Raw genomic sequence first — 57,672 nt, forward strand, 5'->3', positions numbered from 1 at the left:
ACAGCTATGGTTTAATTCCACCGTTAGAATAAACAAAAGATCACTTTTATGTTTGAAGCCCGGTGAATTATTCGTTACAGTCAAGGATACTTACTTTAAATAATATTGTCAAGTAAAATAAATATATTACTGTGTTTTACATTGTCTTTAAGATTTCAAGGCATTAATTAGTATGAAGAAGGAGCATTAAAGAAACATCAAAAATTTTCGAGATTTTCCTTTGCCAATTTTTTTTGACTGCAAAGCGTTATGCATGCCTTTTTATTGAAAAATCATTGGTATTTATGCTGGGTAAATGTTGAGATTACGTTTCCGCGTCTGCGTTTTTACTGAGTCGATTAAAACGAAGATGTAGTTAAATAGAATTGGAAAATAATTGATTATCTTAAAGGAGAACCAAAAAGACATGTGCTCCGTAGCCTTCTAGCCACAAATTAGTACATCCTAGAGGGTAAAATTGACGCAAACCAATCTATGACAATCAATTTCAATAAGAATGTGTTATTTTTTAAGCTTACACCTCTCGTGTCTTTATTTGACCTTTAAGCTTGTTTTATAAAGACTGAGGGCAAACCGGAATCAGGTATCATGTTCTTAATGTGATTTCTTATCGTGCACCGATCTGCAATTTATTGGCGCAAGCTCTGTCGGCATAGTAATGCCACCCACTCATCAGAATCCGAAAGATTGTAAAACACTGTTTGCAGAGGGGGAATGATACACAGTATTCTATTAATAAGTATCACAAGGCTTTCGTTGATTAGCCTGCACATACCAATATCAGCATACAAGATGGCCCGAACACGTCTCTGCTGTGGTCCGCACATCCTCGAGCTGTATGGACTCACCACGCGGTTCCATTTTTATTAACTCGAACGCAGCCTCTACAGAAGGCAGTAGGTTGCTGTAGACCTCACCTAACGCTTAGTCTATGTAATTCTAAATTAGCGCAGCCCTCCAATAGCTTGGTTCCTTATCTAAAAGTCAAACTAGGGCCTCCCCCTTATCTATTCTTACAGTAGCAAAATATTCCCATGAGCTGTATTTTCTAGAAATCTAACCAACTCCTACATTCATAGCGCAGCTGCGCACTTAAAGTGTCTTTATGGCATTATGAAAATATATGCTACAGTGTGGTATTCAGGCAGTTAATTATAGAGGAGCTAGGGTTAATTATTGGAAAGCAGGTGAATGCATTAGCCAAGGAAGTAGTTAATCATTTTTGCAGCCATTTTGACCTCCATGTTAACACTAGCTGCATTAACTAGACAGGCAAGTATGCCACGTCAACACCGGCGAGTTTCAACACGCAAAAGTTATTTTATCAAAAGAAACGGCCCACTTTATTTCTTCTATTCGCAGAATCTCATTCTTCTCCTAAAATAGAGCACTTTAATCCTCCTATCATAATGCTAATCTGAATTGGTTTGCATTAATGACAGGCAGGTCTCCCAGACATTTTAAAAAATAATTATTAAGCAATTGTCTTTGTTATCACAGTTTGCTTGCATTTATTCTCAGCTTTAGACAATACCAAATTTTATTTTTAAAGCTACTCTGAGATCAGCACTCAAACTCGGTAAGAGATCTTGAAATCGCTTTAGCACAATGCTAAAATACTGGAATTCTGCGATTAGTCCCGTGAGGAAATGCGAAACAGATTAAATGAGAAGCCTTACATCCAATTCGTTCACAGTGCTACTGTAATCCAATCATCTTACTGGGTTTAAATTACTGAAAAGTGTGTGGAATTGCAAGCACTAGCTCCTCATTCCACTTTTAGCTAAATCTAGATGCCTCAAACCACCGAAAACATTGTTTTGGCTGTGCAGGAATGTTAACTTTTAGAGCATAAACATCTCCCAAGCATATCTAGAGTCAAATGATAGATTCTTGACTCAGTACTTACATAATCCCGCATGCGAATTAAAAGGTTTGAATTTTGTTTGCCACTACATCGGGGAAAATCTCCTCCGTTTCTACATCAAGTAAAAGTGGTTAACAAGGCAAATCTTTACCACCTCACTAAAATCCCTCTTACCTGCTTTATTTGTAATAATATTGTACTCCACTTCTCACCCAATTAAATTGTTTATATAACAAAGATATTCTTGACTGCCTTAATTGACCCGCTGTCTCGAATTTATGTAGCAAGTGTTTACTTTCCATTGCACGTCTGCTTAAGGTTCTTAACGTAAAATCTGTGCCCTTTTTTTATTAGGACAAACTTTGACAGGCTGTGGAAATCGCAACTAGCATTGCATGATTTTCATTGCATTCCAATTCAAAATCCAGATTTAAACGGAGATCTGAGAAGATCTTTTTGAATTGGTCACACATTTAATGCCAAAACGGCGGTGTCGCCCGCTTTAGGCAAAAGCACATTAACCCACATTCAAGCCAAACAATCATCTTGGTTTTGTATATAATTCAAGGAACCATAAAATTTCAAAAGGCTGATGCTAAAACGCGCCCGAGCTTTTAGCACTTGCTATCCACCTACCACTCAGTGGTCTATCATAAGTTAGTAAAATAATGTCGCAATGTCATATAGCTATTGTAAAGGTGTATGAAAAAAAATAATTTGATCAAATGAAGAGGTTTTTTACAAAAGGAAAAAAAGGGAAATGAATCTCAGTCAGTTTTCAATTACAAAGGGATTCAGATTTGAATCATATTGATTTGAATTATTGCTATTCTGCAACTAGGCTTTGTTCCCATTTGATCCTTGATAATTCTGTACATACTGGATTACTGTGAACAGGCAGATAATTAATATTGTAAAACTTAAAATCAAATTTGTGGCAATAGAAATTTGAAATAGTTGTTTGTACTCCGAATCCAAAGCATGTTGGAGATCTGAATATACCTTTTTAGAACTATGAAGAGCTTCTAAGGGGGATTTGTAATCGTTGCAACCGCATGCCGGTTGTTTCTCGAAATGTTGCTTGTTGGCGTGATTGTATGAACTCTCAGAGCAGAGCCTTGTCCAGCCCGTTCTATCCACCGATAATACTAATTCGCCTATTTTCGGACAGGTGTAGAGAAAGTTGACATCGCAATGTCGTGATTCGTTCTGAAAAACTCGCGTCTTTTTTAGTCGACAGCCCTCAAATGAAAACGACTCCAATGATAATGCCGTCAAAACGTTGGGATCCACATGAAGAGCCTGCCCAAGGTAGATCGAAAGGCGTCGCACTTTTGAAGAGAGTGCCGTGAAGTCATTTTGATGCAAAATTAAAAGGGGGATTTCGATAGTAAGATAGAGCGTTTCGGGTTCGGGTGTCATTGCAAGCAGTGCATCGCTCACAGCCTTGGCGAAGTCGTTATCTAGATAGTCTGCTGAAGCATCGGGAACGGCAATTATCATATGCAAAAGTCTACCAGAGGCATGTTCCACACAGGTCGTCCGGACAGGAATGCCCTTCCTATGGCTGCCCATGCTTCCGGAAGTACAGACGAGGATCTGCCGATTCGGCCCCTCACCTTGCGTCTCTATGATGCACATGAGATTGCAATTTACATTTACATATTCCGATGACTGCGAGGAGGAAGAATCAGTACTTCGACGTCCACGTCCAACGTCTGTGGTCGATTGGCTACTCCAGGAGAGCAGCGTTTCTGTGAACGTATCTACGAATTCGTCCATGGTGGTAATATCAGCACTATTACTGACGTCCCCCATGGCAAAAAGTAGGGTAGTCAAAACCATAACCAAAAAAAACATTGCATTGGTTACGCAAAGCCAATTTTGATCGTGAAAATTAAACGTTGGACTTATGTCGGCTGACTCATGTGCATGCTGATAAAAGCATGCAAAGGCTACACTCTTCAGTGTTACGCGTGGCGGCTGTTACCCCGGTGTTTTACGCCCCTCTTATTGGCCAGCGCACTGTCCAATAGGAGGGGGAAAATGAAAAGCTGGGGATTGCAGCTCCAGACCCTGTTATCCTCCACATTTACAGACAAATTCACTAATATAGTAATTAAAGACTGCAAAGTTCATTTGGCACACTAGGACCGCTGGTACCAAAAATGTCTTATGGTTTTATTCGTCCTGGGAATTTCTTAGGTGGTTATTTAACCAGAATGTCGCTGACAATAATAACACTACAGCTTTAAGAATTAGTAATATTTCCATATTGAATTGCTTTCTTCCCCAAACATAGTCCTTCAAAGTATGTTTTCACTGGCTTAATTCTCAAACTTACAACAACGTCAGCCTATTCTGATTGCGTGTAATACTATGGAAATAAAATAACTTTAGATCAATCGACTTATCCGTTTCCCGAAATAGTTAAAAAATTATAGTACGGAGTGACAACTTTATTGCTTAGTTTGAAATAGCCCCTTACAAATGAATAGATTAAGCCAGTAGATCGATGATGTAGTGAAAGATAGGCGTCACTCTATTTCGATATAACCTGCATTTACTGGACCAAAGAAAGTACAATCAGCTTTTTACGTTGAATGCAATTTCATGCTTGGAAAGGACATATTATGAATTACTGACCTTATTAAAATACCAAATAGGCAAATCTTAGTGTCCTGCACGGTGGTATATGAATTTCTGTCGATAGACGGGGTTGTCTGACACGAACATACCATCGGTCAGCGGGGTATATAAATGGAACAAACACCGCGCGCCCATCTACAATAAATGCTGAAACTCTTCTCATTGAACATTTAGGCCCAATTTTGTATAGATTTGAACAGCAGCTCGCGAGTGCATTGGGAAATACAGAACATTTTATCACCGCTGTTGTATGCGCCGGATCTAAATAAATTCCAGTTTTGGCCAACAAAACTTTTTGTATGCTTAGAAATATACGAAAATCCACTTATGCACGTGCCATCGCTTTGCATCCTGCTTTGTCAAGGCGTGCTATTTGCGGGATAATGTCAGCTGTAAAAGTTATCTCACTTATATTCGCAATAAATCTACCAATTTTGAGTGCTGTTTCTCAGCGAAACCTGAAGCCTAGACTATTGCCGACTTTTTAAATATAACATTAAGTGGCAAATTTCCCCTTTAATTTAATAAACCGGATTACCAGCACATTAAAACTCCCCTTGCAGGAATCACGTAAAGTACGAAGTGATAAACCAATTCTTTTTTCCTTATCGATAGAAAAAAGCTATTACCAAGTGCTATCAGATTATATTTAGCTTAAGGACACTTTAAACTAACCTCACTGAAATTAATCGTCAATTTTATTTTTTTAATGACCTACCATTTTTATAATGACAAAACTCACATCAAGGGTTCATGGCTTATAGTCTTTTTGTCACTGAGTAAGCAAACAAAGAATAAATAAATTATTTTTTGATATACTCTTAACTTCTGATTGTATCGCTAAAGCCCTCATGTGAAATCAACTTCGAAGTGCTCCAGTTTGTCCATTTTTCATTTTAACAAAGCCCAGGATATCATGGTGGTTCCCACGTTGGCTACGTGACTCAGGAGTAGAATTTGTTGAAAGCATCTTCTTTGAAATTAAATCCAATTCAAATCTTCCAGAAGTTGTTTTTTAAAGTTAATCGGATTTAACAAAATTCTACTACTCCTTATACCAGGAGTGATTTGTAAATCAAGTAGCATCGGTTGAGGCGTGGCTTTTCCAGTAAAGTGCAAATACTCCAAAAAAAACTGTTTTAATGAAGCATAATTATCAAATGATCAACGCAAAATTTCCAAAATTATGCAAGCATTGAAATGGCATTCTTTACTACAAAAAATATTCGTTATAATCATCCACTGAAAGAAACTAATGCAATTTTGGATGGGGAAGACGAAAGAGACCATCTAATCTTACTTCTGGACTGTCATTTCCTTTCAGGGGGAGATTTACTTGAACAAATTTTCTTTGTATTATTGACGGACACTGACGGTCTTCTTCAGTTATACTAGCTGCACAGTTCTCGCTTTGCTTCTCAATGTTTATTTTGAATCCAGGGAGCATTCCCGTAACATTGCGGCCGGCATAAAACTCAATCGCTGTCTCCAAATTCTTCGGCTTGTTAAGCGCAGGTTTAGGTGGAGAAAGATTAGCAAGACTTCTCTTAATAAAACCCTTGCATTTTGTGAGGGTGCGAAGACGATACACCGTCTGTTTGTAGCGACGTCTGTCAGGACTAAAATGAATGAGAATAAGATTACAGAGAAGCGTTGCAGTACCAAAAAGGGCCATGCAGGAGCCAATTTTCATACTAAATTCAAGTAAACTGAATCTTCCTCCTTTTCCAGTGACAGATATGAGAAATTGGATGCCATTGAACTTGTGTAGTAAGCGCCTATGCTGTGAGGATGTGAAGTAGTTACCGAACTCTAGGTAGTATTTCTCGTCCATATGAACTATATCCCGTTCGTCAGTGGCAGTGCTGGTTAGTGCTCCTAAGTACCGAAATGAATAAGCAGGTACGCACTTTTCCAGTGCTTTATCCAAGTCACAATCCCAATTAATGTTTATATCAATGATGCCGCCATGAAGCAATATATACCAAATATCCGCCCCAGACAGAGTGATGACATCCTGAATGCGGAAACGGGGGAAATGACGATCTACCTCGTCTGAGACGTTAAAGCGGCACATCTTTAAATATGTGTTATTCATCCAACCGAGGATGTTATTTCGTTTGATTTTGTAAAATGGAAATTCGATGATGTTTCGAATGAGAACGGTGAAATTGAGGACTTCATACAATGGAGCAACTTTGTTCTCTTTTAAACTATCTTCATCTACCTGCGTCTTTCTTTGTTTGATTAAAATCTTATCGAAGAAACGTTTTGAAGCGTGGTCAGACCTGTTGGTAAGACTCAGGTTGTTGTAATCTGATAGTACAGAGGGATACCAGGAGTAGTCCTGTGGATCCGTGTTTTCCAGAATGGGACACCAAGCAATTACTTCGCATGTCATTGTTTTGCGTAAACAGCGTCCAGTAAAAGGTCCGTGCCCATAACTTTCAACATCAAACCACGATGTGTTTGTTAAGTGTGCAAACTCCTCAGGCACCTTATTTCCAGCGATTTGGCCTTCGGGGCATTGTGCGTCATTCCGACATCGAGCATCTAGCAAATCTGGAGCTTCAGCACATGCATATAGTACTTGATCAACGGTACTGTACACACGGGTTACCAAGAAAAATCCAGAATTTTGGATAGGCGGCTGAACAAGGTCCGCATCTGTATAAACCATGGGACCTGCAGCCAGGTGGCTACTGCAGTGCTCCGCATTGCTGAATGCCGTTCCTCGAACCGTGGCTGATACGCCGTAAATTGGGCGCTCTGAAGCTTGATAACCCTTCTCCTTCACGATCACCCATCCAATAAAATATGCTATTATAGATACCTGGAGAAAACGGTAAATAACACCCACTGTCGAATGTTGAATGAGAATTGCCTTGGGCATCTCATAGGTAGTGAACCACGTCAAAAAGTAATTGTAGTACACCCGTGTTGTCGAAAAATTTCTGCTTTTTGTCCGATTGACCAGCCTTGGTTTTGGCTTGCCCATAAGTTTTAGTGAGTTTTGATGTTGGCGAAGAAGAGAACTAATTCGTTTTACTCGAACGGAAACTTTGTCAACGTGGGCTATGCTTTCATTGGTTCGCCAGCAATTACCAAATGGGTCGTTAATGGTACTCTAGCTTGTGATGGCCGAACTGACGGTAGGATAAATTTTAGGGAAGGCATTATTATTCTGTCTACCAATCGCTATATTATTCAAATCACATTAATTTCCAGGAAATCTAACACACAATGTAAAATGGCATGCAAAATTTAAAGCAAATAGGCACATTTTTATCCGTCTAATGTAGGTAATAAAATATTACAGCATACCTTGATTTGGGTAGCCCACTTTTTTACCCGAAGTCATATACAGTCGTCTTTAATGGAAGTGGAGAGGCAGTATCCTCCTACCCAAAATTTAACGATACCTTATCTGTTATAAAAAACGGTCAAACCAACAAGAACTGTATCACAAACTATTCAGACCCTGGAATTGACAATAGTTCACGATTTATTAAAATGCAGGAGCGCACCGATGTTACAGAGCTATGACTGTCGCATGTGTTCATGGTACATACCTGACCACCTGCTTGTAAAGAAAAGTTTGGTAAAGTATGGTTGATGGGCACTTAATAAAAACCATTAGCGCTCTTCATTTAATACATGCTAACATAAGCCTCCAATGTGGTGCTGATTCAGACCCTTGGAGATCCGCTTCAAAGGTCGTAGTGGCCTCTTAAATGTTGTTATGATATGCGTAACTTAAACAAATATCTATTACATCTATTTTACACATACTTTAGCCGTTCACATCCCTCTTGAAATTCCATCATATGAAATTTCACTGAAACGTCAACTTTAAGCAATCGTAAAGTTTGAATATGCACGAAGTAATCCAAAGGGTGAATCCAATGCCACTTCGGTATTTCAAATAAACTATGGCTTGGCTATTTTCCAGCGAATTGACAGATGCTACTGCTTCTTATCCTAGTATGCCATTTATTTTATACTAAAGTTTTGATAAAAAATAGAATCTGTTTCAATTTAGAACTGACAAAATATAGTTTAATTGTGTCAGAAAATTTAACAATGTTTTGTATAGAAAATCAGGACCACAGAGTCTTGTGGTGTTAGCCAAAAACAGGATTTGTGTATTCATGAGGAATTGAATTTTGAAAGTTGATCCCATTTCAATCGCGCAAATTCAAAAAGAGAGTAGCTACGTTTTTTACTTCAGCACTTTGGACAAAACGTGGTAATTCCTAATTAAAAGTGCATGAAATTAAAAAAATCCAAAGTCTTTTTCATAGACTTCTCAATAGGTTTCTGTCTTGTCGTTGTCATGAAGGGCCCGTTTAATCGCCAGACTGAGACCTACGTAAATGCGGACTAATTTCTCGATTTAAAATTCTTCACATAACTTGTAGTACCTCACTACTGGCACTGCAATCATGTGTTAATATTTTTGAAGGAAAGGTAGTAGCACCAAGTCTGAGGCAAATAGTCGCAGATGGTTGGGAGGAGGTGACCATGTTCAACTATTTTGTTATGATACTGACGAGTAGACCAATTAAAATAGCATACGCTTAAAGTAGTGAAATAACACGCCGAAGTTAGGTGAAAATGACCTTTCTTGTGTCGTGTGTTGGTGCAGCCGCTATCAGGAACCCAGATAAAGTAATCAAGAAATAAGGCTTTGGGAAAAAAGGGCCTTTAACGCTGACACTGTGCATGGAATCAGGAATTCGCATTTGCGCCCATTAGCTTGAATACCGACTCATGAGGGGGCCCCTTGCTCGAGTATTTGTAGTGTTTCTTTTCTAGTATCTATGGTCTTACTGCGGTTATTGGCATACTTAAAGTGTAGTCACGTAATCGATGCCCAACCAAAAGGGACTCAGCAAGTGTGCCAAACTTGGAATGTTCCAGAAAGTTTGCTATAAGGAATTTGCAGAAAATTATAGAAGTCGGAAACATAAACGCTATTTCTTGGGTTGTATGCATTCTCAGCACCTTGGCATTAATCGATCCTACATGCTGAGTGTTTCCACAACCGGAACGCGTTTTCAAGTTATAGTAACTTTCAAAAAGGGCAGAAAGACCTTCCTATCATTTCCTTGGTCTTTGGCGATGGAAGATATAACAAATTAGGCTTTAATATGTGGACAATGGGGTTTTTATCTATAAATTTAGAATTGTCGTTGTTGAGTTTTTTGCTTGCAATCAGTTTTTGGCAACATTTTATTCAACTTCGTAGATAATTACAGGGACGGTCCAATTTACAAACAAATAGCATATAAGTCTTGGTTTTTGATGCATGGCATGACGAGGATTCACAAATAGGTGACATCATATTACATTAAAATTGCCTTTATTTCCACCCGCTCTTTTAAGGATTTTTAGTTTCCTTAGTTTTTTACAGTGGCTTCACTTCCACCATTTGCGAGTGCGTTACTGGATTGTGACACTCCCATGGAATTGTACAAGTCTCGCTGAACTGTTAAAATTGTAATTTTTTCGATAGAGACATCAACTCTAAAACTCGGGTTTGGCCAGGTAAGACTGGTAAAGATAAAGAGGTAACAACCCAAAGTGTAGCTAAAATCACGCTTCCTGAACCTACCTGACCTCGTTTTGCACTGCACACTACTGCTTATCACTATGTTCATCAACAAGAGGGCTGGCCTCGGTAGGTGGGTGGCTGCGTTGGCTACTGGCAATTGTCACTTTGCCGCGCCGTGTCATGACAAGACTGAGCCGTATGTACTAAAACCGTAGCCTCCTCAAATAACGGCGCACCCAAGCCACAAGGGTTGTACGTAATACTGTTTCGACCCAGCCCGGCAGTAAATGTTAAACCGTGCACATTAATACTTGGCTAATTAGGTTTGAGAAAAAGCATGATTTCATCTGCTGCTGAGCTTTTATAAGTCTCTGATTGACATAGCAATGACTTATTCAGTTATTTAGTAAGAATTAGGCTCTAAAACTTGATTAATTCCCAGCCACATCTATAGTTTAATCTTTTAACTTGCGAAGAAATATGATTTTTTTTGCGAACTTCAAATAAAAAACAAAGCAATCCTTAAAATTCCTTTTTTCACAGTTGTTAGGCTAATGGGTGCCCAGGCGTGACAGGCTACTTTGCCATTCACCATTTTAGCACGCTGGCACAACACACAACTCGCACCAATCGACACGTCGCACAGCGCTTCACCAATGCAAATGCCGCGAGCCAAGCTCAGCCAGCTCACACAAACGAGCCTCCTCCACAAGTAAGTGACGCGCACAAGTGATGGCTCGTGGCGCTTTCCACCATGCTCTGATCATTCCGGCGACTTTTCTTAACGAACATCCCAAAGCAGATAACACTAGAGTGAAAATTCGACGAGAGGCTCTCAACAACTCTGAGGATTTGGCGCGGCATATGGCTAACTACGTGATGAACCAGATTCCTACACTCTCTGTTACGCACATCTCTTCCAGCGACATCATTGCTTCTGACATTTGGTCTGATCCTTTCCGTGTCTATGCTTGTCTATTTGCGAAAGCCAGCAGGGTTCTATTTCTGGTAACTCATCACGATGTCACTGCCTTTAATGAATTCACAAAGGGCCATTTGCTGCCACTGTTAAATCAATCAACGGCTAAAAATTATAATTGGAAATCGCGGTTTCTCGTCCTGGCGATGGGTGACTTTGAACTGCCGGCATCTCTGCCCTGTGAAGTAATTCGGTTCAGAGAAGTGGCCTGGTTTGGAGACAGTATGGCCCTATTCGTGCTAGGCAAGAAAATTCAAGGTTCGTTCTTACATTTTGCCCTTACCGGGAATTTTGGCCCATACTACATAGGGGAATCTGTAGGTGCATATGGTGCACTATTTGGAATATCGTATATAAGGAATATTGTTTTAGTTTTTTACATAAGGGAAAATCATGCATTCGATAATCATGCTGCATCTTGTTAATTTCAGTGTATATACTCATTAAGCAAAAATTCCGGATTTGATTTATGCTAGCAACCTTTACGCCTAGCAGTCAAAGGCAACAAAATAGCCGAGAATGATCAAGAGTGAACAACCTAATCCAGCGATTGATGTTGTTTTGTCGCACAGTCAAGATTGAGTCTAATCAAAATAATTATAAAACTGTTGCTCAATAAAACACTTCTTAAAACGTGCCAGAAATATGTCTATCTCATGCTGATTTTCACCATCCCATTAACAATCTGTGGTAAAAATAATTAGAACTACTCCATTTGAAGATTTGAATGTGTTAAGATCATCACCTTCGTATAGGCTTTGCCAAATTCCCGGTTAATCTTTAGCCTTATTTATGAGTTTCGCTTTTGGCTTCACATTTAGAGTTATGCATGTGACATGAATTCCAATTACCACGAAATGTCTGCATTTAGTGAAAAATTCTATTTGTTTAAATGTTCTGTGTTGCGTATTCTAGAACATAACGATGGGTGGGATTAATGCTACACCATTTCTATAAATGGATTTATCAAATAATGTTACTGAAACGGTTACTAATAATAGGTGTGAACACACTTCCGCAACTCATTATGGATACATATTTTAGGGTATTTTGCGTAAAGTGAGAAGCCATAGGTTTACAACTATCGCAGCGTTCACGACTTTAAGTATGTCCTTACATTAGTTTACGTGGAAAATAAATGCATTACAGCGATGATTTGACCTACTGATTCATTTACTTAAAGTTTACTGTTTCCTATCAGTTGTTTTCCAACTATTGTTTTTTTTTAAATAATTTTCAAAAAGCTCAAATACGCAGTTCATTGATTTCCACATAGCCTCACAATAGTAAATGAATTTATTTGAAAAAACGCTTTCTTCAGAATTCTGGACACCAAATGAAGAAACTTCCCGTATAGTCGCAACTGCTGAAAAACTTAAATATGTTACGAGTTTGGAAGAGACGGAGACTTTTCAAACATCCCTAATCGTAAAAAACTTGATTGATGAAGACCCTATTGAAAACCCTGAGAGCATTCAGGGGAACTTTGACACCAAATTTAACCATGAAGGTGCAGTGATTTTGAACAAAGGCCCAACCTACATTACTCGTCAAAATTTTAATGTGCGGTTCGATATTGAAAGCAATCGCTCACTTGAATTGCATGAGTTGTTGCTCTCTAACCTATCTTTATCTGGCCTCGGTAGTATTACTCAAACCCTTCAAACAAATGCACCTTATTATATAGTACAATCTGACGTCGGTTTCACTGGTAGTTTTAGTGATATGGATGACATTTCACCCTCTCCAGACGACGCACACTCAACGAGCGACAGCGTAGGAGAAATGCGATGGTCCTCACCCGACAGTGTCTCCGTTGTTCGGGAGACGGAGGTCAATCCTGTTCCTTCACATAGTGAGGGTGAGCTAACGCTAGTCACAGCGGAGGCTGATGGACTGGCAGGTAAACCACCCCAGACAAATGGCATAAAAAAAGCATTGGTTGCTGTAGGAAATACTGAGATCACGCTAGGGTCAGAACCGCCCAAACCGACTAAAAGAACCAAAACATCAGATAATCAGGTTGTGAATCCGTGGTTCCATTTATCCGCTGCAAGAAAACAGCACACATTTTCAACTCACGAAAAGAATACTCCAATCGTATTAAGTGGAGAAGAAATCCACTCCCCCATAGTTGTAGAAGCATCAACTGAGACGCCCTTGGAAGCAATAAATGAACATTCGGTGGAAAGCGGTGCAGGTATACGTCCAATAAGAAGCTATGATTTCGTAAAGCAGCCCAAACTTGGCGCACAGAAGAGCGAAGGACTGCTGCACTTTGCCGAGCCTGAAACCATACTGACAGCTTCCAGACGTACATCCCCCTCAGAGTACTTTAAAATAGCAAAAGCGAATGCCACTGCCTCTTTCAAACTTAGTGACAATCAAAAATGTACGTCTTTGGCGGAATCACAATGTTTCGGAGAACAAAATGAACTTTTGTCAGATATAAGATCAACCGAGACTCTATTGGAACTCGCAAAGTCACCAACTCTTTCACCTAGTTTGTTGCAATTGAATTCAGAAGTGAGTAGTGACTGGGATAAGGAAAGAGACCAAGAAGAAAAACCAAACTCAAGACCTAGAAACCACATGTCTGGTAAAATGGCCTCAGATTATAATTTGGTTATTTCCACAGATGATCTGTCCCACCAAATAAGTCCGATAAAATCTGATGGCGAATCACCTTATTCTAAAAAGAAAGAGCCACTATTCTCTGGTAGGCCGGCAGATGGATATCGTAACAGGTGTATTGAATTGAGAACGTCAAGACCTTCCAACACGTATGGTAAGGGCTATGGGGACCTGCAATGTTCCCCAAATTCCACTGCTAAAAGATTCAAAGTTGAGAAGAAGAGAAAAACCTGCAATTTGAGTCCAAATACAAGATCATCACCACCCAAAAGCCAGTCAACTCGAAAAAAAGGGGTCTATGGTCAGGAAAACATTCATGGTAAACATAAAAATGCTTCTTCAGTTCAAAGAAATCTAATACCTAAACTGACAGATTCCAGAACGGATAAAGTTACTACAATCACAGATTTTGGCGATGAATGTTTAGGTGATGCATGTATAGAACAAATGAAACAGAGACTCACTGGTCCACTTGAAAAAAATTTCAGAGCATTTCGCTATAATAAAAGGAGAAGTTACTCGTTTGAACATAGGGAACCCTTTTCACAGCAAAGAGTGGAAAATTGCTTGTCAAATAAATCCTCAGCGAGTGAACCGCATCTAAACCTGTCCATAAACTCCAATAAAACAAAAAACAAAGTCCCGAATCCCTATGTAGTGTCCTTTACCATGAGCGATCAACAAGCGGATGAAGACAGAATAATTAATGCTAATAGGTCATTTAAAAGCAGCATTGAACCTACTATCTTGGATCACCTTCAAACTTTTTCTAGTGCAATCGTGAACACATCGCGAAGTCCAGCAGTTAGCAATATGGAGAGTGAAAATGAATCATTGGGACCAAATCCAGAAGGCGCCGTTGATCTGAAGACCAGGGAAACTACTTTAACAAAGTCATATTTTCCTTCAGTCAGTAAAAAGTGCGCGTCTTCGCAAATAGAAGAATTAGTTCCCATTTCCAACTCAATAATTGCAGACGACGATAAAAGTACAGGAGACTGTGTGGATGTTCTTAATGCTCGATCTGAAGCTCTGGGAATTGGAAATGTTACATCACCTATCAGCAGATCTGTACCTAAGAACGATGTGTTAAAGGAGGCAAAGGAAAGAAATCCGGAAATTCCATCACAAATCCCACTCTGCCACAATAGCGTAATTAAAAACGAAGTAAGAGGAAGGCAAAATAGTGTTCAAAAGTCATCTCAACGAGTCAAACTAATTAATATTTTTGAAAATGAAGCCGATTTTAACACGGCTAGACGTACCTGTTCCGCGATCAAAAGTATGAAGCACGACCCTGATGGCGATACCTGTAGCGATTCGAGTAAGAATCAGGATGTCAAATCGGCAAAGTCTGATGCTTTTCACTTTGGAAAATCTCCCAGGAAATTATACTTTAAAGACAATCCTCGTAAGTCTGCCTCAAATAAACTGGGAGAACATGCAACCTCCCATTCAGTGGACGTTCGAGATGCAACTGATAACGATGGTAAAGGTAACATAGATGATTATCCTGCAAAAGATCTTGCAAAAAATACACCGGCTTCAATAAAGTATAGAACACACGAATATATCAAAGCAGCGATATCACTTTATTCACCTGCTTCGAAGGCGCAGTCCATGGTAGCCATTCGTGAACCTAGCTTGTGGCAAACCACAGATGTGGTGGAGCACGGAAGTTGGAAGAACGATAAAACGCAAAATATTGATGTACCAAAAGAGATCATTTTAAGTAAACAATCAGAATTCCATGATCAAAAATCAGAACGAACAATGCAATTAGACATAAAAACGATGGAAGATCGTTCTGCAAGTTCATACGTGTTAACACATCCAAAAGCTTACAATGGAAGCTCCAAGGGACAAAATTTATCGGCCAAAAAGGTCATAAATCCAACAACTAATTACGTATCTTCCAAGGGCACGAGCTACACCGGTAAATGGATATATCAAGACTCGTCACTATCCTCCCTGAAATGCCCTTCACCGCTTCCTGATTCTGACTGCGATCCGGAAATCACATCCTTGACAATGTCGAGGCCGTCGTGTTTATTGTCATCAGACAAGTTCCCATCGTCACACGCACTTTCGAAAATTCCGCCAAGAGCTGAAATGGCTCAGACAGATTACTTGAAATTGTCCGCATTAGGAGGCGACCTTAAAAGCGATAATCAAAACAATGTGTTGTCACCTTGTTATTGTTTAGATTCAGGTGTTGAGACAGTGAAATCAGAGGTAATGAAAAGATGTTCAAGGTCAGGGGAACTGGAATCCGAAATTGAGAAACGATTTAGCTCAATCTCTATTAATGACGAGGTTAATCAGCAGGGAATCGAAGTTGCTGATACGTCAGTTGGTCCCAGTTATTCAAAACTTGGAGGTGAGCCACGACTTATGATTTCGAAATTAGGCTATGCATTTATCGACCAATAAGCGAAAAATTACCGCTTTTATGATGCTATCTTAATTGAGCTCTCTGGGGAGGTCTATTCGGAGTTATCGAAGTCTACTATTAACACTGTTCTCGTAGAAAAAGTAAATCGAATGAAAGCTAGCAAACCCTATTCCATGTACCTAGCTTCACGACTGGCGTACAAGTACCAACAGGAAGGTGCAGGTAGTTGATGCTGTCAAATAGCACACTCCAGAAGTTTTTGCATCAAATTAAATGTATTCCATTTTACATGTTATCTAGTAAATAATGCTACAATGGAAAATTCACCGTTTGGCAACATTTTATCGAGAAGAGACATACCGCAGGCATTAACATTTAAATATTCTAAAAAGTCAAAAGGGATGGTTAAAATTACAATTTTATATAACTTACATTACTATATGCTTCATATTTTCTAAATTTGCCCTAAATGGGCATCTTTGATTTAGTCGATCAGAAATGTAATTTAAGTAACATGACTTTGCAAGGCGATTTGGAGTGACTTAAAAACTCGGTTGTTCAAGGGCCAAACGAGGTTACTAGGTCGGTTTTAAACATTCAGAGCTCTAAGACGATCGTACTAAATGAGGTCATTACGTCGTATGCATAACAAAAGTTTGTACATTTATAACCATAGCATGATGAGTAGGCGCAAACTAAAACAAGCGCATTTTACCTAATGATTCATCGTATTTTTGGTCGCATTCTTTCTACACCAACTGTCTGGAATTATTTCTCCATGGCTATCTTATCAGTAATGTGGTATGTCACCTGAGTGTGCGTTATTTTTTGTATTACATGCTTGATGATGAAGTTCTCAGACCCCCTGAAGCATCCTCTGTTCGACTGTTTCATGAGACGGGTGAGTATAAGCGGAATCTCAGTACACAGGTAAAATCATGTGGAAGAAGGCATGAAATTGAGGTTCATGGTCCATATTTTCGCCTAATACAAGAAAAATTCAAAAACAATGAAGGTCCCTCAACCTACTGGTGTGATCGATCTGTGGGCTCCCCGACTCCTTACGAATATTCTATCGGTCCCGATATTGCCTCAGACTCGTCGATGACCTCAGAGACAAGTCGCATTTCTAGCAAAGGTAAGCCTGTTTGAATTCATTTTTAGTTCATTTTAAACTCATCAGAAAATTTTGTTCGCAACTTGCAAGACATTTATTAAAATGCCAGAAAACGGTCATGGAGCAGGTTTCATCACTATTTTCACTTCCATCCAAGTTTCATCTAAAGGCACACGCCTGAATCGAATAGGCTTTTAACTACCGCAATTTATTACTAGATGAAATAAAACAACGGCAAACTTTTATGGTTACAATACTAACAACTAAGCTCCGACGAAAGTCGAAAAAGACTTCCAAGTATTTTATCAATAAGTTTCTTGTTACCTTTTAATTGAGTAACCTTTGACCAGTTAAACCATGTCCTAACCATGGCATCTCAAGCGAAGTTTGGAGATGCGATTTCATAATTCAATCCCATGGGTTTCTAATAGTAGTCTGCAAAACAATTTACCCAAATCCTCATGAATGTACATAGAATTCCGTGAAACATCTTAAGCTCACTAGCTACTTTTGTACGGACGAACTTAGCACTAAATCACCCTAATAGGTTTGCTGACAAGCAAGTTTTTTTGGATTACTAGATAAAGTGGTTTACTGGGGTTGTAAAATAAACTTGGCAGTTATAGGGTACAAAGTGGATTGTCATCAAGACCTGTTACAAGGCTTTTACAATGATGTCATCAAAAGTTCCAAGCAAGTCAAGATTTTAGCAAGGAATTTTGATTTGACTTTCAGCATGTTTTAAGCACTAGAGGCAACTTGTTTGACGATTTAAAAAGCTTACTTTCTTGTTTTAGATGCCAATTTTACTATCGATTCTAGAAAAAAAACGGTCAAGGCCCTGGTTTCTGTATATAAAGCCCTTGGAAAAGCATCAAAACTACTTTCCTCATCAAACGAAGCAATAATGAAGCAAATCGAACTATTGAACTCGGAGGAGCGGTAAAATGTCTTTGGAAAAAACACTGCGATTTGCATAATAAACCTCCTCTTGACTTCCCAAATGAGTCTAATTAGCAAATATTATGCTACCGTAAAATGACTTTAAGTATTCTAAAGTAGTGTATGTATTACCTATCCAATCTCCGCATAGAATATATGCGAGAAATATTGGTGAATAATTAACAAGAACCCACAAAGCATAACTTTCCCGGTTCTATATATGTTTTCGTTCTCAATGATGCTAAAGTGAGTTTGATCCACATCGTAAAATTGTCGCTAATTTGCATGCTACAATAGAGTGATTCCCAGTTAATGGGAAGGCAATGCAAACACATTCGCTACTCAATCACCCAAGTAGTATTTGTACTCGTGTCTCCAACTCAAACTAAATTGTAATATCCAACTCCCGGAAGGTCATCCTATCTACTTTTTTAAAGCCGTACAGTTTTAACCTCCCAACAAAAGGAAGTAAACAATAAATTTGGTATTTTCACATTGTCATGAATGAAACAAAAAACTGCACACCGTTTAATTGAAGGGCACCACCTTGTCAATTCAGAGAATTGGTGGCATCCATTGTTCTTTAAGCCAGGCTAAGGTGGTCTAAGATGAGCTACTGAAAATGGATCATTCCACTCGTTATCAAGTTCTAGTGGATAGCCAAGTGGCATCACACTGCTAACTATGAAGTCGTGCTGTTATAATTTTGTAAAATGCATTTATAAGCTTTATCACTTTCTAACAATTCCAAGCAGAGAATATTATAGACAAAATGTCAGCGTCATTATTTGCTAAAGTGACTCATTTAGCTGATGAAAGGCGTCTCTCTTCGCAAGTAAAAGTTACATTTGGACATTTATCACAGCTGACGGTCGATTGGATAAACCACAATCGGAGTACGACCCATCTCACGGACATTCGTGTTTTTGCTTCACTGCGGCCTTTTTCTCATGGCCACTAGGAGGTTGTAAACGTGTAAATTAGGTAGAGAATTGGCAAATAAGTTTTTCATATTCTGCTATTCGTAGAGCTCACTCGTAGCATGTCTGCTCCGTTATTTGTTGAATAAATCCGAAACGCATAATTACCTACTTTTATTTCATAAGTTGTCAAAGTTTGTTTCATAAAAATATGGTAACAATGGTGTAATGGGGAATCAAAAGTGAGAATTTGTACCTAATTTATTTCGTCCTCCTAGGCTTTTTTGAATGTGCCATACGTCTTAGCTCAGAGTCAGTGGCCCTTTTTCATAAATGTACGTTGTAAATACACATAACCCGTCTTGAGGAAGGATGCTAGTAGCCTAATAAAATTGTTTAAATTCAACCGCACATGTTTATATCAACACTTGGCACAGATTTTCCCAGTTAGCTAAATATCAGATATTAATAATGGGATCAAACTGACATTTATGCGCATACTGACTGCGAATACGATAATAGAGACAAATGATTTTAGTGGTATTTTCAGTTCTACCACATAGGGACTTGATTTATAAACGTGCGTTAATACCGGGAGTCAGAAGTCCTAATGAATTTCTCTTTATAGGGATTCTCTACTTACTGAGCATACGCAGATGAAAATTTCAAATGTCGCAGTTAACATAAGAAAGACGCAACATTTCAAGCAAGGGGATGGAATTGGCTGTTAAGTCTGATAAACCACCTAAAGTTCATCCAAATAACCTTACTGCGCAGCAAAAAATACATTTCTTTGATTGACTTCCTTAAATGACTTTTTGCTCCCTCGCTGCCTTGACAGGTACATAACGAGTGCCAGAGTTGCATAGATTATTAATTCCTGAATAGGAGAATCCACATTTTGACATGCATGCAAATTGTCAAAGAAAGGAGAAACCTTTTTACGTTCTTAGTAAATCGTTAAACCATTTTGACTTGGTAAGCGAGATCATTGCTGCAGAAGTAAAATGGCAAAAAAATCTAATCTTAAAAATGCCCCTAGTGTGTTGAAAAACCCTCCATTTACCTTCATGATTGATAGTTAGTGCTTATGATTGTTTACGAAATCTGGTGTCTGTTCGGAAATAAACTCTGAAAAAACCCCACAAAATAACTGTGCCTGCTCGTTACTTTGCCTGCTAAAGCTGCAAAAGTAATTCCAGTACCTAAAAGTGGCAGTTGTGTTTGCTGTCAATAGCACATGAGCATGAAAATTCCCTTTTTATTTAAGCAACCCATTATGCATTCAAAAGGGGTCCTGATTGCTTCGAGATTTCCAGTATTTTTACATTTCATGCGTTTTTGAAATGTTTAAGTCGCAGGTCGACCTAAGGTTATAATCGAATAAGATTAAGGGCCTAAGATTTGAAAATAACACTACTTTTCAAGCGCGTGCACTTAAGGCAGCGATCTAAATGAGGGAGTTAAAGGCAACTTTTACAAGTTCTGATCATAGAATAAAGTGATAGATCGAAGAAATCGTATGTCCTTTTTAATTCAGACGGATTAAATGAGTAAAAGAACACAATGACCATAGAACGCTCAAATATTTTAATCTAACACTGTTCGTCATGCCTACTTTGCACGCAATCCTTATTAGCACACTCACTCCGCCCAATTAACAATAAATTTGAAAACTTAGTGAATTAGTTTGATCTATCAGGTGTGGCATTATCCCCGCCTTGTTCTGATAGATGAAGTTAGCATTTAGATTGCCGCAAGCACAAATGCGAGCATATGGAATGGTATTGCAAGCAAACAGCAGGCATTGATCAGCCACTCATTTGCTTAAAATCTTTCGAAGGTTGCATTTAATGCCCTCCTGCCAGCAAAACTATCTGTTTAGAGTTTCAACATATTTTCGTTTTTATGTTAGTCACATCAAATCAAAACAAAAGATGGCATTTCAAAATGATTGGGATCTGTCAATTGTAATAAATTGTCTTGAGTGTAAAGTCTTCCACAAGTTTGATTTTGCATGAGAATGTAAGTTTTAAAATCCCTGAAGATAAGTCCCAAAAATGTTGCACTTGGTTTTATTAATATATTCAGATCAAAATATACTTGAGCACTTTTACGTGACTTTTAAGAGAAGCTAAGTACCTTCCATGATCATGCTGAAAACTTCAATTACTATTCATTTGCGATTTCATATGCTGAATCAGATAGACTCTTTATCCAGTAATTATGCTTATTAAGAAAAGATCACCGTTACTGTTTCCCTTCCTTCCCTTACTCGAAGAGACTCGTGTGTGGTCTTTTACTATTGGCCAATTAATGGGGAACTTGGCTGGCCAATCACATTGGCACCCGATAGTCAAGGGTAAGAGAAACCATCTTATATTGCGCTATCGAAACGATGTCAGTCTGGTCACCACGATCTTCTATTTACCTAGTATTTATCTTCTTTCTTGCAAGGGCAAGGCGTGAAATCACTTATGTCGTAAAAGAGGAATCAGATAATGGGACATTCATTGGAAACATCTTAATAGATTCTGGTCTAAATGGCATTGTTTCCACCGGTGGCGACGTAGGAATACAGCTATATGAAGATCAGGTTACGGGATTATTCCGAATCGACGGAAATTCAGGTAGACTCGTTGTAGCCGGACGCATTGACCGGGAAACGATTTGTCCCCAACAGGGGGGAATTTCTGCTTCCAACTCTTTTGCTGACCATCTACTCGGCGGTACCGACAACTCTCTAAACAAGTGCCAAGTAGATTTCATTGCTCACATCCCTCCAGACCATTGGATAAATATAGCTGTAATTGTGGAGGACATAAATGATCATGCCCCTCGGTTTCAACACAGTGACCCGAATCAATTTGGAGGGCGGATAACGAACCCTCCATACATTATATTTATAAGTGAAGGCGTTAGTACAGGTTACGAAGTGCCACTAACTGGCGCAACAGACGAGGACACCGACAGTAATGGCATCCAATCTTACAGCTTGTGTGGCGGTGATATTGAGAATTCAACTTTTGCCCTAAAATTTGTCCTTTCAGGTGAGTTAAACCTAGTTGTTAAGAAAAAACTGGATTTTGAAGAAAAAAATTCCTATAAGGGACAACTGAAGGTGTGTGATGGAGGCAGACCGACACCACAGTGCGCCTATCAGAATATTTCAATTTTTATAACAGACATTAATGATAATACCCCACACTTTGATCAAGAACTCTATGAAGTGCGAATTTCAGAGGCAACACCTGTAATGACAACTATTGTTGCAGTTACTGCGACAGACGCTGATTCAGGCGATTTTGGAAAGCTCACGTATCGCTTCGGACAAATTTATGGCCATAACTCGATTAACTTTTTTGGAATAAAAGAAAACACTGGGGAAGTTTGGGTGAAGAGTCCCCTAGATGCTAAAATCATGTCCCATTTGAAAATCCCCGTGATTGCCCAAGACGGTGGAACTATTCCTAAAACCGGTACTGCGATGCTTCAAATAGATATTGAAGATGTGAATAACCATCTTCCGTGGATTGAAGTCAAACCAATAAGCCCTCCCGCTGGTGTGAAGAAATCTATAGATGGTTATGTTCAACTGTGGGTTGAAGAAAATCAGCCAATAGGAACTCAGATTGGAATTATTTTGACCGGTGATAAAGATATCGGCAAAAATGGTGAAGTCGCCTGTGAACTCAAGGGAAACAATATGCCTTTTCGACTGCGCTACTCGGGTTCAGGCCGTGAGAGAAAAATGTATAGTCTACAATCGAAAACTCGATTTGACTTGGAGGCTATGCTCCCCCATACACCAATAGCTCTACAAGTTGAGTGTTCTGATGCTGGAAACCCCAAAATAATTGCAAGACAGAACATTCAAGTGAATATTGTGGACGTAAATGAATATCCCGCTCACTTTACAGAAAAGCAGTCAAATTTAGTAGTTCATCTCCCTGAGGATGCTCCTCCTGGCTCTTTCGTTGTGAATATTCAAGCGACCGATCGCGATGCGACACCAAAAATGAAATTCGAGTTGGTGGACAGTAGTAGCAATCTCTTTCGAATAGACTCTTCCAGTGGTAGGATCTACACACTAGGAAACTTCGACCGTGAACAAATAGGAGAAATATATTTCGCGGTAAGAGTAATGGAAATAGACATGACGGGTCCCGGAACACCTCCCTCAGGATATGAACTAGCGAATATAACTCTTATCCTTGATGACGTAAATGACAACAGTCCGGTGTTGGAAAGCATATGTACGTTCAAGATTCTTGAAAACCGACCTGCATATTCAGACCTTGTAGGCCAGCTAAAAGCCTCTGATCCAGATCTTGGAGAGAATGGAACAGTGCGATTCATATCGTCAAATGAACTATTTGATATTAACCCAATATCGGGGAAGATATATGCCAGAGCTGTACTTGATCGCGAACTCGTGTCGCAATACCAGCTTGAAGTTGAGATCACTGACTTGGGACGGCCATTTTCAAGAAAAACTTTGGAAAGAATTATTATTAATGTAGAGGATGTGAATGATAATAGACCTATTTTGAAAGCGCCAGAAAAAGTGCATCAGGAAATTAGCATAACGGCAGTGTCAAAAATTGTTCGATGGAGTAACAGGTACGCTGAATTTGATAGAGTGCATTGTGTTGCGTTCGTCAACATATCGCACCAAGCTTTTGCACGACTCAACATAGTAAAGCTTATGGCCTCCGATGCTGATACAGAGCCTAATGCTAACTTCTCATTCAGTATCGTCAGTGGTAGTTATTACAGCGACGGATCGTTTTTTTTGAATGCCAACCATACCCTAAATCTTGCCTCAGAGCCTCAATTCATCAATGCCAATGAATACTTCCATATTAATCAGATCACATGGGTGGTAAGTGTATTGAACAGTGAATGTCCATTCCAAAGTAAGAGCGGTCTCTTTGAACTTCTCCTGAGGGTTTCTGACAATGGAAATCCACCACTTTATTCGGACGCCCTAATGTACATTCGATACAAGAAAAACAATGGATTCGTCACAAGCCTTTTTGGGATTTTACATAATAGCAAATATGCGATTCTCTTCGTTATTACTGGCCTCCTAGCCTGTTCAGTCATCCTCTTTATAGTTATTTGTCTGATTCGAAATCGACGAAAATTACAAGAATGTGGTGGTAGGGGTAGAGTTGCCTGTGTAAGCGGTGAAGGCGTTAAGCAGGATTATGCCCCAAATGACCACAGTGCAGTTGGAAGTTGGACGAAGGAGCAAATGTTTCTAGCACAGCAGCCGTTTATAAGTTCCTTCGATATTGAAGAAGAAATGTCAGCCTCCCCAATTAGATGCTCCACAGACTGTGAAGCCGTCAGTTTTAGTCAAATCTCCAACATGCAGTGTCAAGTGCGCCCTTCAATTGCACAGATTTCGGTAAGCTGAGTAATTGAAATTCTGGTGAAAATTTCCTTCTACATCAAGTGTTTATACTATTTTAAGAATGCCATTTGCTACTAAATCAGTAAATAGTAAATAGTAGTATTCCTAATAGGAAAGGCATTATTTCTTTTTCATCATTTACCTTCTCACTACCACTTATCGCAACAAACTTTGGAAAGGGTATAACTACTACCCATTCCCGAAAATGATCTTACGTACTTTAATATTACGTGCTTAAAAATGGGCAAACCAAGCATGCTCAAAAGTATGAACGAATTAAAATTTTAGTTTCCAAAAATACAAGCTAGTCAAACATGTTACAATTCTTGTCGCTAATAATCCAAGTCTTTGCGACATCCATACATCCTGAAATAATAAAGCGGAAAAAGACTAAAACATTAAGCAGTGACCAAATTAAATTCACTTTGACCGTTTTAACTTCTCCTACAAAACTATTAGTTCATATCGTTTTAATGCCAACACCGCTCCTCATGCAGTTGATAAGTTGGACGGATTTTAACATTTACAGCATTATGCTTAAAATACTTGATGCATTGTGAATTATTCCTGGTGGCATTCAAAGAATTTTCGTATACACCAGATCTAGTACACAGTCAGGGACGCTTACGGTAAGTTATCCTTAATGGTGTTAGACAAAAGACCTGAAATCACCTTCAAAAAAAATGCTTTCTCATTTTCTGCTTCCCCTCACGTTGGATGGATGCTTTAGTGCCAGAGCAACCAATTAACCATTCACCTAAGGTGAAGTAAATAGAGGATCAAGTGTTTGGTTTTCCTCCAAAATATCAGCAAATATTACCACAAATATACTTGGAACTCAATATTTAGCAATAATCATCAGTTTTTAGCAGTGTGAACTATTGCAGGTGACTGCCGAATTGTGCAAACAATAAGGTCACTTGGTTATTAGCAAACAAGCTTGAGGGAGACTTTCTGAGCTATAATGTATCTAAATATCCAAATTACACGTACGTTGTAAATAGATGAAGTATTTAAGCCCGATTTCAACACAGTCTCTTCTTCCGAGAGCTCGCAAGATATACCATCAAACCACGAAACCTAATTTCGTTGGGCTGAGACAACATCGATGTCAAGAAAATATGGTATATTGGCATGACCTATACTTTCTCGAACGTAGTTTTGCAAACCAATAAGTCGTTCATCAAACGTAAACAATTGAAAATAAAAAATCCCTTTTTTTCAAGTTGCGTACTTCGAACCTCTACCGGCATGCCCGTCACAGCTTGACATGTAGTTTAAAGGCGTTAGCATTTATGGATCAGAATAAAATTTGAATAGTCTAATGTGTTGTAGACTGTCAGTTTTTATAATTAACATTTTCTTGTCCGTGTTGAGCTTCTTGCTCGGACAATTTTTTGGTTGAGTGGAGGTAGAGGGAGTAAGCCGTCACACACTGGCGATCTAACCACTGGGTGGTCATGCCTTAGCCCCAGGTAGTGCTGCCCTGGCCCCGGCATGCCAAGCGTGGGAAACTCGCGTTGGTGACCGGAACCTGTAATCCGTACTTAATTTAAAACCAATGATGTCGGATTTTCTATCCAGATATTTGATGATTAGCAAATACTAGGCGTTTCCCGATGGCATTCATTCAACACTTTGCTTTATACCGTCATCGTGGAATTACGGCCATTGTTAATTTTCATAAAGGTCATTTCTCATCTGCACACTCTTTTAATAAAAAACTGAGTTACTTTAAATCGATGTAGTCGTTTTATGAACACATTACGAATGGATGTTTTGTAAAATCCCTACTCGCAGAAGTAACTGCAGATTGACAGGCATTCTTTTCAAGAGAACTCCACAATGTTAATGGATTTTGACATTTTAGAGGTATTCGGCACCAACCGACCCAATTACTGAGAAAGCTCTGAATGAGCAAGGTGTGCACAACAGCTTTGGCAAGAAGAATGGTAAGGTTCTATATAATACGAGGAAGATAGTAATCAATCAATTGTAAAATCCAAATTATTTAGAAGTGATCTGAAATATTTGCCTTTTAAATTATCGTAACGAATTCCCATTCTACCAATCCACAGTCTAGCGTTCTGCAGTAAAGCACGTTGAAACTTAGTCATGCAAAGAACCTTACCTATTCTGTCAGGAAAGAGAGTCCTCAGATCAAAAATGCTGAAATTTATTGAGCTTTGACATCATACAAATACCTATTGGGTAACTCTTAGATGAGGATGAAAAAAAAACATTTTTTTCCAAAATTACGCTATACAAAAGCTTTTGTGGTAATTTTACTCTTTAAAATAATAACCATTATAATCTATAATACTTTCTCAACCATACACGAGTTGATTGCGAACTCCACTTTTGCAAATAATTTTACAATCGAAGACAAAAGATCTAGCCATAACCTTTACGACCTCATTTTATTCTCCAACTCCATATTCTAGACTGATATCTAGCATTGGAAGCTTCTACAGCTTTGGAGACAAGTTAAACGCGGTCCGTCAAGCTGAAGAGCTTGAATCACATCAAATCCAACCGACACTTTGTGAGGTGTCAATGTAGCAGAAAAGTAGCACAGAGCAGAATTGGGAAAAACGTATCAATAGACCAGTGCCTATCTACCTAGGCCTTATTATACATGCATGAAAATATAAATAATCACGTGTCTTTCAAAAGTGTCCATAATTTACAAGTTATTTCAGCGAACTGTACCAATACCCGCACGAATTGTTTTGGTAGCCCTACACAAAACATTTCCCATTTATTGAATGTATCGTACGAGAAGTCAGGGAATCTAAATCATGCTCTGTTTTGAAGTTACGGCATCCATGACCAAACTGATGATTTCACTCAATACGGTCCATTTGCGGAAATGAGGAATTAGTGAGACTGCTTAATGCAGCAAATTATGCTAATCAGAATACCAAGGAAAAGAAACGAATGCGAAGTTAAGAAAGTACAATTTCGAACCGAAAGAAGTTTACCCATCCTGTACAAAAGACATGAGCGATCTATCCGGAACTTTTGTAGCTCAGTAATGCTCCCCAGCTTTGCCGATAATTAAGAAGCTGAATTGCTGCATGTGCGTGTAACTTCGGAAAAAATACATTCCCTTTCATTCAAATTAATTTGGAGGTCGTAAAGTGCGTTTCAGCGTAAGTTTCACACATCACTTTGGTTATGACAACTTCAGATTACCACCTGTACATTACAGCTTTCTATCCGACTGCAAACATGGTGGAGCCGCAAGCTCGTGAAATGAACTCTTACATCCGCGGTGCACCTCTGTCTGATACCAAGGCAACACCATTGCATCAAGCGCTCTTTCCGTATTCAAGCACTTTGAGTGAACCTCATGCCCACAAACACCCACATTTCCCGCATGAACTCCACAGCAGAAAGACAAAGACAGTTGACATGTACAACCAAACCCTGCTCTTCCCCAATGAAAGTAGATAATGGTCATGGAACTTCCTCGTCAGATTAATTAATGAAACCTGAAACATCCTCCTGCTTCTTTACAGTAACTGATGACCAACAGAAAATATGTTTATGCATATACTGAAATGTCTTTGATGGCTTCAGTATCATATAAAGCGAAATACTCATATTACGTCGAGCAAGAGCTAAGAACCTGATAGTTAACCAATAAAAAAGTATGAAAACTAGTGTCATGCATATCTTTTAACGCATATAGCCACAGTTACCACCAGCAACTTTCAAGGATCTCCTCTGCCACACTCGATGTTTGGAAATAAAGTGGCATTAGTTACCGTTTCATCAGCCCGAAATACCTTTCTATTCTTATTGAAAAGGAATTTTACATTACTAGTAATAAAGGTGTTTAGCAATCAACAAAATTAAGTGGAATTATATCATCTGAAGCGACACTTTCCACTTAAACCCCGCCTAAAATGACTAGAACACCCTGTCATAAAAATTTGTAATTGGCAAACCACTTAATGACTTAGGTGATTTATCGTTTTTTCTCAAGTGTCATAACGGCAATAATCAAATTGGCATGAACTTCAATCAGGATTAAATTGTGACTGATATCCTGGTAAAAGTGCTTTGCTGGTTCGAAAAAATGTAGTGAATTACGGTCGATAAGGTCACACATCATGAGTTCATTCTTTGAAACTGCTTTATGAGGGAATAAAATTGTTCAATTGAGGCCGAAGTAGCATGCGTGATGCTTCTTGGCTTTTAGGATTTTAGCGATAGGTGGATTGAATCAAGCATTGCATTGAGAGGAAATGTATCATCTGTAGTTCTAACTCATCCTTTGTATGTGGATCAAACGAAACCGCTGGCAAAGCACACGAATGTAGTTGCTCTAAATTTTACCACATTTTAAGCACTTGAAAATAATAAATTCACTTGTGGCACTAAGTTTGCAAAAAACATAGGCAAATAAAAAGTGGATAGTGATCAATTTTGCAGGCATGCAATTATTGAAGTTGACTCTGCGAAGTTAGAAGTGTAGAGCGCGCCGGAAATGCCTATAGGCCGTTTAATGATTTGCAAAGTTAATGAAGTTCATCAAAATAATAAATTTTAAGCTACTCAAAAAAGGATAATTTGTCCTCTTCATTTCGGTGCTGAACTTTTTTTCTTATTAATATTACAGTTGGTAAACCAAAGCAACAAATCAGAAACGATTTTTAGGTGAGTTTCATCCAATTTTCTGTTCTAAGTTATTTTTGCAGGCTTGTAACAGACTATTATAGTATTTAAGTACTTCAGCTAAGACTTAAATATTTTTTCAGCAAAATTTTTCCTCTAGCGACTGCATGTTTGTTTGCACGCCGCTCACGTATCAGCTGGTACAGAGTAGGCAATTAATTGCCCTAAATACTCGGCTTACAAACACCGCCGCCCCAAACAGGTAAGCGAGTAAGGAGTTTTCCTTACTCGTCCCCTTCCATTAATTATTTTGCAACTGCTAGCTAGTACTTAAGTCTAGTGGAGGGTCGCCTGGAGAAGGGGAGCGGAAGGGGGCGAGTGAGGAGGAGGGGAATGATACGAGAAGAAAAAACGTCGATTTGACACGCAAAAGCCACCCTAATTGAGCTTGCGCACGCACCGCGCCTCGTGAATGGCTACAATCTGGTGTTCATTAACACGCAGTGCCTGGAAAGACGAAAACCACGCTCTTAATGAGGCAATGATGCCCGTATCTCGTCTATCTTTTGCTTCTCAGGTTGTAATGAATTTTAAACAACTACATAACGTAATTGTGCCACTTTACAAGGTTGTTTTTTTTTGTTTCAGGATTTCGTCCGGCTTATATCTTGACACTGGTAAAAAGTTCAGAATTAGAAAAATGGTTTAAATTTTCAATGTTTTTAACTTTGAGAATGCCCTTAGCTCGAATCAGTTCCCTTCGAAATTTGAACTAGTGCAGCTTATTGCTTTTTACCAGAGTTTATTTGCTTTAAAGCAATTGCACGACTACGCCGTGGGACGGATCATCCACCCTTCGTATCATAGACAGGAAAAGTTACGTCGCTGCAAATGCCTTCAAGTGACGACAAACGCACTACCCATCCTACCAAATTTAGTTTTCATTTATAATTATTAGAATAACCTTGCGTTTATTTGAAAGCATTGAATACTGGAAAGAGTTGGAAAATCGGTAGCGCATTTTTTTCTGCACCCAATGTTGGTAATGTTTCACTAACCCTTCAATCACTATTACAGGATAAAAAAATTATGACTTTTAATTACAAATTACTTGAAGATTTGTTAATTTAGCTACTGTGCAATTTTAAGCCATTGCGATATTTACATGATGTTTAGCAAAACAAATCCTTAATATCTAGGGGAGTGGATGTGATATATCATGATCTGAACAATTTGCAATTAAGAAAAAAACAAAGCTAATGACCTGCTTAAAAGTGTGCTTGTGTCTTCAATATTCAGAATAGGAGGAATACAGGACTGACCAGGATTTTTGATGCTTGAACCAGACCTTGTAAACCGAGCACACTAAAAAATCCCTCATAGTTTCAGCTTTCAATAAGTCATGTTACATAGCTGCTTACTTGGAATATTCCTATTTTCTCTGGAATAAATAGTTGAACGCCTGATATAAAACAGGTAGCTTTTAATCATTGCGCATCGGCCAGGAATATTTCAAAGAGTTCTCAAAATATTGGTAATGCCTCATTGAAATGTCCAAGAAATGTTGCTACCATTTATGTACTCTGTGTGATTTATTCTAAATTAGTGCTTCTAAGCACCCTGATGACTTTCTGGTGCCTTCAAATCCTCATGTACTTCCGCAAAACTTTGTCTAAATGTACAGGCAAATTTGTTCGTATCGTAATTTATGATGCCTTGTTTTCGCTTGTTCCTTACTATTGCCCCTGATGCCTTGCTTTAGTTTATCAGATTTTAATCACAGCTCCGCAGTGTTTTATGAAATGGCTATCACTAATCATTTTATGGGACGTTAAAGTCCAAAATTAAGCGCATCTCCTTGGCGTGCACCTAAATGTGAACCCATTTTGGTACTACAAAATAAAAATTTATGAAGGAAAACGTGGAAATTGCGTGCTCGTGTCTTTACGATGCCAAAACAGGAGCATAAATACTGACACTAGTACAAGCTATGAGGCAGCAACTAAAATAATTTGTGTAAAAACAGTTTTTTAACAAAGCGGCACGTCATTTATCTGCACAAACAGTCAGGAAAGGGCTGCATGGTCGTGGATAGCCCAAAGTGCTAATTTAAGAGCACTAACAATATGAGGCTTATTGGAGCGTTAAACAAAATTGCCTTGTTTTTTTTCAATAAAAAAATAACGTTATAAGTTGTGACAATCATTTGGCTTTTGTAAAATTTCTTACTAATTTTGAGGGAGTTTACCATCTGGTAACAAAGCATGCAGATTAGTCCATTTATACATATGCAGATTCGCACACCGAGTTTTTGGTTTTATAGATTTAGAAAAGTTTTCAGTGGTCAATATGGATTTTTTGTTGTATTTTGCCTCTTTGTACAGATTTACTTAATTAAAATCAGTAACAATATAATTAGACGCTCTTCTACACTATCTCGATGAAACTGCTGTTTTGAACTGAATTGATTACAGAAACTTTCCATTTCTTATGTCCTGTAGGTTGGCCATGATCCAATTTCGAGTCTCAGGTACATGCACTACAATTGCGGGCTGAACATCTCCTCTGAGCCGTCTGTTTTGTCCCAGAGGGCGGAAAACTTGACTAATTCCAATGAGCACTGCCCCTAATAAACTCACCTCCAGAGACACATTTTAGATGTATACCGTGAGTGGAGTTCAGACATTTCTTGCATGTTTGCAATTTGGCTCTGAATGCAGAGAGATGAGTTGTATTTTTGGCCTCCTCTATTGTGCTTTGCCATCTACAACCATGGGCATTTGTCAATTTATTTTGCACGCTTCATTTTCGTAATCCCGTTTATAAATAAATCAATTAAGGGCAAGGTATTCACCAATGTTTGCAACCTGCATTGGTCCTCATTTCTTACTTGTCAGAATTAAAGACAGCACGTAAAATTCTCTAAAAAGAATAGAAATGCACAATAAAATCAAAACGTACTCTCAGAAAGCCAAAAAACTTGGTTTATAAGGCGTTTGCTACTTTAGAATGGTCTTACGCATTGCAGAATGACTGTATTGTCACAAAGTTGAAAACTGATTCATCAGCATTCAATTATTACTGTAGATGCAGTGCGAACCAGTATCAAACCTTAAGAAGCTTGTTAAGATGACAAACCCAGCAATAAGTGCTAATGAGGTCAAGAGTACATTAGTCTAAATTTTTTTTCGACTGATTTGGTCAAACGATGAGGAATCAGTGCTCTTTCAGACATGGGACAGAGAGCAACAATGATAATCATTTGGGGTGTAGAGATTTGGTACTTTCTTCAACTGTGAGTTCAAATACACGGACTCTCCAGTTGCGGCAGGTTGTACTTTCACTCTGCAGCCTGATCCGCGGGCCGCGCTAATAGTCTCCCAACTCATCTGCAGGTCGGTAACATAGGCTCTCACTACTTTGGTTTGTTATGGTCTCGTCGAAGACTTGGAGAGTCACAACGATGCATCAACTACTGTGCTGCCTCTAAGACCTTTGGAACACCAATCGTCAAATAATTAAGTCGTATTGCGGATGCTTTAAATTCAAACCACTTAAAATCGCCTTAAACTGAACTATTCTTAAAAACGCCAATGTAGTGAGTCCCATGCTTCTCTCCCACCTCCAACTTTATAAACCTAGAGCAAGAAATTTGGATAGGGATGGCTATTTTTATTCGAGACAGTGCAAATTGCCTACAGACTACCAAAGTTTATAAAAGATCAGAACTCGCCCCTTCCTTATGAGTTGACGCATTCGTTCAGTCACATGGCCGGCTTAAACCGATCGTTTGTTGCCTAAGGGGTATATTCGAGCAAACGCGTGTTACAGATGTGCCATTTTTTTTGTATCAGCAGTGAGACTTTCGTTGTAAAAATAGTAGACTACGAAGTAAAAGCATTGAATTAGCTGCAAAAGTTTAAAAATGCACATATGGGAAAATAAAACCTTAGGCCGTAATATATGTTATGACTTTAAGGGGGTCCTAGGAATGCAAATATATGTACATTCCTTAAAATAATAAATGCATAAAGACTATTTTTTGCAACTAACATACCTGTCTTATTAAATTTTGAGGCACGTGTACTTCCGCCGCATTGACGAAGGTGTAGTACGTTGTCTGTTTGTTTAGCGGTCAGTTTTGGTAAAGGTGCACCTTGCCCCAGCCTCCAGGCCGCGCTGGTAGTTTTGCTGCCTTTTGTATGTCAAAAGTCACAAATTTGGATGAGTATTACAGGGTTTTTCGTCTTTAAGGAAAAGTTGGGACCCTACAACGGTTTTGGGAGAAATGCACGCGCTGACACAAAAAAATTAAAACATATTAAGTAAAAAATAATATTTAAGGCCAGTGTATGCATTCAAACATTATTAGTGATTTTGCAATGCCAAAAGAGTGAACACCAAAAGGTTTAAATAGGCAATTTATGGTTCACGCTGTTTGAAATTCAGCGCTGACCAATCATCATTGAGATGCCGGGTGGGTGGATCGACTGATGTACCGGATTATTTCCAAAGGTAGAAGTCTCCTTCGAACTTTAGCGACTATTGGCGGTCGTCATGAGAATTCTGACGCTACTACGCGCCGAACTTTCTTCTCTTTTGTTACATCAGTATCCGGTTTTGATAACAAGCATGCGCAATATGAGATACAACCCAGACCTTTATCGACGTATGGCGACGATGCCTACTTCATTTCCATTACCGATGTGTCATGTGTGCTAGGTACGTAATTAGTTCGACGTCTGGTCTTTTTATGCCATCTTAAGCCATCATTACCTTGTTTAAACTTATTTAGGAGTTGCGGATGGTGTAGGTGGTTGGCGATCATATGGTGTTGATCCTAGCGAGTTCTCCATGTCTTTCATGTCGACATGTCAAAGACTGGCTCAGTCAGGTCGATTTAAGCCAAATGAACCAATGCTTCTTGTAACTGAGAGTTATCGTGAAGTTTTGGATGCAAAGACACCTCTCTTAGGTATGCACTCATTTTTATTTCGTATAAATTCCATCATTGTATTCTGACTTCGGTGATTTCAATTAGGGAGTGCAACATTTTGTGTAATTTCATTGTGTCGAAGCGATGGCCGCCTACACACAGTGTGTCTTGGGGATTCAGGCTACCTCGTTATCCGTCATGGTACAGTAGTCAAACGTTCTGCCAACCAAAAGCACACACTGAACACGCCCTTTCAGGTTGCCTGTCTCCCGCCAAATGAGCATGGCCACTTCTATCGTGACTCGTATGTTTTACCCGCCCAAATTTTTGTTGTACTTTAGTTTGCGATATTTTCCTTTAATTGATGCTTTGCGATCGGATTGTAGTATTTTAAATTGTCACTTGTAGAAATGTACCTCCTTCCTTGAGGCATTGTACGGAACGCATGCTTTTTTAGCATACCCTCTGCATCCAGTTTCCTGGGAAAATAAATTACGCTCTTTACTTCAGCTGTATCGAGTTAATTTATTTTTTTGTATGAAGCCGTCATCACTTAGTTCCGTTAGTTCATTTTCTCAACTACCAGTTATGATTTTTTTTTTAAAATCTCTAGCCCCGAACAGGCAATCCAGGACAGCTTCTCTCTAGAACCGAGTGATTTGGTAGTTGTTGGCACGGATGGTCTCTTTGATAACCTCACCGACCAAATGATCCTCCAGGAACTTACACCTCTCCAGGTAACCATCATCCTATTTCGTATCACTTATTGTCATTGAGATTTGTTTTGGTTAAGTAATTTTGTATCATGACTAGTTTCAACCCAGACTTCAATGCAAGTTTTTATCCGACATTTGGGAAATCTCATGCTATAGTTTTTAATATTCTTTACGTGAATGAAATGCTCGTGCATGGGTTCCTCCGAATTTTTTAATCCCCAATTTAGATTTTATTTAGCCTACTAGACAGAATTGTCTGAACAAGACCTGTGCGTTTGTGGTAACCTATATACCTAGAAAAAGCTAAGGAGAACCCATTCTCTTTTTAATCTTTGCATAACTTCTACTTTTTCCAAAGATAAATGTTTGTGGTTTTATTGGTAGTTGATAATCATACAAATTTATCTACCGTTAACAAGACTCACCTAACAAACTATAAACGCCTAGTATATCATTTATCGTTTTGCGAGTTTAATGTAGAGTTTATGTGCTATACTTTACAGTTCTGATCTGAATATCCAAAAGCTAACTGAATTTACTTGACTTCAAATGTCTACTGATTGCAATTCAATGTAGCCAACTCAAAAATTTGACGAATCCTCACGTATTCCGTTGAATTTTCATCTGTCTTGCTTTAGCCGTATCTCATTTTGAAAACTTTTGGTACTACTGTTGATACTCAAGGAATATTTTGATGTGCAATTAGTCTTTCGTAAACAAAACATAGATAGAACAGACGCCTATTCCCTTCTCACTTTTGCCATATTCCATCGAGGCAATTGTCTTCATATCAAAAAACATGTGGTTTGAAATGCATCCAAGTCACATTTACTGACACCTCACTATTGATTGCTCCCAAGCCTTTCTTTAGAAGATTACTGACCTGGTTTTTGAGCAAACTTGCCACGTGTGAATCACTTCTGCCTTTCTTGACGTCGTTATTTGTCCATGCTTACTGTTTAGCGTGCTTTTTTAACAATAGGATTGTGATCTAAGTTTGGCGTCAGACGAACTGCTGGATTGGTGTGCCTACCGGCTTGTCTCGTGCGCGCGCGACGCCGCAGAGAATCCAAACTTCCTCTCTCCCTTCGCCAACGAAGCACGCCAATACGGGCTTAATATTGCAGGTAAGAATCGGTTCGTAATCGACAGCCTCTTTTTCGGTTCTCATACCACGCAGGGCCTGAGTCATTTGTCCATCCAAACACCCTTTCCTCTTAGAATTCACTCCTGCAATGTATATAAGCTATTTTGATTTCGAATTGAGTTTCTCTATCGATAATTCAAATAACATATGCTGTTCTCAAACAACAGTGCTACAAAGTTTGGAAAAAAGTCATCCCAAACACATTGCATTTTGTTTGTATGGCGCCGTGAAGTCTTTTATGAAATTGTTGTTTCAGTATTTGCAACAAGAATACGACTAATTTCCTGCAGGACTATGTGAGATCTACGAGCATGTGTGCAGATGGGTTCGCGCAATTCCAGTTGCTTATTTTGGACATTTAGGTGGAGTCCGTGGCGACATAACAGTGATGTTGGCGCTGGTTGTGAATGAGACTGCCGTAGCTGACACACAGCCATCAGAATTTCCAAAGTCCGTTGATAGCTCGGTGGGAAAAAAGGCAGTTTTCCGAATCTCTCAAAGTCGTTCCTCCTCATCTCCCTCTACCCTTCCATTTACCTAAGAGCTGTTTGCATTTACATCTCATTCTTTACTACATTATTTAGCTAAACTGTACGTAGATGCAACAACATGGGAATTAAATGCGTATATACCCCTTTTTACTTAGGCTCTGCAATCCTAAATTCCTATCCAGAGATTCTTAAATATCGGATTGAAAATTTTCTTGCAATGGCCTTCGATGAAACCAGTGGTTGTGTTCAACACTCATGTTCAAATGGGTTAACATGATCTTGGATTGACTTGGACATGTAGAAATGAGGAAAGTGGTGAGGTAACAGTGCCCATTCTTACGAACAGAGATAGTCATACCGAAGGCAGAATTCTGGTTTCTGACTCACCAAATTTCCACTTTTGAAGCTTATGCCAGAGGGTAAAAGGTCTGGTGAGGTGCTGGTTAACATTGGATGGGTGGTTGCTCGTTGCATCGAAGAATGACAACCCATCATAAGGGAACTCTTTTGTACGGAGACATACTGTTTTACTGAACAGCGCCAAGGACTGCCCAAGTGTAATCGCACACATATACATGAATAAGTTGTAAACATGTGTATTTATTCAATGTCGACTCATTTAAACGCGTCCCTGTGAACAAACTAAAGAACCAGAGAACCCAACAAACCAAAATGCAAAGTTAAGGATTGCAGTAAGACCAGGAAATCAAAGAGCTACGCAAAATGTAGCAAACCGGGGTATCAGTGTAAAAATCAAAACAAAACAAGGTTATAACGTGATCGGAGGCACAGCAAATATCATTTATCATAATTAATAGCAGTCGCAAAGAGGGAAAAGCAAGGCAGAATTCATGACCATTAACAAAACAAACTTCATAAAAGTTGGAATAATGTAACAAAAGTTGCACTTAAAGTAAACAGCATATCTGAGAACAAGGGCACTAAAAGCGTAGCGGTTTGTACTTCCATTAATGTCGCCATGCCTATAGGCACCCGACCCTTCTGTTCGTTAGTAATAAAACCTCCTCTGCAATGGTGTGGTGTCATGTGCCGGTTGTTTAACTTGATTTTGCTAAAGGGACCACTTTGGACATCCGCCACTGTACCTTTGCAGGGTGGGCTGGTCTCTGGGCCATGCCAGTTGCCTCAAGCCCTACTGTATGTCGACAATGTACATATTCTGCCCGAGTATTATGCCTTTTTTCATCTTCATGGAAGTCTCAGGGTGCTACAATGGCTTATTTCGACATCCGAAGGGAAAACTCTGATTGCCAAGCTTGACCATTGCGGGAGGAAGGTGGATACTGTGGGTGACTGAATTCGTAGGCTTGCTCTACAGGAGGGTTACCAAGGCTACGTCCACACTTGACGATCACCTTAATCTCGTGGTCTGCAGGAAGGCAATCGACATCTGAAGTAGTATCACATTTGAAATATTTAAAAAGGTTTAATTTTAAGGCCCTCTACTACATTCTACAGAAATAAATAAACTTTGCAAAAAATAGTACCTCCCCGAAAGCTGAATGACATCTCTGTTTATAGCACTCCAAGTGGTCTGTACGTCAACAGAAATCATCCATGCTACTGTGGCACGTTACGAAGTCACAGAAGACTCCGACCCTTGGAGCACAAATCAATTTGACCATGGTTTGTCTTTAGTGAATAGTGAGCCATTTACGCACTACTTGTTATGACACTCACCAAAAAAACACTTATGATACTAAAAGAGAGCATAAAAACTTCACGTGTTAACGATGGTCTCGAGCACCTGAATTAGGTATAATGGGGAGTTGTGTGCAAAAACAGAAAAAAAGTGCAAGCGGTACAGAAGCTTTGTGTGCAAAAGCCTTGGTGCATAAGAACCCAAACACTAGGAACTCTAAGAGTTGGGTGTGAGCCTCAAAGAGCATCCGTGAATATTAAAATAAGATAGTTTGATCTAAGCTATAGCCTGCCGAAACCATGGATTGTTCTTTGATATTAAGGTCTTGACACAACCGGAAATGTTAAAATATGACGCACAACTGCACTCAAAGTATTGGAGAACGTTTTTGTCACAACTAGATTCTTCGATTGTTTAATTAGCTGAGATAGCGCTCTTGCACAAGCGCACTACTTGATATTGTGGCGCTTTCAGCTGCGGTGATGTCAGATTACCTTGAGTCAGAAGCCTCTGTGTCTTCAGACGAAGAGGGCCCCTCAAAGCCCAAAAGACTCAGGAAGGAGGGTTCAGTTTCGTCTGAAGACAGTGAGGAAGAGGAGGAGCTTCTGGACGAGGAGGAGATATGCAGAAAGGAGGGTCAGGGATGGATAGTGAACGATGATGAAGACGATGGTGGTGAGGGATCTGATGATGGGAGTAATGCCAGTGAAAAGTCCGCTAGGGATGACGGAGTCGACGACGAGGATGATGATGTGTTGGATGATGACGATTACCTCCTCATAAGAGAGAACGTCGGCATTAACGTGCAGCGTAAGGTAGGTTCCATGTACTAATGATACAATGACAAAGAAACGACGTCTTGTCCTCGATGATGAAGATGAAGCTGATGTAGATGTATCGAAGGCGTCGAAGGAGGCTCGAAGTCGTGAGGCTATTGCACGCCAGATATTTGAGGATGAAGATGAAGAAGCGGAAGGACAGGGAGGTGACTCTATTCGAGCTGCTCCCTTGTTTGCCCCTAAATCCGATGACGAGGGCGAAGAGTCAGACGGAATGGATGACTTCATTGTTGATGATGCTGCGCCTGATGGGAGAGGAGCGAGACAGAAAAGACAGATAGTGCACAAGGACCCCTCACTCCAACAAGCGCAGAATATATTTGGTGTTGACTTCGACTTTGAAGATTTTGAGCAGTTTGGTGGACAGAGCAGTGAAGTCAGTGAGGAGTCGGATTATGAGGATGAAGATAATGACGTTGGTGAACGGCGCAGGAAGGCGAAACGTGAGCTGAAAATGGCTCCACAGGGTCGAATTTATGAGCTTTTTGATCCAACAGATCTAGCTCGCAATTTTTACAGCCCGGAGGATGAACGAATTCGCTGCACTGATATCCCAGAACGCTTTCAATTGCGCACTATTCCTGTTAGGCGACTTGACCCACGGTCAATGATCTACAAAGATGACCTCGTCGAACTAGAGAAGGAGTCCGAGTGGATTTACAATGCTGCATTCAGGGAAGGTCCCTCGAAGAAGGTGTGCTCGCAATTGATTTCATAATCCATCATTTCACTGTCTAGCCATCAACCGTGACGGACAACATATTTGAAGTTTTGAAACTCTTCAAAGAGTCGCTTTCAGAGGTTCCCTTCATCGCTTTCTATAGAAAGGAGTGTATTCAAAAGGAATTAAATATTAATGATTTGTGGTGCATCTACGAGTACGACGAGAAGTGGGAGATTCTTCAGCAGCGTCGCAAGGGATTGGTTCGGCAGTTGAAACGAATGAGTAGATATTTGGAGGCACGGGCCAGAGAGGCTGATGAGGCCGAAAACAACTTGAAGCTCGAGGGGCTGATCCGGCTGATGGCCATGTAAGTATAAGTTGTCACCCTCATTGTTGTTTAGGGCGAATAGCGCAACGTCATTGGAGGAGGTGCAAGATGTTAGGCTAAATTATCTTCTCCACTACGCGGGTCACACGCAAGATATGACAATTTGGGAGGGGAAGGACTTGAACATAGTCAAAATGGTTTGTTTATTTCCGGTTTATATTACTCTTAATGCCCCACCAAAATGTGCATTCAAAAACTCGTGATCAATTGGACCCACTCTTGTAGACATCACGCAAGGAGGATGAGGGTTCAGTTAGGCGCTCAGATGATGACGACGAAGAGTATGATCCGAGCTATGGCATGAGGCGCCTCTCCGTGGAGGCGGATAAGAAGACGGTGGAAGAGGACAATCGCCAAGCTGTTAAAGCAGTGCGCAAACGAGAACCAGGTGCAGGTGTTCTTACAACCACCGTGGATCCCATGACAGGCCGTCGGATTCGGCAGCGCCAGGTGCGCACCACTGTCGCGTACGAAGTTGCTCAGCGGGCTGGCATTTCGGGTTTGGTGGAGAGGTTTGGGCTCTCTGCAGAGCAATTTGCCGACAACGTTCATGATCAGTATCGACGTCATGAGGTGAATCAGTGCCCTATACTGCCTCTTGACGCTGCTGCTGACTTTGTGTGCCCACAGTTTTCTGAGCCCGCCACTGTCTTGCGTGCGGCACGCTACATGCTAGCGTTTGAGATTTCTCGAGAGCCCGTTGTGCGCCAGCTGGCTCGGGTGAATCTCTCAACACAGGCTGTGCTCGATCTCAAGCCTACATCCAAGGGCATGAGATTGATTGACGAATCTCATCCTCTCTCCCCTGTCAAGTTTTTAAAGAACAAACCTATAGCTGAACTCATGGGTGACGTGACGTATCTGCATGTACACAATGTAAGTACTAGGTGATCAAAATGGTTTGTGCGGGTTTCGGTACAGCTCGCTGAAATAACTCGTAAATTATGGACACTTGAAAGGCACGTGATTATTTATATTTTCATGCATGTATAATAAGGCCTAGGTAGATAGGCACTGGTCTATTGATACGTTTTTCCCAATTCTGCTCTGTGCTACTTTTCTGCTACATTGACACCTCACAAAGTGTCGGTTGGACCTGATGTGATTCAAGCTTCTGCTTGACGAACCGCTGTAGACGCTTCTTTTAGCATCTGTTGTATAGCGTTTGAAGGAGGTGTGGTGTGCAGCACCAGAAATAGTTTAAAACTTCGATTCTGGTGGTGAATTGCAGGATGATGGTGATGAGTCACGTCCTGTAAGATCATCTATTTTTGATAATGAAGAGTTACATGTTGCTGCTGCTTAGAACAGACGGGGATTAGTGTGACAAGCGCTTTTAGTCACGTTTAACGTGAGTGCTGAAACAAATACTTTATACCTACATTAAATAGAAAAGTCGTGGAAGCTACCAAATAAATGGAGTTTGTATGCTATGCATTAAAAGAAAACAGTAGGCTTTAAAGGTTAACAACTTGTTCGCCATTTCATCGTATAAGGAGGCGTAGTGCACTTCAAATGGCTTTCTGACTGACCTGGGGTGAGAAATAGCATTTTTATTTCAACGTTCGTTAAGCAAACATGCCATCGGTCATCTCCGAATGATTTACTCACTATTTCACATTTCTAAGGCAAGAAGAGTGTCTTTTCATTCTCATAGGACAGCGCAAGACCTCATGTTGCCGCAAAGCTTACCCACGAGAAGACATCATACTGCACTTTAAGATAAGAAGGTGGAACTGCCTTATTCTTGTCCTCATTCTCCACACTCCCCTGATCCTCCTCCAAGTGATTGTCATCTTTCCTTGGCGTTAGGCAACCGCATGTGAAAGAGAGAGTTGGAAAGTAAAATGCGATAGAAACAACGATGGCTAGATTTTTTGTCTGCAGAGGTAGAATGTTTTACAAAAGTGGAGTTCATAGTAAACTCGTATGTGATTGAGAAAGTATTGTAATTTATAATGGTGATTATTTCAATGAGTAAAATTAATTTAAAAGGCTTTATGCAATCACTAAATTTTTGCTATAGAAATCCTAAGAACTTATTCGGTTAACTTATACTTTCCTGCCTTATTGTTTGTTTGATAATAGTGCATGATGTCGGATTTTCTATTGCCCTAGGCTGTCCGGGATGGATTGGTTACGGTGAAGGTGCATGTGCCAGAGTGTCAGCAACGAGGTCTCTCTTTGTTGGACGATTTGGAGCACTACTTCCATCAGGACGAATTCAGTGCTTTGGTGCAGGCCTGGAATGAGCAGCGATCCTTGGTGCTGAAGGAAGCGATTGAACAGTTCCTTCAACCTCATATTTTCAAAGAAATGCAGGAGAAACTTCTCGATGCCAGTCAACAGGCTGTTGTAAAGGTGAATCGTTGTTCCCCTGTATTTGATAGTGTGGTAAAGTGATTCCAATATTTGGATTAATAGGTGAGTAAGAGTCGTGCAATCCCCATTGGTTATGTCGCTCGGTAAGTAAAAGTTGAATGCTAAGGTAGTTACGATACATGCAAACGAAATTTGTTGTTCGATTTGGCTCCTAATTTCAACAGCTTCTCGAGGAGCAGTGTCGCCTTTGAACACTCTGGCCAGAGGAGTGGATGAAGTTAAGACTAATAGGTCGTGCTTTTCATCATCATCATTGCAATCATCCAGTCTATTGAGCCACTTAAACTACTACATTACCAGGCCCCTTTGTTATCAGTTTCTTTGCTTTTTAGTTGTGTGCACAAAAGTTGTTCAAGTGTATCAAGGTGGCGCCATATGTGATGGACGACCATCGTTACGGGGGTGGCGGTGGTGGTGGTGGTGGTGGTGGCGGTGCCGGGGAGGCTGATAATGAGGATGGCAGAAGCAGTCGTCACCGCCATGGTGGTCGCTATCTCTCTGACGGTGGTGAGTTGCGTTCTGCCAACACCGTCTGGCCCAAGCCTGCTCGGGTGCTAGCTTTTGCGTTAAAGGACGACACTGAAGCGGTGAAAGCTGTGGTTACTGCTGTTCGTTTGGACGCCGATGGGGAGGTCGTGGACTTTCTCAATCTATCTGGTCTTTTGCACAGTACGCGCTCTCAAAGGGAGGAATTCAGAAAGCGGCATGTAGGTACTTTCACTGGTTTGATGGCCTGATTCAAACTCATCAGTATCACTTGTGCCAACTGCTGAAATGTGTTGTGCTTCTAGGACGACGATGTACGACGATTGTCCCACTTCTTAACGAAGAGTGAACCACAAGCTATTGTGATCGGATGTAACTCACGACGCTCACTGATTTTAAGAGACGAGGTGCAACGGCTGGTGGAGAACCTCGCGGCGGAGTCCCGCCTCTCCTCACGCCCAAATATTGAGTTAATGGACACCGAATTGGCTGAGGTCTATGCGCGCTCCGAGGCAGCCACTGCTGTCCTGCCGTCTTCCTACTCAGTTCTGCTAAAACAAGCCATTTCGCTCGGCCGCAGACTTCAGGTTGTTTGAATTGCTACCTACGATGTTCCGGTTTATTACACGCTGAGTTGCATCTTTCCTTGCTGCAGGTTAGGATGTTTAAACAAAATTTTCCATCGAAAATGCACTCCACTATTGACTTCATTAGGAAGTCATGTGGTGTCCAACCTTACTACCTGTGCATGTTGTAATGGAGTGCTTCTTCGTTATTAGGGGACGAATGCCTAATGGTATTGTTTTGTGTCAACATTGAGAACCGTTCCTTCGTTAAGAAAATGCTCCGCCCAATGTCGTCACAAGGCGCATTGGAGGTTTGAGTGGGCCCTGGCTCAAGGATGCAATCCTATGTTCTGGGTGAGGTCGGTCTAAAGTGCAACACTTATCTTGTAGGATCCACTGGCTGAATTTGCGCAGCTTTTTAATCCATCCGATGCGGATATTCTGGGTGTGCGCTGGCACACCGCGCAGGACGAGGTGCCCCGTGAGATGCTTCTAAGAGCTCTTGAAATCGAGTTCATCAACCGCACCAACGAAGTCGGTGTCGATGTGAACCGATGCATACTCCATCCGCACACTGCCAATCTACTGCAATTTGTCGCAGGTCTAGGGCCACGAAAAGCCTTTTACATGATTAAGGTAAATGGATTCACCCATTACTTGGGTTCACTGTCGGTGGAGGGATGAGTTGGCACGCGAATCAACCTTGAATGTGCCTTGCCTTCATCATCTCAATTATTTGCTAGTGACACCGTCACTGTTAGCTTGGTCTGTGGTTGTATTGCTGTTTGCACGACTTTTCCGACAGGTATTGCACGTTTTGTGGAAGAAGAAAGAGCAACTGTTGCATATTTTTTTTAAACTATGCTATTTATTTATCTCTTAACAGGTGAATCGGTTTATCCATAATTTTAACTGTGTGTATGGTTGTCATTACAGCTATTGAAGCAAAACAAAGTGTTTTTGACGAACCGTGAACTATTGGCAAAAGTTCTGCAGTTAGGACCTCACGTGGCCATAAATTGCGCAGGCTTCATCAAGATTGACACCACGTCGGCACGAGATCTGCTAGGCAGTGAGGATAACATTGAGATTCTGGACTCTACGCGTGTGCATCCGGAGAGCTATGACCTCGCCCGTCAGATGGCCGTCGACGCTCTGGAATACGATGATGGTGATGACAACGACCCGACTGGGGCGCTGGAAGAAATTGTTCAGAGGTTGGCCTATTTCATGTCACAAATTTTGTGATATTGATTTAGTTGAGGTGAAACATTGCAACCGATATAGTGGATTAGTAACGAACCACTGACTTTTACTAGTTAGAGTTGGGAGGAAGCCACAATCTTCATTATTTCTTGCAAAGTTAGTTTAACTTATGGGGAAAAAAGTACATGCGCCTTTGCTTGACCATGAAGTTATTCATTTGGTCGGTCGGCATGGTCTACAATCTAGAAATTTCATTTGTTACAGTATCAATTGCTTTGCAATGCTGGGTAGATGTTTCTCAAGCCTACCCATTGTCCATTTTGGTCCTCTCCTCTGTTCACTAGTCCGGCTCGTCTGCGAGAGTTGGATTTGGACGCCTTCGCGGAAGAGTTGAAGCGCCAGGATCATGGTGACAAACACATCACCCTATACGATATTCGTAAAGAGTTAAATCACCGTTACCGTGATTTGCGAGATCCCTTTGAACCACTCACACCCGAGCAGATTTTCAGTTTGGCTACCCACGAAACGCCTGAGACATTGCACAAGGGCAGCCTCGTCGACTGTCAGGTTGTGTCTATTGCCACTAAGAAACCCAGACCAGAGCAGCTAGACCAGGCTAATCCTACGAAGAATGAAGTTACGGGTCTGTGGAAGTGTCCCTTCTGCAGACGGGATGATTTCCGCCAACTCAACGAGGTGAATTATCTTTACAGCTTGCTCATACAATTTTTCCATTGTATTGATGGGTGTGGTGTGTGGCAAATTTTATGCAGCAGTACAAATTTTTTAGGTGGATTAATGTTAACTAGTTTGATTACGCATCTGATTTGATGAATTTCAGATGTGGTCTCATTTCGACAGCAGTGATTGTCCTGGCCAACCTGTCGGTCTGCGGGTGCAACTGGAAAACGGTATATCGGGGTTCATTCCACTCCGCTTTATTGATCATCCTGTGGAGGAGACCCTTGACAATATCAGCCCGGGTGCAATTTTGCAGGCCAAAGTGTCAAAAATTGACATTACTAAATTCAGTGTGGAATTGACTCTCCGATCATCTGACATCCAGGTATGCCGTATTGATTTTGCACAAAAGTGCTACTTTCTTCCACCTCTAATGGAGTTACGATGCTGCCTTAGAGTGGTTTCTCTCATGTACTCTTTTTCCACGATCCGTTAAGATTGGTGTGGATGTAGAAAGACAAGGAAGAGGTGTACTAGTACTACCTTTTCTGCAGTACAATTAGTGCATTTGTGGGCACCTTTGACCGAAGCCTATTACTTCCGTGCTCAATTGTAATCCCCTTCACGTTATCACGAAGCCTGAAGTGTCATCGATGGAGATATGGAAACAGTCGTTTTTTAGATGGGATACCCACAAGTCTTATCTTCTTGCGTGTTTGACCTACTGCCTAGAATGAACGCCACATGGGTTTGAGTCGCCGTGATGCTTTCTTCGATTACGCCGAAGAGGAGGCCGAACAACGTCGGCAGGAGGAGGAGGAGGCCAAAGCGAAAGCCAGGGCTACTCGAGCTTATGTGAACCGGGTTATCTTTCATCCTCACTTCAAGAACATCACCTACAATCAACTTATCGCCATGAATCCTACCCTCGAAGTTGGCGCCATCGTTATTCGTCCCAGTCGTCAAGGCACTGATCACCTGACTGTTTCACTTAAAGTCGATGATGGTATTTTCAAGCACATTGATGTCATCGAGAAAGATAAGCCACAGAGCTTCGGATTGGGCAAGACGCTTCTCATTGGCAACGAGTCATTTGAAGATTTGGATGAAATTGTGGCTCGCCACATGGAACCGATGGTGTCACTCATTCGTGAGGTCTACGCCTACAAGTATTATTGTGATTCACAGGTATGCGTTTCATGTCACCACTGTTGACAACATTCTATCCCTTTCTACCTCTGGATCCGTTTACCATCTAAGAGACAAAACGCTTCGTCTGTACCACCTGGTTAACTATGTTAATGTGCCACATGTGGTGTTTGATGGGTAGTTCTTTTCTGTGCGACAATTCATCCGTAGACACAGCATTAAGTGCAGTCGCTCGTCAAGTATGATGTTCATTGAAGGTATTTTGTCCGGAAGAAAGAAGTGAAACACTGATTTGTTGAATATGACATTCGTTTTGGAATGTTTGTGTAAACCCCTTCTCTCCCTCTCCTTGGTGTAGGGTGGTAAACGCGAAATCTTGGCCGAGAGGTTGCGGAAAGAGAAGAGCGCAAGTCACGGCAAAATCCCCTACTTCCTTTCATCAACGGCTGAGCATCCGGGGTACTTTATATTGGCATATATGCCCAACCAGACGCCGCGTTTCGAGATGTTCTCTGTGAAATCGGAAGGTCTGAGGTTTCGTCACCACATCTTCCCCACGCTTGACCGCATGATTGGGTGGTTTAAGAACCATTACAATGAAGTTGTGAGTATTTGTAGTTGGCCTCACCAATGCCAATAGCACCACTATCATCATTGCTGAATTTGCCTGGTTTCTGTGTGCTTATGCTTATGTATTTGTTAACTTCTTTCTTATGCATACATTGATACGTGTCTCTCTGGGGTATTTATAAAAACTGTTGAAGGGCATCCCCTATAGTGATAAGCGTGAACGTATTGAGTGCCCATGACATTTGGTGTTGTGTGCTTGATTGGTTGAAAAGCTTCTCATGCTTTATTGGTTTACCTACCTGCTGTTCATGATTGACTTGGGATTTTAATAGCGTCCACATTACGGTCATCATCGGGGCAGCGGTGGCGGCGGTAACGGTCGTGGTGCTGGTACTCTGGACGGTATTAGCAGCAGCCGGACACCAAAAGTGGATGATTTTTTCGGTATACCGATACCCCACAGCAACGTGGCGTTGAAACCCTTGTAGTCATTTCGCTGTTATAACTCACACCCCTTTTCCCTTGTACAATTGATGATCCTGTTGATAAATTGTATTTATCTATCAATTACATTTATCTATTTTTGGACATCCGCCACTGTACCTTTGCAGGGTGGGCTGGTCTCTGGGCCATGCCAGTTGCCTCAAGCCCTACTGTATGTCGACAATGTACATATTCTGCCCGAGTATTATGCCTTTTTTCATCTTCATGGAAGTCTCAGGGTGCTACAATGGCTTATTTCGACATCCGAAGGGAAAACTCTGATTGCCAAGCTTGACCATTGCGGGAGGAAGGTGGATACTGTGGGTGACTGAATTCGTAGGCTTGCTCTACAGGAGGGTTACCAAGGCTACGTCCACACTTGACGATCACCTTAATCTCGTGGTCTGCAGGAAGGCAATCGACATCTGAAGTAGTATCACATTTGAAATATTTAAAAAGGTTTAATTTTAAGGCCCTCTACTACATTCTACAGAAATAAATAAACTTTGCAAAAAATAGTACCTCCCCGAAAGCTGAATGACATCTCTGTTTATAGCACTCCAAGTGGTCTGTACGTCAACAGAAATCATCCATGCTACTGTGGCACGTTACGAAGTCACAGAAGACTCCGACCCTTGGAGCACAAATCAATTTGACCATGGTTTGTCTTTAGTGAATAGTGAGCCATTTACGCACTACTTGTTATGACACTCACCAAAAAAACACTTATGATACTAAAAGAGAGCATAAAAACTTCACGTGTTAACGATGGTCTCGAGCACCTGAATTAGGTATAATGGGGAGTTGTGTGCAAAAACAGAAAAAAAGTGCAAGCGGTACAGAAGCTTTGTGTGCAAAAGCCTTGGTGCATAAGAACCCAAACACTAGGAACTCTAAGAGTTGGGTGTGAGCCTCAAAGAGCATCCGTGAATATTAAAATAAGATAGTTTGATCTAAGCTATAGCCTGCCGAAACCATGGATTGTTCTTTGATATTAAGGTCTTGACACAACCGGAAATGTTAAAATATGACGCACAACTGCACTCAAAGTATTGGAGAACGTTTTTGTCACAACTAGATTCTTCGATTGTTTAATTAGCTGAGATAGCGCTCTTGCACAAGCGCACTACTTGATATTGTGGCGCTTTCAGCTGCGGTGATGTCAGATTACCTTGAGTCAGAAGCCTCTGTGTCTTCAGACGAAGAGGGCCCCTCAAAGCCCAAAAGACTCAGGAAGGAGGGTTCAGTTTCGTCTGAAGACAGTGAGGAAGAGGAGGAGCTTCTGGACGAGGAGGAGATATGCAGAAAGGAGGGTCAGGGATGGATAGTGAACGATGATGAAGACGATGGTGGTGAGGGATCTGATGATGGGAGTAATGCCAGTGAAAAGTCCGCTAGGGATGACGGAGTCGACGACGAGGATGATGATGTGTTGGATGATGACGATTACCTCCTCATAAGAGAGAACGTCGGCATTAACGTGCAGCGTAAGGTAGGTTCCATGTACTAATGATACAATGACAAAGAAACGACGTCTTGTCCTCGATGATGAAGATGAAGCTGATGTAGATGTATCGAAGGCGTCGAAGGAGGCTCGAAGTCGTGAGGCTATTGCACGCCAGATATTTGAGGATGAAGATGAAGAAGCGGAAGGACAGGGAGGTGACTCTATTCGAGCTGCTCCCTTGTTTGCCCCTAAATCCGATGACGAGGGCGAAGAGTCAGACGGAATGGATGACTTCATTGTTGATGATGCTGCGCCTGATGGGAGAGGAGCGAGACAGAAAAGACAGATAGTGCACAAGGACCCCTCACTCCAACAAGCGCAGAATATATTTGGTGTTGACTTCGACTTTGAAGATTTTGAGCAGTTTGGTGGACAGAGCAGTGAAGTCAGTGAGGAGTCGGATTATGAGGATGAAGATAATGACGTTGGTGAACGGCGCAGGAAGGCGAAACGTGAGCTGAAAATGGCTCCACAGGGTCGAATTTATGAGCTTTTTGATCCAACAGATCTAGCTCGCAATTTTTACAGCCCGGAGGATGAACGAATTCGCTGCACTGATATCCCAGAACGCTTTCAATTGCGCACTATTCCTGTTAGGCGACTTGACCCACGGTCAATGATCTACAAAGATGACCTCGTCGAACTAGAGAAGGAGTCCGAGTGGATTTACAATGCTGCATTCAGGGAAGGTCCCTCGAAGAAGGTGTGCTCGCAATTGATTTCATAATCCATCATTTCACTGTCTAGCCATCAACCGTGACGGACAACATATTTGAAGTTTTGAAACTCTTCAAAGAGTCGCTTTCAGAGGTTCCCTTCATCGCTTTCTATAGAAAGGAGTGTATTCAAAAGGAATTAAATATTAATGATTTGTGGTGCATCTACGAGTACGACGAGAAGTGGGAGATTCTTCAGCAGCGTCGCAAGGGATTGGTTCGGCAGTTGAAACGAATGAGTAGATATTTGGAGGCACGGGCCAGAGAGGCTGATGAGGCCGAAAACAACTTGAAGCTCGAGGGGCTGATCCGGCTGATGGCCATGTAAGTATAAGTTGTCACCCTCATTGTTGTTTAGGGCGAATAGCGCAACGTCATTGGAGGAGGTGCAAGATGTTAGGCTAAATTATCTTCTCCACTACGCGGGTCACACGCAAGATATGACAATTTGGGAGGGGAAGGACTTGAACATAGTCAAAATGGTTTGTTTATTTCCGGTTTATATTACTCTTAATGCCCCACCAAAATGTGCATTCAAAAACTCGTGATCAATTGGACCCACTCTTGTAGACATCACGCAAGGAGGATGAGGGTTCAGTTAGGCGCTCAGATGATGACGACGAAGAGTATGATCCGAGCTATGGCATGAGGCGCCTCTCCGTGGAGGCGGATAAGAAGACGGTGGAAGAGGACAATCGCCAAGCTGTTAAAGCAGTGCGCAAACGAGAACCAGGTGCAGGTGTTCTTACAACCACCGTGGATCCCATGACAGGCCGTCGGATTCGGCAGCGCCAGGTGCGCACCACTGTCGCGTACGAAGTTGCTCAGCGGGCTGGCATTTCGGGTTTGGTGGAGAGGTTTGGGCTCTCTGCAGAGCAATTTGCCGACAACGTTCATGATCAGTATCGACGTCATGAGGTGAATCAGTGCCCTATACTGCCTCTTGACGCTGCTGCTGACTTTGTGTGCCCACAGTTTTCTGAGCCCGCCACTGTCTTGCGTGCGGCACGCTACATGCTAGCGTTTGAGATTTCTCGAGAGCCCGTTGTGCGCCAGCTGGCTCGGGTGAATCTCTCAACACAGGCTGTGCTCGATCTCAAGCCTACATCCAAGGGCATGAGATTGATTGACGAATCTCATCCTCTCTCCCCTGTCAAGTTTTTAAAGAACAAACCTATAGCTGAACTCATGGGTGACGTGACGTATCTGCATGTACACAATGTAAGTACTAGGTGATCAAAATGGTTTGTGCGGGTTTCGGTACAGCTCGCTGAAATAACTCGTAAATTATGGACACTTGAAAGGCACGTGATTATTTATATTTTCATGCATGTATAATAAGGCCTAGGTAGATAGGCACTGGTCTATTGATACGTTTTTCCCAATTCTGCTCTGTGCTACTTTTCTGCTACATTGACACCTCACAAAGTGTCGGTTGGACCTGATGTGATTCAAGCTTCTGCTTGACGAACCGCTGTAGACGCTTCTTTTAGCATCTGTTGTATAGCGTTTGAAGGAGGTGTGGTGTGCAGCACCAGAAATAGTTTAAAACTTCGATTCTGGTGGTGAATTGCAGGATGATGGTGATGAGTCACGTCCTGTAAGATCATCTATTTTTGATAATGAAGAGTTACATGTTGCTGCTGCTTAGAACAGACGGGGATTAGTGTGACAAGCGCTTTTAGTCACGTTTAACGTGAGTGCTGAAACAAATACTTTATACCTACATTAAATAGAAAAGTCGTGGAAGCTACCAAATAAATGGAGTTTGTATGCTATGCATTAAAAGAAAACAGTAGGCTTTAAAGGTTAACAACTTGTTCGCCATTTCATCGTATAAGGAGGCGTAGTGCACTTCAAATGGCTTTCTGACTGACCTGGGGTGAGAAATAGCATTTTTATTTCAACGTTCGTTAAGCAAACATGCCATCGGTCATCTCCGAATGATTTACTCACTATTTCACATTTCTAAGGCAAGAAGAGTGTCTTTTCATTCTCATAGGACAGCGCAAGACCTCATGTTGCCGCAAAGCTTACCCACGAGAAGACATCATACTGCACTTTAAGATAAGAAGGTGGAACTGCCTTATTCTTGTCCTCATTCTCCACACTCCCCTGATCCTCCTCCAAGTGATTGTCATCTTTCCTTGGCGTTAGGCAACCGCATGTGAAAGAGAGAGTTGGAAAGTAAAATGCGATAGAAACAACGATGGCTAGATTTTTTGTCTGCAGAGGTAGAATGTTTTACAAAAGTGGAGTTCATAGTAAACTCGTATGTGATTGAGAAAGTATTGTAATTTATAATGGTGATTATTTCAATGAGTAAAATTAATTTAAAAGGCTTTATGCAATCACTAAATTTTTGCTATAGAAATCCTAAGAACTTATTCGGTTAACTTATACTTTCCTGCCTTATTGTTTGTTTGATAATAGTGCATGATGTCGGATTTTCTATTGCCCTAGGCTGTCCGGGATGGATTGGTTACGGTGAAGGTGCATGTGCCAGAGTGTCAGCAACGAGGTCTCTCTTTGTTGGACGATTTGGAGCACTACTTCCATCAGGACGAATTCAGTGCTTTGGTGCAGGCCTGGAATGAGCAGCGATCCTTGGTGCTGAAGGAAGCGATTGAACAGTTCCTTCAACCTCATATTTTCAAAGAAATGCAGGAGAAACTTCTCGATGCCAGTCAACAGGCTGTTGTAAAGGTGAATCGTTGTTCCCCTGTATTTGATAGTGTGGTAAAGTGATTCCAATATTTGGATTAATAGGTGAGTAAGAGTCGTGCAATCCCCATTGGTTATGTCGCTCGGTAAGTAAAAGTTGAATGCTAAGGTAGTTACGATACATGCAAACGAAATTTGTTGTTCGATTTGGCTCCTAATTTCAACAGCTTCTCGAGGAGCAGTGTCGCCTTTGAACACTCTGGCCAGAGGAGTGGATGAAGTTAAGACTAATAGGTCGTGCTTTTCATCATCATCATTGCAATCATCCAGTCTATTGAGCCACTTAAACTACTACATTACCAGGCCCCTTTGTTATCAGTTTCTTTGCTTTTTAGTTGTGTGCACAAAAGTTGTTCAAGTGTATCAAGGTGGCGCCATATGTGATGGACGACCATCGTTACGGGGGTGGCGGTGGTGGTGGTGGTGGTGGTGGCGGTGCCGGGGAGGCTGATAATGAGGATGGCAGAAGCAGTCGTCACCGCCATGGTGGTCGCTATCTCTCTGACGGTGGTGAGTTGCGTTCTGCCAACACCGTCTGGCCCAAGCCTGCTCGGGTGCTAGCTTTTGCGTTAAAGGACGACACTGAAGCGGTGAAAGCTGTGGTTACTGCTGTTCGTTTGGACGCCGATGGGGAGGTCGTGGACTTTCTCAATCTATCTGGTCTTTTGCACAGTACGCGCTCTCAAAGGGAGGAATTCAGAAAGCGGCATGTAGGTACTTTCACTGGTTTGATGGCCTGATTCAAACTCATCAGTATCACTTGTGCCAACTGCTGAAATGTGTTGTGCTTCTAGGACGACGATGTACGACGATTGTCCCACTTCTTAACGAAGAGTGAACCACAAGCTATTGTGATCGGATGTAACTCACGACGCTCACTGATTTTAAGAGACGAGGTGCAACGGCTGGTGGAGAACCTCGCGGCGGAGTCCCGCCTCTCCTCACGCCCAAATATTGAGTTAATGGACACCGAATTGGCTGAGGTCTATGCGCGCTCCGAGGCAGCCACTGCTGTCCTGCCGTCTTCCTACTCAGTTCTGCTAAAACAAGCCATTTCGCTCGGCCGCAGACTTCAGGTTGTTTGAATTGCTACCTACGATGTTCCGGTTTATTACACGCTGAGTTGCATCTTTCCTTGCTGCAGGTTAGGATGTTTAAACAAAATTTTCCATCGAAAATGCACTCCACTATTGACTTCATTAGGAAGTCATGTGGTGTCCAACCTTACTACCTGTGCATGTTGTAATGGAGTGCTTCTTCGTTATTAGGGGACGAATGCCTAATGGTATTGTTTTGTGTCAACATTGAGAACCGTTCCTTCGTTAAGAAAATGCTCCGCCCAATGTCGTCACAAGGCGCATTGGAGGTTTGAGTGGGCCCTGGCTCAAGGATGCAATCCTATGTTCTGGGTGAGGTCGGTCTAAAGTGCAACACTTATCTTGTAGGATCCACTGGCTGAATTTGCGCAGCTTTTTAATCCATCCGATGCGGATATTCTGGGTGTGCGCTGGCACACCGCGCAGGACGAGGTGCCCCGTGAGATGCTTCTAAGAGCTCTTGAAATCGAGTTCATCAACCGCACCAACGAAGTCGGTGTCGATGTGAACCGATGCATACTCCATCCGCACACTGCCAATCTACTGCAATTTGTCGCAGGTCTAGGGCCACGAAAAGCCTTTTACATGATTAAGGTAAATGGATTCACCCATTACTTGGGTTCACTGTCGGTGGAGGGATGAGTTGGCACGCGAATCAACCTTGAATGTGCCTTGCCTTCATCATCTCAATTATTTGCTAGTGACACCGTCACTGTTAGCTTGGTCTGTGGTTGTATTGCTGTTTGCACGACTTTTCCGACAGGTATTGCACGTTTTGTGGAAGAAGAAAGAGCAACTGTTGCATATTTTTTTTAAACTATGCTATTTATTTATCTCTTAACAGGTGAATCGGTTTATCCATAATTTTAACTGTGTGTATGGTTGTCATTACAGCTATTGAAGCAAAACAAAGTGTTTTTGACGAACCGTGAACTATTGGCAAAAGTTCTGCAGTTAGGACCTCACGTGGCCATAAATTGCGCAGGCTTCATCAAGATTGACACCACGTCGGCACGAGATCTGCTAGGCAGTGAGGATAACATTGAGATTCTGGACTCTACGCGTGTGCATCCGGAGAGCTATGACCTCGCCCGTCAGATGGCCGTCGACGCTCTGGAATACGATGATGGTGATGACAACGACCCGACTGGGGCGCTGGAAGAAATTGTTCAGAGGTTGGCCTATTTCATGTCACAAATTTTGTGATATTGATTTAGTTGAGGTGAAACATTGCAACCGATATAGTGGATTAGTAACGAACCACTGACTTTTACTAGTTAGAGTTGGGAGGAAGCCACAATCTTCATTATTTCTTGCAAAGTTAGTTTAACTTATGGGGAAAAAAGTACATGCGCCTTTGCTTGACCATGAAGTTATTCATTTGGTCGGTCGGCATGGTCTACAATCTAGAAATTTCATTTGTTACAGTATCAATTGCTTTGCAATGCTGGGTAGATGTTTCTCAAGCCTACCCATTGTCCATTTTGGTCCTCTCCTCTGTTCACTAGTCCGGCTCGTCTGCGAGAGTTGGATTTGGACGCCTTCGCGGAAGAGTTGAAGCGCCAGGATCATGGTGACAAACACATCACCCTATACGATATTCGTAAAGAGTTAAATCACCGTTACCGTGATTTGCGAGATCCCTTTGAACCACTCACACCCGAGCAGATTTTCAGTTTGGCTACCCACGAAACGCCTGAGACATTGCACAAGGGCAGCCTCGTCGACTGTCAGGTTGTGTCTATTGCCACTAAGAAACCCAGACCAGAGCAGCTAGACCAGGCTAATCCTACGAAGAATGAAGTTACGGGTCTGTGGAAGTGTCCCTTCTGCAGACGGGATGATTTCCGCCAACTCAACGAGGTGAATTATCTTTACAGCTTGCTCATACAATTTTTCCATTGTATTGATGGGTGTGGTGTGTGGCAAATTTTATGCAGCAGTACAAATTTTTTAGGTGGATTAATGTTAACTAGTTTGATTACGCATCTGATTTGATGAATTTCAGATGTGGTCTCATTTCGACAGCAGTGATTGTCCTGGCCAACCTGTCGGTCTGCGGGTGCAACTGGAAAACGGTATATCGGGGTTCATTCCACTCCGCTTTATTGATCATCCTGTGGAGGAGACCCTTGACAATATCAGCCCGGGTGCAATTTTGCAGGCCAAAGTGTCAAAAATTGACATTACTAAATTCAGTGTGGAATTGACTCTCCGATCATCTGACATCCAGGTATGCCGTATTGATTTTGCACAAAAGTGCTACTTTCTTCCACCTCTAATGGAGTTACGATGCTGCCTTAGAGTGGTTTCTCTCATGTACTCTTTTTCCACGATCCGTTAAGATTGGTGTGGATGTAGAAAGACAAGGAAGAGGTGTACTAGTACTACCTTTTCTGCAGTACAATTAGTGCATTTGTGGGCACCTTTGACCGAAGCCTATTACTTCCGTGCTCAATTGTAATCCCCTTCACGTTATCACGAAGCCTGAAGTGTCATCGATGGAGATATGGAAACAGTCGTTTTTTAGATGGGATACCCACAAGTCTTATCTTCTTGCGTGTTTGACCTACTGCCTAGAATGAACGCCACATGGGTTTGAGTCGCCGTGATGCTTTCTTCGATTACGCCGAAGAGGAGGCCGAACAACGTCGGCAGGAGGAGGAGGAGGCCAAAGCGAAAGCCAGGGCTACTCGAGCTTATGTGAACCGGGTTATCTTTCATCCTCACTTCAAGAACATCACCTACAATCAACTTATCGCCATGAATCCTACCCTCGAAGTTGGCGCCATCGTTATTCGTCCCAGTCGTCAAGGCACTGATCACCTGACTGTTTCACTTAAAGTCGATGATGGTATTTTCAAGCACATTGATGTCATCGAGAAAGATAAGCCACAGAGCTTCGGATTGGGCAAGACGCTTCTCATTGGCAACGAGTCATTTGAAGATTTGGATGAAATTGTGGCTCGCCACATGGAACCGATGGTGTCACTCATTCGTGAGGTCTACGCCTACAAGTATTATTGTGATTCACAGGTATGCGTTTCATGTCACCACTGTTGACAACATTCTATCCCTTTCTACCTCTGGATCCGTTTACCATCTAAGAGACAAAACGCTTCGTCTGTACCACCTGGTTAACTATGTTAATGTGCCACATGTGGTGTTTGATGGGTAGTTCTTTTCTGTGCGACAATTCATCCGTAGACACAGCATTAAGTGCAGTCGCTCGTCAAGTATGATGTTCATTGAAGGTATTTTGTCCGGAAGAAAGAAGTGAAACACTGATTTGTTGAATATGACATTCGTTTTGGAATGTTTGTGTAAACCCCTTCTCTCCCTCTCCTTGGTGTAGGGTGGTAAACGCGAAATCTTGGCCGAGAGGTTGCGGAAAGAGAAGAGCGCAAGTCACGGCAAAATCCCCTACTTCCTTTCATCAACGGCTGAGCATCCGGGGTACTTTATATTGGCATATATGCCCAACCAGACGCCGCGTTTCGAGATGTTCTCTGTGAAATCGGAAGGTCTGAGGTTTCGTCACCACATCTTCCCCACGCTTGACCGCATGATTGGGTGGTTTAAGAACCATTACAATGAAGTTGTGAGTATTTGTAGTTGGCCTCACCAATGCCAATAGCACCACTATCATCATTGCTGAATTTGCCTGGTTTCTGTGTGCTTATGCTTATGTATTTGTTAACTTCTTTCTTATGCATACATTGATACGTGTCTCTCTGGGGTATTTATAAAAACTGTTGAAGGGCATCCCCTATAGTGATAAGCGTGAACGTATTGAGTGCCCATGACATTTGGTGTTGTGTGCTTGATTGGTTGAAAAGCTTCTCATGCTTTATTGGTTTACCTACCTGCTGTTCATGATTGACTTGGGATTTTAATAGCGTCCACATTACGGTCATCATCGGGGCAGCGGTGGCGGCGGTAACGGTCGTGGTGCTGGTACTCTGGACGGTATTAGCAGCAGCCGGACACCAAAAGTGGATGATTTTTTCGGTATACCGATACCCCACAGCAACGTGGCGTTGAAACCCTTGTAGTCATTTCGCTGTTATAACTCACACCCCTTTTCCCTTGTACAATTGATGATCCTGTTGATAAATTGTATTTATCTATCAATTACATTTATCTATTT

At 41.2% G+C, this 57,672-nt stretch overlaps 7 protein-coding genes across 7 annotated transcripts; 5 read left to right on the forward strand and 2 right to left on the reverse strand. All coding sequences in view use genetic code 11, as the record gives it.

The window, feature by feature from the left end:
* Nucleotides 1–2,704: 2,704 nt before the first annotated feature.
* EGR_10240 (hypothetical protein) lies at nt 2,705–3,685 on the reverse strand (the record flags this gene model as incomplete). The annotated part of the gene is made up of 1 exon (XM_024499489.1): nt 2,705–3,685. One exon carries the CDS (start codon nt 3,683–3,685, stop codon nt 2,705–2,707), a length of 981 nt encoding a protein of 326 aa, XP_024346098.1.
* A 1,812-nt stretch (nt 3,686–5,497) lies between these two features.
* Nucleotides 5,498–7,196, reverse strand: EGR_10241 (P2X purinoceptor; the record flags this gene model as incomplete). The annotated part of the gene is made up of 2 exons (XM_024499490.1): nt 5,498–5,650; nt 5,817–7,196. The coding sequence occupies 2 exons, from the start codon at nt 7,194–7,196 to the stop codon at nt 5,498–5,500; spliced, it is 1,533 nt and encodes a 510-aa protein (XP_024346099.1).
* Nucleotides 7,197–10,805: 3,609 nt separating this feature from the next.
* Nucleotides 10,806–13,343, forward strand: EGR_10242 (serine-rich repeat protein; the record flags this gene model as incomplete). Its single annotated transcript, XM_024499491.1, has 3 exons — nt 10,806–11,310; nt 12,374–13,252; nt 13,291–13,343. 3 exons carry the CDS (start codon nt 10,806–10,808, stop codon nt 13,341–13,343), a joined length of 1,437 nt encoding a protein of 478 aa, XP_024346100.1.
* Nucleotides 13,344–14,355: 1,012 nt separating this feature from the next.
* On the forward strand, nt 14,356–18,144 carry EGR_10243 (hypothetical protein; the record flags this gene model as incomplete). The annotated part of the gene is made up of 3 exons (XM_024499492.1): nt 14,356–16,066; nt 16,935–17,219; nt 17,996–18,144. The coding sequence occupies 3 exons, from the start codon at nt 14,356–14,358 to the stop codon at nt 18,142–18,144; spliced, it is 2,145 nt and encodes a 714-aa protein (XP_024346101.1).
* Nucleotides 18,145–21,458: 3,314 nt separating this feature from the next.
* EGR_10244 (Protocadherin-9) lies at nt 21,459–24,485 on the forward strand (the record flags this gene model as incomplete). Its single annotated transcript, XM_024499493.1, has 1 exon — nt 21,459–24,485. The coding sequence occupies one exon, from the start codon at nt 21,459–21,461 to the stop codon at nt 24,483–24,485; it is 3,027 nt and encodes a 1,008-aa protein (XP_024346102.1).
* A 9,116-nt stretch (nt 24,486–33,601) lies between these two features.
* Nucleotides 33,602–36,448, forward strand: EGR_10245 (Protein phosphatase PTC7; the record flags this gene model as incomplete). Its single annotated transcript, XM_024499494.1, has 6 exons — nt 33,602–33,830; nt 33,904–34,083; nt 34,150–34,348; nt 34,658–34,781; nt 35,743–35,887; nt 36,270–36,448. The coding sequence occupies 6 exons, from the start codon at nt 33,602–33,604 to the stop codon at nt 36,446–36,448; spliced, it is 1,056 nt and encodes a 351-aa protein (XP_024346103.1).
* A 9,572-nt stretch (nt 36,449–46,020) lies between these two features.
* EGR_10246 (Transcription elongation factor SPT6) lies at nt 46,021–48,573 on the forward strand (the record flags this gene model as incomplete). Its single annotated transcript, XM_024499495.1, has 2 exons — nt 46,021–46,464; nt 48,478–48,573. 2 exons carry the CDS (start codon nt 46,021–46,023, stop codon nt 48,571–48,573), a joined length of 540 nt encoding a protein of 179 aa, XP_024346104.1.
* Nucleotides 48,574–57,672: the final 9,099 nt, after the last annotated feature.

Source organism: Echinococcus granulosus, assembly GCF_000524195.1.
Source record: "Echinococcus granulosus chromosome Unknown EG_S00201, whole genome shotgun sequence".
In the NCBI taxonomy this organism is placed as follows: domain Eukaryota; kingdom Metazoa; phylum Platyhelminthes; class Cestoda; order Cyclophyllidea; family Taeniidae; genus Echinococcus; species Echinococcus granulosus.